This window comes from Malania oleifera, chromosome 3 (assembly GCF_029873635.1).
Source record: "Malania oleifera isolate guangnan ecotype guangnan chromosome 3, ASM2987363v1, whole genome shotgun sequence".
Lineage (NCBI taxonomy): Eukaryota > Viridiplantae > Streptophyta > Magnoliopsida > Santalales > Ximeniaceae > Malania > Malania oleifera.
In genome coordinates, this window is record NC_080419.1 from 30,141,864 (window position 1) to 30,213,952 (window position 72,089).

The 72,089-nt window shown below is 35.3% G+C and overlaps 1 protein-coding gene across 1 annotated transcript; it reads left to right on the forward strand.

Moving 5' to 3' along the window:
• The first annotated feature begins 1,293 nt into the window (after positions 1-1,293).
• On the forward strand, positions 1,294-45,334 carry LOC131151977 (1-aminocyclopropane-1-carboxylate oxidase homolog 1-like). Its single transcript, XM_058103516.1, has 3 exons — positions 1,294-1,993; positions 28,233-28,554; positions 44,815-45,334. Exons 1-3 carry the CDS (start codon positions 1,452-1,454, stop codon positions 45,064-45,066), a joined length of 1,116 nt encoding a protein of 371 aa, XP_057959499.1. The 5' UTR covers positions 1,294-1,451; the 3' UTR covers positions 45,067-45,334.
• The last annotated feature ends 26,755 nt before the right edge of the window (positions 45,335-72,089 follow it).

The window sequence follows — 72,089 nt, forward strand, 5'->3', positions numbered from 1 at the left end:
ATCCTCGAGATCGGGCTTAGGGAGCTTGAGGGTTTATAGCCTTTTTGAGGATTTTAAAGTGAAAGGGTATATTTTGATATACTACGGGGATGTAAATATTTTATCTTTTATGTCGTCATGTTTTAAGGATGTTGAGAAAGAAATGGTTGTGAAAATACTGATATGTTATGGAGATATGTGTATGTATGAAAATGCAGGTGATGGATGAATCATATGGAATTTAGACAGGAATAGAAAACTTTAGTATTACGATATTATGGTATTATGTTATATGGAAATTATATTTATGTTTTCCGCTGCATATATGTTGATGTATGGATTAATAGGATTTTATCAGGTATAACGTACCGGACCCGGGATTAAGGGTTCGGGGCGTTACAAGTTGAATGAAAAGTAAGTGGAAGTAGTAAGCAATTCATGTAAGCAAATTACAAAAAACATGGTAAATATTCAAGTAACATAATTCATTAAGAACATTTTCATAAGTAACGTGTTTTTAGTTAGGAAAATAAGTAGGTTAAACACATTTACAAATGTAGTGAGTTTTACATGATTGATGAACACTCACCCTGTCCGAAAGAATTTTATCTGCTATTTTATCTCTGACATAACATCAAACTAAGATAAAAAACATATTCAAAGCATACAACCTATATTATTATTAGCACGATGATAACTCATATCATGCACACAAGGCAAGCAATCATAGATAAACGTATTGCTAAATAAATTTGACTCGTAATACTACTGCAATATGATGTAATTAGTTTTTCCAACGCAATATATATTCATTCAACATATAACTCTTCTATTTCATTATGCTATCGAATTATAAAATCTATTAATACTTGTTTGATAGAGATTTTAAATTTAAATTTGTATGAATTTAGGTAAAATATAATATTAAATTAAATTATATTAAAATCTATCATATTCAAACTCAAAATTTGAAATCCACATTTTAAAATACAATATCAAACTCTTTTCTTTCAAATTAAATTTATCTTTCTTCCTTCTTGTTCAAACTTCAACCAATTTTTTTCCTGCTGCTGCGTAGGCCGGTAGGCCACTGGTGATAATAATGAAAAAAGGGTGGAAGTTTTGTTGAATTTTAAATTAAGACAAAACTCTTCAAAGTTAAGCTTTCCAAATACGTCCAATGGCGGCGCTTCCTGGAAGTGATGGAAGTTTTTATTTATAAGCAAGCTGCTGGCAGTTTTGTCGTACATGCGCTCCGGTCGTCAGTTGACTACATGCACTATTAATTGATTCAATATGGACCGTACAATATTTGTCTCTCGGAATCTTGTGAATTTCCAGAATAATCAATCAACGATTAAACGTAGCCTTTCGTCACCTGCTGCATAACTTTCTTCCATTTTAGTCCGTTTATATTTTTCACGCCGGCCTTGATTTCTCTCGCTACAGCTAGCCCGGGAGGCAAGTAGGAAATGGTGGTCTCCGGTTCAAGCGAGGTTCCGGCGCCGGCAGGCTCCAACTACGACCGACTAAGCGAGATAAAAGCGTTTGATGAAACAAAAAGAGGGGTCAAAGGTCTCGTCGACGCCGGCGTCGTCGAGATTCCTCGGATGTTCTTTAACCCGCCGGACGGTCTCGAGAAGGCGCCGGGAGACGGGCTCACGCAGTTCGTTTTTCCGGTGATAGATCTCGGAGGCATGGACAGAGACCCGATTCGGCGGAAGGAGGTTGTGGATGAAGTCCGGAAAGCGGCGGAGAGTTGGGGTTTCTTCGAGGTGGTGAACCATGGGATACCGGTCAGCGTTTTGGAGGAGATGTTGGCGGGCGTGCGCAGATTTTATGAGCAAGACGATGAGGTGAAGATGGAGCTGTACACACGGGACACCTCCAGAAGGCTGTATTACAACAGCAATTTCGATCTCTACTCTGCATCGGCGGCTAATTGGAGGGACACTTATAATTGCATCATGGCTCCTAATCCCCCTCAACCTGAAGAATTGCCGGCTGTGTGCAGGTATTACTTTCACCTTAGATCACTAATTCAGAGTTTATGGCATAGTTAAAATTGATGACTGAGTCAGTAGGTTAGATGTATACTATACCAACAAATAGTTTCAAGTAATTACTTAGATAATATATACTTTTTATTTGTAAAATATATTTTTTAAAAAATTATTAGGAGTCGAACAAAATATTAAAAGAGAGAGAATGTGATTTAATTATTTTTCTAAAATTATGCATGAGCTTTAAATGCATCCATGATCGCTTAATTACTAACTAAAATCATCCAGGTTGCTATACTTCTTATTTGTTTATTTTATGGTGCAACAACACCACACATCTATTAAAATGTTGCAATTTCTCCGTTTTCATCCGATAGAAGTGCCTCTCGGTCACATATGCTTATGTAAAAGATATTTTTTTGAGTGCTTGCAATTTGAATCTCACCATAAAAATTTTAATTTGCTAGGACCACTTGGTGTTTACATTGACTTTCTTTCTAATTGTTGTTTAGTTATTAGGTTAGAAAAATTACAGGTAAGGAGATAAAAGTATGATATCAATTAAAAAATTCATTTAGTGTCTAGGTGTAGTAGCCAATGCATGTGTATATATATATATATATATATTGTCTGCATTAAAAATAAGCAAATAAAAGTAGTTGGATAAGTGGGAAATAGCTGCCATCAATCATCGTTAAGTCCATTTTCATTGGCTTTTCTAAAAGGCATCTTCCCCACAACGTATATATATAGTTACACAAATATTATTTCGCAATGCCATCCATTGGAACTGTATGTGAATTTCATATGTGAATTTCATATGAGAATTTCATAGAGTTTTTAGCTCTTTTTGTCAGGCTTGATTGTCAACCTATAAGAGTTTCCTCCTTATCGGAGATGATTCATATGACATAATAACTCTTAACTGTGAGCGTGTTATCTTTGTAACTTATTGTAATCCCTTCACTGAGGAGATTTATATCTTGCTTTTCTAATGAAACTTGAACACTTCATCTTTTGCAAAGGAAATATCAATGATTTCTCTCTACTTTTAGCCACTTTAATTTTCTAATTCCCAATTCAAAATAGTAAACCCATTCTACTCATCTGTAGAAAATAATTAGGCATAGGATCTTCAGCCAACTTACTCCTAGTAGGGCATATGTCTAGTGGCAATCACCCACTGTGATGCTTGTTTCACCTTATTATGAACCATGTATTTCTTGGGTGAACTTGCCTATTTGATTTTCATTGCATCTTTCTTTAAATAAACTAAATTCTTTTTTTATATATATGGCCAAAATAGGGGAAAAAAAAAACAAGGTTAGTATGTAGGCTCTAATGTTCAACTTGATGTCATTGCTCATCTAACCAAATTTTACAAATTAGGGCTTTGCAAAATCAAATTTTGCACATTTGAGAAAAACAAGCACTAGTAGCTTGAAGGTAGCCTGGAAGGCCAAAATAAGAGGCAATGGCTGTCAGAACCATTTTTTTTTTCTCAAAAATGCACCAAAAGTTTTGGGAAGTTAGGAAAAATCAAAATAGAATCAAAAGATATTTTCGATTAATAGAATCAAAAGATATTTTCGATAGTCTAAAATCCATAGAATAATTGTCTACCCGTTAACTAATGGCCCTATATATTACAAGGTGTTTTCTATAGGAATACATCCAAGTCCTCCAACACAAACATAAAAAGGAAAGACTCACAACCCAAATTAAACTTGTCCCATTCTCCTTTGGTGTTCACATTTATTCCACATTGGAGGAACTAGAATGCAAATGATTGCCCAAAATTGTACTAATACTATAAGCATTTCCAAGCTATTACAAGTCTCTAGAAAAGGGATGGATCCATTGATATTCCTGGACAATGGGAATTTTCTAGAAGACATGACACAAAACCAAGTTACTTTCTATTAGATTAAGGTCTTTAGTTACTTTGTCTAATTAAAAAAAAAACAATTGTGTTTTTGTGGTTCATATGCTTGATGTATTTCATAGACAAGGAAGAAGACATAGTGGAAAATCACATGTGCTGAGGTGCAGCAGGGAAATTGTCAACTATTTGACTAAAATAGTCAATGATTTGGCTATAGAATTCAGACAATTTACATTTTGTCCGAAACAATCGACTATTTGGCCCCAACAGTCGACGATTTTGAAATTAAGAATAACTTCCCAAGAGGGGGGGGGGGGGTTTGAATTGGCTTTTAAAACTTTCGTTTTAGTTCCTTTTAGAATTCTTAAACTTATTTTATTTCTTTTAACCAATTCGTGACTTATTTGTTTAATTTGTTAAGCACTCAAGAACTTAGTTTCTTTATTTAATCTTTAACCATACAAACATCCAACCATTCAACCAAACCAATCAACTATAATTAGAAAGTAAACAAACAAACCAATACACAACACTTATGTAATATAAAAACTCAAGATAATTGTTTGTTTATATTACCCAAATTTGAACCAAGCCCTGTATTGAATGAGAATTTATGCTTGCTGATGTAAAGCCCTGTATAGATGAATCCAATCACTCTTTCCAAATATTTAGAACTCAAATAAACTTTTGGTAAATTTATCTTTGGGATGTTAACCAAATAACGTACTCCCATATGGTTTCCGCAAGATATGGTGTAACCAATGTACTCCCTTTCGGTTTCCGCAACCCAAATCAAAATTAAACTTTAAGTTTGTTTGATTTCCAAATATACGTAGTTTATATGATTTTCAAATTTAAACTATCCACGCAATTTAAATATGCATTAAAATTAAAGAATAGGGAAGAGAGAGTGAGACAGGGATTTTTACGAGGTTCAGCTTATACCCAGCGTACGTCATCGCCTTTGGCAAACCATCAAAGGTTTCACTAAACCTGTTCCGTTAATGGGTGGAACAAACCTTTACAACACTCCTTTGTTAAGGCTAGAGCCCGTCTTCTCCAAACGATATCCCTTTGTTCGGTCACTCTTTAACTAGGTTAGAGCCCGCCTCTCTAAGCAATATCCCCTTGCTTAGCCAACGATTCAAACAATCTTTGGAATCGTCAATCTTCAAGAAAAATAAAAAGAATAGCTGTGTACAAGAAACACTCTCTAGAAAGAGCAAGTTAGTATAAGTTCAACACTATATACTTTAATGTAAAATATCAATATGAAATAGAATGAAGCTCAAGTGTAGAATTCACCAATATCCTTCTTAGATGAGGATTAGCAGTAGGAATTCAGTGGAGGAAGGATTAGCACTTCAGAATATCTTAGCAAAAGAGTTTTGTAATGAGTGAGCAAGAGAACTTGTAAGAACAAGAGTGCTTTCAACTTCTCAAAACAGATTTTTCAATTCTTGGATATATTTTGATTTGCAAAATCATGTATTTATAGGCTTTCAAACTTGTTTCCATGTTGCAAAAGTTTTCTTAGAGAGTTTCCCAAGTTGTTAGAAAAATTGGAGCTCAAAACGGTTATATTTTAAAATATTAGAATTTAAAAATTTACTCGTTGAACAGTGTTCAGATGTTTGAAGAGTCGTATTCAGTCATCTGAAGTTCCTGAAACCCCTTAAAAAATGAACTGGACGCAGGGTCAGATGTCTGAAGAGAGGGTTCAAACGTCTGAGGTGCCAGGTTCAGATGTCTGAAGTGCCGTTTTCAGGCATTTGAACAGCTACTGCCTGTTTTGAATTTGTCCAAAAAATCTTCAGACGTTTGAGGTGTCGAGTTCAGACGTCTGAAGTGGTTCTGTGTGCTGTTCAGACAGCTGAAGTGCCTCTCATGAACAGTGTTTAGTTGTTTGACAAGAGTGACCCCGCTTTAGTGTTTTGGCCATAAATTTTTATGTATAACTCTAAATTAGGTGTTCGTGTTGTCAAAAGAAAGTTAAGAGAAAATCCTACAACTTTCATGTTGAACACACGTTAAAATAATGAGATTTTGATAGAGAAAAATTCACCTCAATGCGGATGTATAAAAAACTGATAGCATTTGGGAAAACTCTTTTTAGTGCTTTTCATTCCAAAAATGATTCTAACCTCTTTAAAATAAATTTTAACCTTATAAAAACATTTTTCAGGTATTTTAAAAGGTATCTAGGTCTAAGAAGTTAACCTAAGAGTTTTAAAATATTTCAAATGATATTTTAAACATTAAAGCACTTACATAAATACTTCTAAGACTTTTCTCATTCTATGTTCTTGAGTCTTCATGCTTTGTCCTTTGATTGAGTCCATCTTTTCTTCAAGCTTTCATATTCTTTGAGATTTCTCATTTTTCCTTTCTTTGACTCTTTTGACTTTAAACATTCCTTGGCATGCAAGATCTCATATTCTTCAAGGTTTAATATATCATCTTTAAATTCATGCTTTGACTCATTTAAGCTTCATTTGATCATTGTGAACACTTTCACCTTAATTTTTCATATGTGAGCCTTGAAATAACATTACTCACACAAATATGTTAAATTTCACTTGTTTGTTAGCATCAAAATAAGATAACAAGATTTTAAGCATTGTAAGGCCAACATGTTTGCCTTGGGAATCCAATGCAGATTTTCAAAATTTGAATGTGAATGTTAAGTTGGTTGGGTGTTTGGAGGGAAACCTTTGAAGTGTTTATAAAATACCATGTTGGGTATATTTTGAGAGTGGAAGATCATTGTAAGAGTGATTGTATTACATGTTTTTTGAAACTTACATAGTGAAACTTTGCTGATTACTCTCGTGGATGTAAGAATTGCCGAACCACGTAAATCTTTGCATTGTTGTTCTTGCTTTCAGATATACTACGTGTGCATGTGTGTTCCATATTTGTTCTTCATTAGTTGATGTGTTTAATTTCCGTTGTGTAATTCTAAGTTCCTTCACAACAATTGGTATCAGAGCGTTGTTGTTATGACACCAGACACTTCATTTGCGAAATTTGATGTTGTCAAATTTGATGAAACTTGAAACTTTGGATTTTGGAAGAGTAGATTGAAAGATTTGCTTGTGCACCAAGGGGGTGTGAAGATCTTGTATGGTGTTCAACCAGAAGGTATGGATGAGACTAATTGGAAAGAATTAGAAGAAAAGGTTGTTGCTACAATACAATTGTGTTTGGTCGATGGAGTGCTCTATCATGTCATAGAGGAAGATTCTCTTGCAGTTGTTCAGCAAAAGCTTGAAAGCTGGTACATGTCCAAATCCTTTACTAAAAAATTATTTTTTAAGCAGCATCTTTATTGGCTTAAGATGGTTGATGGTTTAAATTCAAACCAACATATCAACGCATTTAATCAAATCATGAGTGATTTAATGTGGGTTGATGTGAAATTTGAAGAGGATGATAAGACATTGATGTTACTGAATTCCTTGCCAAGGACTCACACATATGAGAACCTGGTTACCACTTTTACATGGGGGAAAGAGACCCTTGGGGTTTCATCAAAGGATGAAAGTATGTGATGAAAATTCATACGGAGAAGGACTTTTGGTGAAAGGGAACCATGATCATGGGAGAGGAAAATTCAAAAATGGATCGAGTAAAAAATCTCAAACTCAATCTAAAAAGAAAAAGGATATCTGATGTTGTAAGTGTGGTAAAAAGGGGCACATTAAACCGGAGTGTTTGGATTGGAAGAAAGGAAATGTTGAAAACCATGAAGGGACTTTAAAATCACAAAATTTAGTTCAAGAAAAAAGTTCAGTTTGCAGTGATGGTGATGTACTTTCAGTTTTGTCGGGGTTGGATCACCTCACGGACTCATGGATCCTATACTTGACATGTTCTTACCATATGACTTCAAATAAGGAGTGGTTTAGCACTTATGGATTGGTAAATTCAGGTTCAGTTCTTATGAGCAATGATGTCTCTTGTAAAATCATTGGCATATGACGTGTTATGATTAAAATGTTCGATAGTGGTGTAAGAACCTTGAGTAATGTAAGACACATATCAGACCTATGGAAGAGTTTCATTTCACTTGACACTTTGGATTGTAATGGATTCGATTACAAGTACGAAAGTGGGTTTATGAAGGTGTGCAAAGGTAATTTGATAGTGATGAAAGGGCAAAAGTTAGATGAAAATATTTATACACTACAGGGAACTACTGTTGTAGGTGGACCTGTAGCCATAGATTCTGAATTTGATGAAACCATTTCGTTGCATATGCGACTTTGTTGACTTTGGTGTAATTCCAAGAGGGGGTGAATTGAATTTTAAAAATTTTTGGCTAATTTAAATATTTACGTCGATTCACCACATATCATATCCCATTTTCACGTGTGTATATAAATTAATAAAACGATAAATGCATATATACATGTGGAACATATATCATTTAAATAGAGGTGTGCATGCAACTAATTATAATGATAAATGAAAGCATACACATGCGGAAGTTAAAGTGCAATAATTAAATGAGATAAGGAGAGAGACACACACGATATTTGTTATCAAGGTTTAGCCAAACCAGGCTATGTCCCCGCCTTGGGCATACCCCTCAAAGATTCCACTATCCGTGCTCACTTAAATAAGTGGAGCAGAAGCCATTTACATCATCTCTTTATGGGGCGAGGAAAATCCCAGCTCAATTACAAGGCTAAGCCCAACTTGTCTCCCTTACGGGACGGAAACTCCCCAGTTTAATTTTTGGGCTGAATCAAATCGGTCTCACTTATGGGGCTGAGAATCCCCAGTTCAATTAACAGGCTGAACCCAACTGATCTCACTTACGAGACTGAGACTCCCTAGTTCAATTTGCAGGATGAACCCAACTGATACAATAAAAACATTTTTGTACAAGATAATGTTTCTGAAAATACAAGCAAAGATGTGCATGTTAAAGTTGTACAGTGCACTATCTAATATGATATGATTTATGCTCAGTGGAGAAAATTTGTTTTATTAAAACAATATTTTGAATCTTTGAGAAATGATGTGTATGATAAAATACTTAAAGATGTGACCCTAATAAAACTTTCTCCCAAGAATATATTTCAATAAACATATAGGAGAACCTTGGGTTTGTTCTTCAAATAGTTTTTGCACAAATAAAATATATGAATATGTATATAAGATAAATATGTTCTCCAATAAAGATTTTTTCAATAAAATATTATTTGGAGAATATGAGATTTAAGCTCACAAATATTTGTGCAATAGAAAATTTCTCCCAATAATAGTTATGAAGAAAATAATCGGAAGAAACTTTAACCCAACTCTTAAAAATAATTTTGTGAAACAAATAAAGCTTATGTAAGAATGGATGATCTAAAGTAAATCCCCACACAAAAAAATCTTTTTCAAAAATGATTTTGCAAAAGTAATAAGTGAAAGAGATTAGGAGAGAGTAAAATAAATTTGCCCCAAAGAAAAGATTTATCAATAAAATGTTGTTGGGGGAACTTTGATTAACAAAATATTTTGAGAGGATCTGGAAGTTAATCAAAGTTGCTAATCTAGAGTAATGAAGGGGTATTTATAGAGTCTGGGATATTTTTGACCATTGGGGACATGCTGGGTATTATCAGAAAAGTTTAATTAATTTTTAAACCTGTTTTAGCATTTAAAAAACCGCAACCTTAAAGGTTCGATTGGTAAACCATATTAATAAGTTTGGTTGACCATTTCAATTTTGAACTATGGATTTGGTTGACCGTTTCAGGGTGAATATGAACCTTTCATAGGTTCAGTTGACCATGGCTTAGGTTCAGTTGACCGCTCTTTGAGTTTCGGATGACTGAGCTCATTTTGAACTACAGGTCCGGTTGGACGGGGAATTGAAGGTAGAAAAAGGTACTTTTGAAGTTCAGTCGACCGAGGAAGCTCAGTTCAAAAAAGGGTCGGTCGACCAAGCCAAGTCAAATATTTGACTTCTACCTATTCGTTTGACCGAAACGTTTATAACACATATTGGTCGATTGATCGAGACTTTGTCAAACATTGACTTTCTTGCCTATGGTCTATTCGATTGACTAAGTTTTTAAATTAAGCTTAAAAATTTGGTGTCGATCGACCAAAGGTCTACCGAAAGCTTTGTTATTGCCCTAATTTTGTCCCTAACCAATTTAAACCTTTTTTGTATGATTCAGTTGTTGAGAAAAAGGTTTTTTGTGAAGTGTGTTGATCCCTAGGGTCTATCTACGGTCGTTCTGAGCATTCATCCATATCGTGCATATGCATGCATTATTACAGACCAAATAATAAAAAATTAAATGCAATACATATTAAAATAAATGTCTTCTAATTTTGCTCTTTCTTCATGGGATACGCCAAGCTGTGTGTACACTTTAAGTCTCATCTTGGCTTCCATTTTTCGGTATCTTAAGTTCATGCTGAAGTGAAAATCTATTCACATACTAAATGCACACATAAGATACTGGTGCTTTGTGAGCATCAAAACAGGGATAGGATTCAAAAAGTCAACAAGCTTGGGTATATGGGTGAACGTAGTATGAAAGAACTTCACAAGAGGAAACTCTTGAAATGTATGAAAATTAATGTAAACTAAAATTTTGCAAGTTTTGTATTCTTGGGAAACAAAATAGGGCACAATTCAAATAAGTTATTCATAAGACGAAAGGTATTCTTGATTATATACATACTAATGTTTGGGGCCGGTTAGTGTAGCATCAAAAGGAGGACATGTTTACTTTGTGAATTTTGTTGACGAATACTCACATAAAGTTTGGGTATACTTCATGCGGCACAAGTTTAATACGTCTGTCAGGTTTAAGTTGTAGAAAGCTGAAGTGGAAAACCAGACGAGGAAGAGAATCAAATGGCTCAGGTCAAACAATGGGACCGAGTACATTGATTCTAGGTTCATGGAGTTTTGTGAGCAATGTGGCATTAAGAGATATTTCATTGTTCTCCTGATATCTCAACAAAATGGTGTGGTTGAAAGGATGAATCAAACTCTAGCTGAAAGAGTTCGGTGTCTCAGGCTTAATGCAGGACTACCAAAGAACTTCTGAGCCGAGACAGTTAGTATGGCTTGTTTCGTGGTAAACTGATCACCAAGGGCATCATTAGAAAGGAAAGTGGCAGAAAAGGTATGGATGGGAAATGCAGTAGATTATTATAGATTGAAGGTATTCGGTTGTCTAGCATGTATTCACGTGTCTAATAAGGAGAGATCGAAGCTTGACGCAAAGTCTAGACGTTGAATCTTTTTGCGATATTGAAAGGGTGTAGAAGAGTTCAAACTATGGGATCCAATGACAAACAAGGTGATGCTTAGTAGGGATGTAGTTTTTTGTGAGAAAGTTATGGTGAAGCGTACTCTAGAAAATTGGAGTAGAGACGATCATGTTGTGCAAGTGGAGTTAGAAACTCAAGGAAATGATAATGATCTTGGTCCCCCGGTTGCAAATGATTCTAATTTGGGAAACTAGTAAGTTGATAATATTCCTATATGGAGATCTAGACGCACTATCAGATCACTGCTAAGATATGCGTTTTGAAGAGTTAGTATCTTATGCTTTCATTACTAGTTGCAATGATCCAACTACTTTTCAAGAGACAATGCACATCAAGGAGAAAAGTAGGTGGATGGGTGTTATGATTGAGGAAGTGGAATTATTGCATAAGAATCAAACTTTGGAGTTGGTGGAGCTTCCAAATAGGAAGAGGGTGATAGGTTACAAATGAGTATATAGGGAAAAAAAAAAAAAAACAATTTCAGAAAAGGAAAGAGAGAAGTTCAAGGCACAGTTAGTGACAAAGGTGTACTCATACAAAAAAAGGAATAGATTATGATGAAATCTTTTCACCTGTGGTCCAACACACTTCCATCAGGATAGTGTTGGGGTTAGTAGCACATTATGACATGCATTTGGAACAAATGGATATGAAGAGGACATTTTTCCATGGTGACTTCGAGGAACATATTTATATGGTACAGCCGAAGGGATTTAATGAATTGGGGCAAGACACTTAGTTTGCAAGTTGAAGAAGTCTCTTTACGGGCTGAAACAGTATCCAAGGAAATGGTACAAAAGATTTGAATCCTATATGATGAGGATAAGCTATAGAAGCTGTGAGTATGATTGCTGCGTGTGTGTGAAGAAGTTTGATGATGGTTCTCTTATTTTATTATTGTTGTATGTCGACGAGATGTTAATACTTGCGAAGGATTTAACTGAGGTAAATCAATTAAAGGATTTTTTGCATAAAGAGTTTGACATGAAGGATCTTGGTCTAGCAGATAAGATACTTGGGATGGAGATTCGTCAGGACAAAACTGAAGGGAGGTTCTGGTTATATCAGGGCGTTTATGTGGAGAAGGTGTTAGAAAGGTTCATCATGGCTGATGCTAAATCGATATGTACACCCCTAGAAAGTCACTTTAAATTATCTATTTCTGAATGCCCAAGTACGGATGATGATATCATAGATATGTCAAAGGTCATTGTTAATTCAGGTGTAATCCCAAGAGAGGGGTGAATTGAGTATTTTAAAATTCTTTCAGATTATTTACTACTTAATCCCTATTTCAATATTTAAAAAATTAATTATTAAGTGTGTGTGAGGTTATTCGACATACACACATGCAATATAAGTAATGAAATACGTTGCGAAAATTAAAAGGAGTAAAAGGAAAGAGAAGGCAAACACAATTTTTACGAGGTTCAACCAACCTGGCCTACGTCATCGCCTTGAGCAACCCACTCAAGGATTCCTCTAAATCCCTGCTTCTTTAACCGAGATGGAGCTTCCCTTACGTCCGCTGCTTACAAGAAGCACAACTTTCTCCTCACCCAATTCACAACCCGAACCGTGATTACAATTACAATTTCAAATCTGCAAAACAACTCAATATTGCTTCTAACAAAGCTAGTGAGTACAACTGAAAACCTAACACATATCCATATGATGAAACTTGAAGCTCAGTATGAATGTAACAATATAATCATTATATGAATGAATATGCTTCACCAAATTTCCCTCTTATCAAACCTCCCAAAATAATTATATAAGTAAATTCTTTGGAGAACTAAGGGTTCTAGTTCAACTTACTAGATGCACAAATACCAAATGTGATCTTGTTAAAGGATTTGTCTTGAATATTATAAAGATCTAAATCAATAAGTTTTCTTCCAAATATCCAAACACAATATGATCTTTGTAATATGTAAATATATATATATACATATATATATATATATATATATATATATATATGATATGATATGAGTTCCCAAGGTCAAAAACCTAATATAATATTTTTCAGAAAATATCCCACAATAATATATATAGTTATGAACTTTATGGATATTTAATCAAGTGGTTTTGTAATGTCGAAAGTATCAAATCTTTAAATGAATACACACTTGAATCAAAGATATTTAACCAATGGCAAAACTTTTCTCAAGTAGTGATCTTATCAAATACAATCTATATGTATATGAGTACACTCAAGATCAATCTCTTAAATAATATGCAATAATATATTTTGAGATGAAAAACTCTTTGAGAAAAAATATTGACAAACAAACTGATTTACCAAACCTCAATACCAAGTTGAATGCACAACAATCACAATAATGCCTTTTGTAGATCAATGCAACCTTAGCTCAGATTTGAAGTATAAGCTTTGAAATACCAATCAAAAGTTTCAGCAGTGTGTTATCTCAAGTTGTGCTAATCGTACAATGTGCTCAATCGTTTGCCAAATGTTGTTTTTCTCTTTTCTCTTCTTCTCTCTTCTCTTTGCTCAGGGGCACTAGGGTTTAGATGTTAATTATATAGGTAACCTTACCCTTAGGATGAGTTCTAACCATTGGATCAACTTGATGTAAAAAAATAACTCGCGTGTTCTCTCATTAAAAATTAAATTTTTAAAGGCTCAAACGATTGAAGTTCCTTAGAGTTTCAAAAAATTAACTTAGACACAAGGTCAGATGACTAAGGTTAAGGATCAGTCTTCTGAAGTGTCCGGTTTAGATGACTGAAGTCTAAGTTCAGTATTCTTATGTGCTTCTCTCAGTTTCTGTGTTTCACTAATAATTCTTCAGATGACCGAACTTAATCTTCGGTCTTCTAAAGAAATTCTTCAGACGACTGAATTTAAACTTCGGTCTTCTAAAGTTGAATCTTTAGACGACTGAATGTGGAGTTTGGTCTTCTGAATTGACCATTTTCTGGATTTTCATTTTTAGTTTCAAAAATATGCTTTTGCACTCTTTCTTTGCTCTTTTATAAAACATTTTTCGGGGTTTTAAAGATATCTATAAGTCCATAAATATCCCCAAAAGATGTTCATAAGATGCATGAGTCCTAAGGTCAATCTAGGGTATATTTTGAGCTTCGAATTAAATCATATGAAATATGTAAATACATTTAGTTTTAAATACTCATTCCCATGACGATCTTGAACTTGCCGCTTGCATCTTCATTCTTCAATTCTTTTAGTTCCATGGATTGTACCAAAATGTATATACTTTAATCTTCATGGCTTCCATGACTTTCTAACCTTCCGTGTATGCTAAATATTGTTCATGTTTACAATCTCAATGCACAGATCAAATACTAAGTGATTTGTCATTATCAAAATAGGATTAGACTTATAGAGTCAACAATTTCCCCCTTTTTAATGATGACAAATACACGAGCAAAAATATAGAATGGGTCACGCTTGACAAGGCTCCCCCTCAAATAATGCTTCAAATGTTCAGCAAATATGCTCATGCTCATACAATTAGTTTTGCCATACATTTTTGCTCTAACCAGATTCTTCTCCCCCTTTTGACATCGATCATCAAAAAGGTGTATAACAAGACATGAGTGAACATAACCTTATCTTCTTCTCCCCCTTTAAGTCTTGAAGTTTTAAACTTATTCAACCATCATATTTTAAAAATGGTATTGTGAATTGTGTCTCCCTATGTCAATTCAATTTACTTCTCCCCCTTGCTAATGCAGAAGACTATGTTGTTGAGTGTAAATTGCAATGTGAACATACACAGTATGTCAAATGTCATATACATGGATAAGCAAACACAGTCACTAAAGTTCAATGATTTTGTGAGGATTAACATGTGTAAGTTAATATGCTCTTATCATGATATGAGTTTAATACCCAATGTGAACAAATGTGATACCAAATGGGAACAAATGAGGCGAATTTGAAATTTTTAACCAATTGTGAATATTAAGTGACGTTGCTCCCCCTGAATTATGTCATCTAATATAATTTTAGGCAACCTCTCGACTATGCATTAGGGCTAATTCACACCTAATTTGGATAAACCTATCCTCTGCAAGTGGTTTTGTGAATATGTCTGCCCATTGTTCATCCGTGCATACAAACTCAAGTGTCACATCTCCTTTTTGCACATGATCACGAAGAAAATGATATCTTATTTCTATATGTTTAGTTCGTGAATGTAATATGGGATTCTTTGAGATGTTTATTGCACTCGTATTATCGCATCTTATAGGAATAGTTTCATAGCTTAATCCAAAATCCATCAGCTGTTGCTTCACTCACATTCCTAGGTTCTATTTGAGATAGAAAGGAAAAATGACTAATCATATTCCTAAGTGAGGATCGAGTGGCTACTCCACATAATGGTTCACCTTTTATTTGATCAATGTGATGATTCTTTATGTACTTCCATTCTCTAGGTAGTTCATTAACCTCATTTTCAATTTAATTAGATTCAGTGGATGGTTTCTTAATTTCATTTCTCTTTTCTGAATCATCTTTAATGGACAGTTTTTCAAATTCCTTATTTATCTCAATTTCATCTTCATCTTTCATTTTAGAGAAGGGATTTGACTCATCGAACACTACATGAAAGGATTCTATAATGGTTAATGTTCGTTTGTTATATACTATGTAGGCTTTACTGTCTATGACATTTCCTAGAAAGATACCTTCATCTGATTTCACATCAAACTTTCCTAAATGTTCATTGTCTCTAAGCACAAAACATTTACAGTCAAAGACATGAAAATATGATATGTTTGGTCTATGATCATTCCATAATTTGTAGGGAGTCTTATTTAGAGATGGTTTAATCAAAACTCTATTTAGAACAAAGCAAGGGATATTTACTGCCTCAGTTCAGAAGTACTTAGGTAGTTTATGCTCGTTAAGCATAGTTCTGGCCATTTCTTGTATAGATCTATTCTTCCTTTCAACTACACCATTCTGCTGTGGTGTTCTAGGAGCTGAAAAATTATGAGTTATTCCTAATGAATTGCAGTAGTCTTCCATGTTTTGATTTTTAAATTCTCTACCCCTATCACTTCGAATTTTAGTAACAGTATAACCCTTTTCATTTTGAATTTTTTAACACAAATTTATGAATTGTTCACATGCTTCATCGTTGTGACCTAAAAAGAGTACCCATGTATATCTTGAATAATCATCAACTATGACGAATGCATATGATTTTCCTCCTAAACTCTGAATTGTTTGGACCAAATAAATCTAAGTGTAGCATTTGAAGTGGCCTAGTAGTAGAGATTATTTTCTTCTTCTTAAAGCTTGTTCTTGCTTGTTTCCTAGTTGGCATGCGTCACAGATTTTATCTTTCACGAATTTAGTCTTAGGCAATCCCTTAACTAATTCTTCTTTAACAGTTTAGATATTAAGTCCATGTTTGTGTTTCCTAGTCTCCTATGCCAAATCCAACTAATCTTATTTATAGTTGAAAAAACAAGTAACATGTTGAGAAGCAAGGTTGTCAAGGCTAGTGTTGTATACATTTTCATGACGATCAGTAGTAAACAATATTTTGTTTTCAGATTTGTTCTCTACAGTGCATTTGTCATATTCAAATGAGACTTTATAACCTTTATCACATAGTTGTCTTATACTCAATAAGTTATGTTTCAATCCATCAACTAATAGCACATTATCAATGACAAGTGAAGGTTCCTTACCAACCTTACCAACTCCAATGATTTTACCTTTAGAATTATACCCAAATGTAATGAATCCTTTATCTTTGGATATGATAGATGCGAATTTAGCTTTATCTCCTGTCATATGTCACAAGCATCTGCTATCCATATACCACTTGTCCTTCGAGGAAGACAATCTTAAGCACATCAGATAACTACTTTTGGTAGCTAGATTTTCTTGGGTCCATGGGGGTTAGTACTATATTCTCCTTTGACTTTCCAGACTTTCTTAATTTTGACATTTTGTTTTTGAAAGGACAATCAAATTTTATATGACCCAACCTCTTACATTTAAAACATGTAATATTTTTAAGATAGTCTTTGGTTGGAACATACGATTTTGACTCTCTTACAAAATATCCCATGTAGAAATGTTTTTGTTTTAGATTCTCCTTCTCATTAAAATCAAGACCTTCCTTCTCTAGGGAATTTCTTTGAGCTTCTAGGAGTTTTTCAAAATTATTTTGACCTTCTGTAATTTTACAGATAATCTTAGATTTGTCTTTCAAATTCTTTTCTAACTCCTTAATTTTCAAATCCTTGTCTTTCATGAGAGATGCATGAGATTCATTTTGGCGTTCAACTAATTTTGAAAATTCTTTAAATTTTAATTTCAAACTAGAATTTTTCTTATTCATTTTTTCAAGCATTTTAAGGGTATACATATATTCTTGATGCAGTTCATCACAAGAAAACATGTTATTTTCATTTTCTGAATCACTTGAATAGTAAGATGAAAAAGAAAAAAAATATTATACCTCATGGTCATCGTGAGCCATCAGACATAGATTCACAATCTTGTCATCACTATATTCAGATTTTGAACTACTGGTGTTGTGTGTGTCCTAGCCCACCTTTAGAGCCTTCTTCTTCTTCTTCTTCTTCTTCTTCTTCTTCGTGGTCATCGTGCATGCTAAATATTCTTCCTATTCACAATCTCAATGCACAAATCAAATACCAAGTGATTTGTCATTATCAAAACAAGATTTGACTCATAGAATCAACAGTCCCCTATGCTAGTGCCGTGGGGAGTTTAATGTATGGCATAGTGTGTATAAGACCAGACTTGGCACATGCAGTGAGTGTGGTGTGTAAGCTTTTCTCTAATCCGGGTAGACAGCACTGGGAAGCCGTCAAATGGATTTTCAGATACTTACGTGGTACTTCTAGTTATGGCATCATGTTCGGCAAGAAATAGGATAGTCCATTAGTTGTGGGCTTTATTGATGCTAATTATGCAGGGGATATGGATGACAGAAGGTCTACAATGGGTTATGTCGTTACCCATATAGGAGGACCTATATGTTGGAGGTCTATGGTACAATCCTTGGTGGCATTGTCTACAACTAAATTTGAATACATGACAGTTGTCGAAGTTGCAAAGGAAGCCTTATGGCTTACCGATTTGATAAAAAAGATAGGTATATAGAAAAGTGGGGTTGTGCTACATTGTGACAGTCAAAGCGCTTTAACTTGGTGAAGAATCAAGTGTACCATGTCAGAACCAAGCATATTAATGTAAGGTTCCATAGGGTCTGAGAATTGATTACTTCGGGTGAACTTAACTAGATAAGGTTCACATATTTGAAAAAACAATGAACATTTTGACAAAACCGGTTACTACTAAAAAGTTCAAGCATTGCTTGAACTTGCTTCATGTCTCCAAGTGCTAGAAGGAAGATGGACCCAACCTAACATTTCAAGGTCAAAGTGGAGCAACGATCTATGTTTTCAGGTCTCTTAAGGGGCGTATACTCGCCAAGGTGGAGATTGTCATGTTTTTGTTTCGTAATACTTGATGGATTGCTTAAAAAAGGAAGAAGACATAGTGGAAAATCACATGTGCTGAGGTGCAGAAGAGAAACTATCAACTATTTGGCTAAAACAATCGATGATTTGGTTCCAAAATTTAGACAATTTACATTCTGTTTGAAACAAACAACTATTTGGCTCGAACTGTCGACGGTTTGGCTCTGGAACCCAGCGCAGATCTTCAAAATTTGAATGTGAACGTTAAGTTGGTTGGGTGTTTGGAGCGAAACCTCTGAAGTGTTTATAAATATACCATTCTTGGTGTATTCTGAGAGTGGAAGATCATTGTATGAGTGATTGTATTGTATGTTCTTTGATACTTACATAATGAAACTTTTTCGATTGCTCCCTTGGATGTAGGCATTATTGAACCACGTAAATCATTGCGTTGTTGTTCTTACTTTTAGATATACTGCGTGTGTGTGTGTGTGTTCCATATTTTTTCTTCAATAGTTGCTGTGTTTAATTTCTGTTGTGCAATTCCGAGTTCATTCACAACAAAAACCTATAATTAAGTTTCTAAAAGAACAAATAGGTACATCCTTTCATAGAAAAAGGTGTAGCTTCAACAAACTTCTTGTCACTAGATTCTCTAGATGCACAAGCGGTTGGAATCTTGGTTGGATTGGTTTAAATAACTTAGTTTCATGTTGATTCCACACACCCTCCAAGGGTTTCCTCTATTTGCATGAATGTGTGTGTGTGTGAGAGAGAGAGAGAGAGAGAGAGAGAGAGAGAGAGAAGAAGAAGAAGAAGAAGAAGAAGAGGGTACAATCTGTATTTAAAGTAATTATACAATGGTTGAAAGACCTTGTGTAGAAGAGGAAGGGGAGAGAATATCATAGACTATAATTAGTGACAGGTTTTGATTGCAGATGTAGAATTAGAAAATGACATTTTGACTAATTTGTCTTGATTTTAGGCAAGGATCTTCACGTAGTGATCGGGTCAGATTAAACCTTGGCTATGAATGAGCTATACTCAAGTCAACTGTGTGTGTCGTATGAAATTATTTCCACAAATTGCTGCTGATCGTGAGGATGTTGTTGTGCAGAAGTATCCTCAACATGTTCTGTTTGTGCTCTATTAATATCCTCCCACAAACTTGGTTGGGACTAGAGGCGAAATTTGATGCGAAATAGAGTAAGAGTGGCTTTGGACATAGGTTTGGTAAAGATGTCCGCAACTTGATGTGTACTGGAGATATGTCGAGTGACAAGAAGACAAAGTGCAACTCGTTCATGCACAAAGTAATAATCTAGCTCGATGTGTTTGCTGCAGGCATGAAAAATCGGTTTGATAGTCATATGTAGTACACTAAGGTTGTCACAAAACAACACTGGAGGATGAGGTTGAGGAATGCCAAGGTCTTTGAGAATGAATGTTAACCACGTAACTTTAGTAGTTGTATGGGCCATGGCACAATATTCCACCTCTGTGCTGGAGCGAGAAATAGTAGGTTGCTTCTTTTCACACTAGGAAATGGGATTGTGACCAAGGATGGTGAAATAGCCAGTCATGGGGCGTCGAGCAGTAGGACAACCCGGCCAATCGGAATCATACAACACACAAAGATCAAGTGCAGTGTGAGAAGTTAAAGCAAGACCAATATAAATAGTGCCTTTGATGTACCGCAAGATTCGATGAACCATTTTAAGATGTGAAAGAGTGGGTGCATATATGAATTAAGAGACAAAATTAACACTATATGAAAGATCAGGTCAAGTGAGTGTGAGATATTGTAAAGCTCCAACTATCCCACGATAAAAGCTAGGATCATCAAGCAAAACAGCACTGTTAATGCCCTTAGTCTTTGCTTCTGGAGGCGTACTCATGGGCTTGCAATCTACCATCTACATTTTCTAAGGAATGGTAAGCGCATAGTGAGTTTGAGAGAGATGAAATCCTTCAGATGTGTGTGTGATCTAAATACCAAGAAAATGATGGACAGGACCGAGATCCTTCATGGCAAATTCTGTGTGTAAAAGCTAGATAAAATTATTTAGAAGCTGCTAGGTGGAACCTGTAAGAAGCATATCATCAACATATAATAGGATAATTAAAGTACCATGAGAAGAATGTAATATAAATAAAAATGGATTAGCTAGACTACAAAAGAAACCATGTTGGAGGAGAAAGGCATTGAAACGGTCAAACCAGGTGCGGGGAGCTTGTTTTAAGTCATAAAGTGCACGTTGGAGCTCTTACGAGTGGTTAGGGAACATTGGATTAGCCATGCCTAGGGGTTGTTCCATATGGATATCTTTATAGAGAATTCCACAGAGGAATTCATTTTTAACATCTTATTGTCTAATGTCCCAATGTTGAACTAAGGCAAGGCTAAGGACAAGGCGAATTGTGCTAGGTTTGATAATAGGAGGGAATGTGTCAATGTAGTCGATTCCATCCAATTGATGACAGCCCTTGGCAACTACACGAGCTTTGAGCCGATTAAGAGGGCCATCTGGGTTGAGTTTTGGCTTGAGGACCCACTTGCAACCAATTAGATGCATGGTAGGATTGCGAGGAACAACCTACTAGGTTTTGTTATGATGAAGGGCATCCATTTCCTCTAGCATTACTTCTCTCCAACCAGCATTACTAATAGCAGCTTTAATTGAATAAGGCACTCTTGGAATGTCTTAACTGACAACAATGAGAGCATACTTGGGATTGAGTTTGTGAATGCCATGTTGAGAGCGGGTCACCATTCGTTGATTGGGAGTTGTAGGTAGCTCAAGTAATTCAGGTAGCTCAAATGGCTCGAGGGAATTGTGAGGTGCTTCATGTTGAGGCTCAATATGCTCTGAAGGAGGGAGAGGTGACATAGTTACTGTGTCCAAAACTTGATTCGGAGAAGAAAAAGGAGAAGGTGTCAATTGTGGGGCAGCCATCAAGTCTGAAGTGGCCGTAGAAGGATTGAGAACAGGTGTTGAAGTTGAATATAAAGAAGTGGATGGGATGGAGGTTCGTGGTTCAACGATGGCATCAAGTGAAGTGCTTCAATGTGGCAAATTAGGTGGTGCAAGAGGTGAATCACAATAACCTAAACACGGTATAGGAGAATGAGTTTGAGAAATAGGAAAACTAGTCCATGAGTCAAAAATACTCATCCATTGGTTAGAAGGAATGACAAGTTTACTGCCTCGAGGTTCCTTGAAGGGAAAATTGGTCTCATCAAAGACCACATGTCGATAAATAAACATTTTTTTGTGTAGATGGATATAAGCACTTAGAACCTTTGTGCCGATCACTATATCCAAGAAAGACACATGGGACTGTCCTGGGATCAAATTTGTGTGTTTGATTATCGCTAGTATATGGAAAACATTTAGATCCAAATACCCGTAAAAAGGAGCAATTCAGATGCACCCCATGCAATTTGAAGAAAGGTGTATCTAGACTAAGAGTAGTAGATGGTAGACGGTTATGCAGGAAAACAATAGTTGTAAGAGCTTCAACCCATAAGTATAAAGGATCACCACAATGAAACAACATTGCCATACTTAAATCACGAATTATCCTATGTGGGCGCTCAACTATACCTCCTTGTTCTGGAGTGTGAGGGCAAGAAATTTGGTGAATGATTCCTTGTGCTTAGAAGTGAGAGTTCAGTCTTGGATTGATGAATTCACCATCACCATCCGAGTGAAAGATTTTAATTTTTGTATCAAATTGCCTTGCTACATATTGCTCAACGGTCAAATAAGTATTAACAAATTCAGATTTTTTTTTTGAGAGGAATGAGCCAAGTATATCAGAAGAAATCATCAACTAAGCATGCATAATAACAATATTTTCCAAGAGACAAAATAGGCAATGGACCCCATAAATCACAGTGGATTTTATTAAAAATATCTGAACTAGAATTGTCAGAACAAGAAAATGGCAATTTACTAAGCTTGCCTAGTTGACAACTATTGCAAATGGATTGTAGCTTATTAGAACCTTGAACATGAATTAATCCTTTGCTCAGAAGCAACTTTAGAGTGGATGCTTGAGGGTGTCCTAACCGCTAATGCCACACTTCTGCAGTACCTGATTTGAACCTATGGGAGTAGTATAATTCATAGGGGCTGGAAATAACGTATAGATCACCTTTGCGCCACCATCCTGTCATCACCTTGTAACCTATCTCCCGTTCCTTAACATAGAAATCCACATTAGAAAATTAACAATTCAAGGGATAATGATAAGTAATCTGGCTTACAGATAGTAAATTTCGTTTTAAGTGAGGAACATGCAAGACATCATTGAGGGGTAAGACTTGAGTTCCATTTTTAACAGTAGCATCACCAACAAATATAATGTCTAGCGATGTACCATCTTCAATCAAAACATAGTCAATACCTAGATAAGGATGTGTATATTTCAACATACCAACATTACCTGTCACGTGATTTGAGGTCCCGGTGTCTAATGTCCATTCAGTGTCAAAGACTGTGTTGTCAAGGGTGAGAGTAACCAGAGCCTGTGGGACTTCATCTGGTCTGAGAGAGTGTTTTGGTAAATGGCAACAGATCTTTGCAATGTGGCCCATGACACCACAAATTTGACAAGAATCATTGCGATACATTTCTCGTTCGACTAGTGTCATTCGCCGTTGTCCTGGAGAAGGTGGACGCTGAGACATGGAACCTTGTTTGTTGTTGTTTTGGGTTGATTGTCGAGTGAAGTTGGTGTGACCTTGATTGTTGAATTTTTGATTGTGGGAGTTGGTATGTCTCTAGTTGTTGAAATTTTGATTGGTGAAGTTTTGATTATGGGCTTGAAAACCACGACCATTTGAATTGAAATGATTTTGTGGTCCTTGGTTGGTGGAATAATATTGTTGAGGACGTTGCTTTTGACCATAAAAAGCCAATTGGTGAGTTGAAGTATTGGTGGTGAACCAATTTTGACACTGTTCATACCCTTGCCGCAGGGACACCAATTCGGTATAGTTTAGATGTGGTGGCTTTAACATAGTTGTGGTGAAGGACTTATACTTTGGCCCTAAACTTGTGAGAAGAGAAAATACCTTAACATTTTTAGTTACAGGGCTTCCTATGACTGCTAGATTGTCACAGATGCCCTTGAAATTGCGAATATGCTCGCTAATGGTGGTGTTGTCATCTTTGCACAGGTAAGTCAATTGCTGACGAAGAGTGAACTCTCTTTCTTGTGAGTCTTGCACATATGCTTCCTTAAGAGCATCCTAGACAGACTTGGCAGTGTCTAGGCCAATAACAAGGCCAAGTGCTTCTTCAGCAAGTGTGCCAATGAGCCATCCACGAAGAAGTCGATATGATTTCTGCCACGTGATGATCTCATTTGTTGTCTTGTCTGCAGGCTTGTCTATGGTTGATGTGGAAGACATGGTCGGTTTTATTGTTTCTCGAGTGAGATGACAAACCATGTCTTGGCTTTCAGTAAGAGCCAGAGCTTGCTCACGCCATAGGGGGTAGTTGTCTTGTTTTAGTTTGAGAGCAATGAAATCGCTGACATTGTGAGAAAGAGAGGCCATTGAAAAAAAAAACTTGTTGCTCACACCAAATCTGATGCCAAGAAGAAATTTAGAATTGAAGCTGTAAATATTATATTATATTTCTTTCACAACATGAGCAACAAGAAGAGGGTACAATATGCCTTTAAAGTAATTATACAATGGCTGAAAGACCTTGAGCAGAAGAGGAAGGGGAGAGAATATCGTGGACTATAATTAGTGACACGATTTGACTGAAGTTGCAGAAGTATAAAAGGACACTTTGACTATTTTTCCTTGATTTTAGGCAATGATCTTCACGTAGTGATTGGGTCAAATTAAACCTTCGCTATGAATGAGTTGTACTCAAGTCAACTGTGTGTCTCATCCAAAATTATTTCCACAAATTGCTGCTGATCGTGAGGATGCTACTGTGCAGAAGTATCCTCAACATGCTTTATTTGTGCTCTGTTAATATGTGTATGTGTGTGTGTGTGAGAGAGAGAGAGAGAGAGAGAGAGAGAGAGAGAGAGAGAGAGAGAGAGAGAGAAGTAAAATTGCATTTTATAGCAACTAAGCTTCAAATTCAACTTCTAACTTATCTGTTAATTTAAGCAACTCAAATTTCATATTGCTGATGATTGGTTCACTAGGTAAGTGAAAATAAAATTCATTTGGTTAATTTCTCTAAGTGCATTACATTTTGGAACAAATCAAATACATGACCAGGATTGATTGGAGTTACTCTAAAACAACATGAAAATAAAAGCTAAAGCAAGAACAAAAATTGGAAAATAGAAATTTTAAAAGAATAAATCATTTGGTTATTTTCTTTGAGTATATTACATTTTGGAGCAAATCAAATATTTGATTAGGGTTGATTGGTGTTACTCTAAGACAACATGAAAAATTAATAAAAGCTAAAGGAAGAACTAAAAATGAAAAATAGAAATTTTAAAAGAATAAATATTATAAGTGGTCATAAGAAAAATAGAATTATTTTACTTGAGCACTATATTTTTAAGATGACTTTTCATTGCTCTAAGAATAACCCCACTTTATATGAAAATTAAAAATGCAAAAAAATCCTTTTTAAAAAATTTTATGGATACTTTTATTTTATCTATACTTTTATTCACATGTTTACCTACTTCACATTTTTTTTTTTTTGAAATTTTGTGTATAAAATAATTTAATTCATAAAAGTGAGTTTTGTATATTGATTAGGTTATCTTAGGATGAGCTCTAAGTTAGTCGAGTTTATAAATGGAGCTCCTAATGGCCAATATATTAGTCAAATTACTAGTTTATATGCAAACAAGCATATGGGATTATTCAATGAATTAACTTTGATATACTATTGACCACATAATTGAGCATGTTTGATGAGCCATATGTATGTTATTCCTCAAGATCAACTCCTTTGGTTTGCAGGCTTCAAATTTAAGTTAGAGCATGACTTATTTATTTAAGTGGATGAGTTTGAATAACTTTTTATCCAACCACTAAACAAGTAGCTCACAAATGACTTAACTTATTTAATTACACTAGCTTAACTATAAAATATATCAAAGAAGAAGGACTTTTTGAGAAAAATGGAAGAAAAGAAAAAACAAAAATAAAATTTAGTACTTCTCTTTATTAGCAGAAGGAGCCTAGTTTACCCAAACATAAATAAATAAATCAATAATAGAAGAATAGTACCTAAACATAAATAAATAATTCAATGAGGTAACTGACATGGATTATTTTCATAATTGATTATAGAAAAAAATAAAATAAGAGAACCCTACAATTTGCATGATTCAGTAGAAAGAAATATTAAGGGTTTGTTTATTTGCACAAAGTAATTTTTAATTTTTAATTTTCAAATAATTATAAACATATAATATTGTTATCTCTATTTTTTCAACATATTTATCTGAAACATTAGAGAAAATTTTTTTTTTTTTCTAACTTTCCTATATATATAAATGTTGGAAAGCTAAAAAAACAATAATATATTTTTTGTAATTAGTTGGAAAACTTAAAATAGAGAATAAATTAGCTTTCAAACTTGAACAAACTCTACTATTGTATTTGGTATAAAGAAATAGGAGATGAGGAAAGAAAAAGTAAGAGTGGAAATGTTGTGCAAATTAATGCGCAGTAAAAATAAACGATCTTACAATACAACAAGCAATAGTGAAATATACAAAAAATACAATCACACAAATTATATGAAAGCAATAAAACAATGACTCGAAGAATTACATGGTTCGACAATGCCTATATCTACGGGAGCAAAAGGTGGTGAATTTTCACTATCTTCTGTCAAAAGACATATAGGTTACAACATACAACACTTATATATAACCCTCCCGAAGGTTTTCCCCCCGAAACCCAACCTATACAATTTCCCAATTCAAAATTAGAAAACCAGTGGTGAGTAACCTAGCAAAACCGCTGACGGTTTCAGTCGTACCATTGACTGTTTGAAGTCGAGAACAAACAGTAGATGTAACACTTCATAACAATCAACTGTTTCTTCAAAACTTGACAAAACCGTCGATGGTTTCAAGCAAACCGTCGCCGGTTTGATCCTGCATTAACAACGCTAAACCTCTCCAACACCTTCTCCACATAACTGCCTTGAGATAACCATAGTCTCCCTACAGCTCTTTACCTACGATTATCCATCCCAAGAATCTTTTTGGATGCACCCAAATCTTTCATGTCAAAGTCTTTACTCAACTAATTCTTCAACCTATTTACCTTAGTCATATCCTTCGCAACAATCAACATGTCATCAGCATAAAACAACAATGAAATGAGAGAACCATCATAAAAACTCTTCACATACACGCAGCAATCATATTCACAGCTCATGTAGTCTATCCAGATCATGTACGAGTTAAAACTTTTGTACCAGTGCCTCGGAGACTATTTCAACTTGTAAAGTGACTTCTTTAGTTTACAAACCAAATGCTCCTATCCACGTTGACTAAACCCTTCTAGTTGTGACATGTAAATCTACTCCTCCAAATAAACATGGAAAAACACTGTCTTTACATCCATTTGCTCTAATTGCATATTATAATGTTCCACCAATCCCAACACTACCCTGATGGAAGTGTGTCTGACCACATGGAGAAGATTTCATCATAATCAACTCTTTTCTTTTGTGAGTATCCCTTTACTACTAACCAAGCCTTGAACTTCTTACCTTCCTTTTGTGATATCGCTTCCTTCTTCCTATACACCCACTTGCATCCTATCACCCTCTTCTCTTCTGGAAGCTCCACCAAATTTTACCTCTTCACTCAACAGTTTGATCCTGCATACCAACATCTCTATTTTTCACCATTTTTTTTTCTTTTTGTACATGCGTTTCACTCAACATATGAGCCACATATTACAACAGGAAAGAGAAGCGAAGTGCACATAAATTTTCTTCTTTTTATTTTATAATAATGTGAAAAATTGGAGGAACTTGATTTGAAACTAGCCTATCCATTTTCCTACCAATAAATCCACCTAAAAAAATGGAAGGAATAGTTGAAAAGAAACCTAGTTATTAATTTGACTAACTATTGTTTTATTCTCTTTTCATTTTTCTATGTCCAATCTAGGGGTGGAGAGAAAAAAAATTCTATCAATTTTTCCTTCGTAAAAATTTTCATTTCCACCAATACTAAATAGTAAGTAATGTGTCACAACTAAATGTAGGCTTTGTAAGTAAGCTCCAAATGTAATTTGTTGCAAAATGTAAAATGATTGCTTTTCAAAATTGAAATAATGAGATCTTTGACTTAATATATTTTAGGGAGGAAAACAATGCAACTTCGGGAAGTATTACAAAATAATGAATAAAATGAAAGAATATTTTCTCATCTTGCTCATTCTCATAACAATTGGTATCAAGGTCCCTTTTGGGGTTTTTTACCAATCCACAAGACAAAGTGGCCTTCTATTTCACACTCTCTAGGTAAATAGGCATGAGGTTTGACCCTTTAGCCACGTTCAAACATTGTCTAAACCTTTTCATTTATGTGACTCGTTGGGAGTTCTTATGTGTTTTTTTACTGACATATTGTAGAGACATACTAATGGAGTACTCCAAGCAGATGATGAAGTTGGGGTTTACATTGTTTGAGTTGCTATCAGAGGCTTTAGGGCTAAATCCAACCCATCTAAAGGACATGGATTGTGCCAAGGGACTAGTCATCGTCAACCATTATTATCCAGCATGCCCACAGCCACAATTAGCCTTAGGCACAAGCAAACATACAGATAATGATTTTATTACAGTGCTTTTGCAAGATCAGATGGGAGGCCTTCAGGTCCTACATCAAGATCAGTGGGTTGATGTTCCCCCCAGATTAGGAGCCTTGGTTGTAAATGTTGGAGATCTTCTACAGGCAAGTTTTTGTTTATTTTATTTTTTATGCTTTAATGAACTCATGATGCACTTATTATCTGCTAAGTAACATTCACTTTATATCGTATGAAGTGATTTGCTTGTCAGGTTCACAAAGTATTTTTATTTCATTATTTGATAGAAATATTATTCCTAAGCATGTATTTATAAGGCAGTATATATATATATATATTGAAATGATGTTGTCTGAGGCGCTTTTGACACTTGGAAAAATCCACCAAGATAATATGGGCCTGCCTTTCTACCCTTCTCCACATAAATACCAAGGTATTATCTCAAATGTAAAGTCGTAGCCCTCAAGACTCGAACCTTAGTCAAATAACCATGAGAGCCTTGTGTTTTCCACCTAAGACACCCTTGGGGGAGAGGGGGGGGGGGTGGAGACGAAGGAAAATGCTCTTTATGAGACACTATATTGATGTTTTGAAAAGAAAACATGTTTAGCATACTTAACTAGGTATGTTCCCTTGCTAATTTCTTTAAATTAATAACTTTGTATGAATATGCCCTTTGTTTAAAGACCCTATAAGACCTTGGAACTTAACAAATTAAAAATATCATTTATTTACAAGGCATAAGAAATTAAAAAGGAATATTGAGATTACACTTGGTTTGTAAAATGAAATGGTATGGGGATGGAATAGCTATTTCTGTAGATTGTCCATAATAGTTTCCAAAATGAAGTGATACAAGTTTAAGGTAAATGTTTGACAATGTACAATGTTTGTACTAGTTCAACTAGCATCGGGTAACATAAGTGTGGTCTCAGCAGTCACCCAAGAAGGGGAGGGGGTCAATTGGGTGTTTATGATTATTGTTTTAACAAGATTTTGATGTACACTATATGAAACAATTGATTACGTTATTAATAAAATAACGTAATCAATAAAATAAATAAATATCAATCATTAAAAAATTATATAGATTTTCAAAATAAGCACACACACACACACACGCACGCACGCACAACGCTTTTTAATAATCTCAAAATCAAGTACTCTAAGTAATGTTAAAGAAGGAGAGAATAGTGAGACCCTATTTATAATGGTTCAACCTCTTGACCTATGTCCATTCCCCAAGTCAATCAACTTGAGTTATCACTATGTCTTTGATGTTTTTACATGAGAATCACTCTCGCCAAAAAACCATGCCTAAGTAAGCTGGTTCACCCTTTTGACAACCCATTAAAAAATTGTGCAATTGCACCTCAGACCTCAATTCAACTTGAAGATACACTTTTAGTTTAAAAAAGAAGAATAGAAGCAATAACGTGTAGCTTTTATAACGTTTTAGTTTGGATCAATCAATCAGGCTAGGAGGAATTTGCACCTGATCAACCAAATATAAAGGATTGAGTTAGAAATACAATCTTGCACAATGAAGATCAATTAGACTTTAGAGCTTTTTCTTCTTCAAAATGTATGTATTTCAATTGTTTTCATTGTAGACACCCTATTTTTGCCCTAGCCAAATAGAACAATGGGTCCCCTCTTATTTTCATTATTATTATTATTACTATTATTATTATTTTTCATTAGTATTATTATTATTACTTATTTTTACTTCTATTTTATTATCATTATTATTAGTATTTTTTATTACTATTATTACTATTATTTTATTTATTTATTATTATTATTATTATTATTATTTTTCATTAGTATTATTATTATTACTTTTATTTTTATTTATATTGTTTATTATTTTCATTATTATTGACATTATTTTTAATATTAGTATTTTTACTATTATTATTATTATTTATTTATTACTATTATTTTATTATTATTATTATTATTTTTACCTTATTATTATTATTATTATTATTATCGTTATTTATTTATTTATTTTTTTTTATTTTTTTTTGTTATTATTATTTTTGTTAACATTTTTAGTATTTATTATTATTATTTTACTATCATTATTATTATTTTTATATTATTATTTCTTTATTTATTTATTTGTTATTACTATTATTATTATTTTGCTATCATTATTATTTTTTATACTATTATTATTTATTTATGTATTTTTGTTATTACTATTTTGCTATTATTATTATTTTGCTATACTTATTATTATTATTATTATTATTATTATTATTATTATTATTATTATTTCCTTATAAACATAATAGTAGTATATATTATTTCCAAAAAAAGAAAAATACCAAAAACTGAAAAAGGAATTTTTTTTTAGGGTTTGTTTTTCAAATTCTTCTTTTTATAAGAAGGAGGCAGCGCACAAGACAGAGGGGGCACTGCACAGAGGCCAAAAAGGAAAAAAAAAAAAAAAAACCTAAACTTCTCTATCTCTCTCGCTGCAACAGCAGCACGGCTCCCTGCCCTCGCTCCCTTTTCCTCTCACCTTCATCTTCCCAACCTCCATCACCATCTCCAACCTCCTCCACACCAGCAGGTCACACCCGGCCACCCTCCGGTCTGCACCTGCAGAAGACCATCCTAAGACTTCCTGCAGCACCGCAGCCCCTACCAGTTGGCCGAGCATCACTGCAACTCTTGGCCAGATTCAGGACTGCCACAGAGACCCTCCTATCACTCCAGCCTCCATTCGACGCCCCAACCACCAGCTGCAACTTGAGTGCATCACACTAGCAGCAGAGGGCCAGCCGCTTTCCCACGCCACCACAGCAGACCACCCGGGAGCATCACCACGCACAGCCGTGAACAGGACCACCCAGCGCCTCCAACAATCCTCACTGCTCTTCTGCAGCCGCAAGGACCACCAGACCAGCAGATAGCCACCAGTTAGCCGAGAAGAACAGCTCCAGGAAATCACCAGTCAACTCCAAACCCTCGGCCAGCCCTTGGCTTCCTCCGCTCTGCAACACAGCCGAGTCTTCCGGCCATCCCTGCAACACAAGAACCCCCCGGTGAGTCCCCCTTTGCCTCCTGTTTCTGCTGCACACACTACAACACTGTTCGGCCATACACACACTGCACACACACACACACTGCACACACAGTAAAACACACACGTTCACCTGTATTTTTATTTATTTATTTATCTTTCTTTTTCTTTCATATTTGGTTTATTTTTCTGTTTTGATTCATTTGGATGTCCGGGTTCTCATTGTACATGCAGGAAGTGTGCTTAGGTTTTGTTATATATATAGCATGATTACCATTCATTCTATAGGATTTTTATATTTATTTTAATATTTAATATTCACGGGTAAATTTATTTTCTTTTTTAGGGTTAATTGTTTTATTATTATTGTTGTAAATATTTTATTGCAGGAATTTGTTTTAATATTGAAAGTTTAAATTTTGATTATATTTGTTATATGTATTAAGTGATTAATAATGTTATGGAAGGACTTTTAATGTTGTAACTTTAGTATATAATATCCAAGTTTATATATTTGTAGCATTCATTCTAAATACTAATTGGTTTATTTTGTTTTTGTAGGATTCCTTTTTGTTTGATTGGGTCTCAAGCGTCAAAATTTTGAATTTTCTAGTCATCTTTTTTTTTTATATTATTATTATTTTCATTATTAAAGTTTCTTATTATTGTTATGTATTCGTTATATTTATTATGTAGATTGTTTCATTATTATATGCTATTATTGCGTTTATTATGTAGATCGTTTCATTATTATGTTTAAGTTTATATAGTTGATTTGCATATATTATATATTGGTTACGGTTAGTATGTTGATACATCTAGTAATCTTGTGTTTAGTATTTTAGTGTATTTGGCATGTTAGTTTTAAGGTAGGTTCAATATTAGAATGGATATTACATATTATATATTTATTACTATCATATTTGTAGTATTTTAATGTACACAATATCATTTATCTTGGTAACCTTAGTATTTTGGGATCATGTTATTATATTGTATATTAGGGTATATTTAAAATTGCTGCATTACTACTATATATTCTTAACATTGTATATCATTTATTATATTCTCATATTTTGATTTATTGTATCTTGATGTATTTTAGGATTGAAATTGCTTCTATATAAATCGTATACTTAGGGTTTTTTTTTTTTTTTTTTTTTTTTTTGTCATTATTGTACTCTCTTTGTATTTAATATTTGTATAGTTAAGGTTGCGTGTTAATTTTGGTTGCCATATTAAATAGGTAATTATTAATTTTAGAATTAACTTGTTTCCATAAATTCAATTATTTTCTTGCCTGTTTTAGTAGTTTACATATTTTAAATTCGATTTGTTTTCCTTAATTAATTGTTAGCATATGTATGTCTTGTGCATATCTTTGACCGCGTGTTAATATTAGGATAAATATCATATTATTTAAATATGTATATTGTTAGTTAATGATATTTAGTATTGTTACTGTTAATATTATTATTGTTACCATTATTGTCATTTATTATTATTATTATTATTATTATTATTATCATATCTATTACTACTATTAATATTAGTATCGTTATTAGTATTAGTATTATTTATTAACGTTATCATTCTTATCATTATTAATAATATTATCACTATTTTTAGTATTTTCTTTATTCAATCTTATACGTACTATGGTATATATTTTGATAAAATATTTTCTTGATTTTTAAATCCCTATGATTTTATTGCGGGGGGTATGAGCCTTCGGGCATTACGTACCCTAAGCTCTGAGGGAATATATGTATATATATATATATATATATATGTATATATTTATTTATTTTCCTATGTATTTATAAATTCATAAAAATGAGTAATGTAAAGATTTATTAGATTAACTTAGGGATAATTTTAAATTAATTAGGTACCGTTCTTAAGAACGGGCGCGTAGGGGGTGCTCATACCTTCCCCTCGCGTAACCGAACTCCCGACCCCAACTCTGGTATTGTAGACCGATTCTACCCCTAACGGGGTAGTAATCATGTGTTCTAACCGCACTAAAGGTTAGTGGCGACTCCGATAACCATGTTTTTCCATGAAAATAAAATTGATTTTAATTTCGCCGCCCGGGGCACACGCGCTCCCGGGACGTCGCGACATTCATTATTCACATGGATCTCTATACATAAAAGCCTTTGTCTGAGCATCCAATGATTTTTGTGTACGCAATAAATGATCAATAGTCAATTTTACTAATAAGAGAGTATGGAGAAAATGAACTAATATGAAAAGAACATTCTTCCCAAAAGTAGAAGTAGTGAGTTTAAGAAAACCCAAAATGTTGATTTGACCATGATCTAGACATTTCGATCAATTTGAATTTTTAACTATCATAGCTATAGACACCCTAATTTTTACTAGGTCTCCCTAATAGGTGAGGTGCATGAGATCAATGAAATTTTGAGGCCCCCCATTTGGGACATTCATGTGAATCCTAATTTGAAAGCAAGATCCCGTCTATGGACTCGTGAGAACAAACCTTGTTATGAAATTCCCTGTCGGTAATCATCTTGTAGTTTTTTTTGTTAAGTTGGTAGATTATTTAATCATCTTGTTGTTTTTAGATTAAGTCCATTTGATGATAATCGAATAATTAATTTTCTTTTCAAAGTTGAGTCCATATGTCCTCTTTGTATAGTTGAGCTCGTATTGTTAACTCCTCAACAAAATGATTGAGACCATATTGTTAGAACTTAGTTTTTGTTAAGGTGATTGTGTCGATTTTTTAAAATTAAGTCACGGTTAATAAAAAAAATTTGTTCTTATGTGAGCTCTTTTGTTTGAAAACTAGTACTTGTTCTTATTTTAATTACCATTGAGTCCTATTTTTTTTTAGTCGAGTTGTTAAATTCCTGTTATTAGGGGGCCCATGTGGCGGTAAAACGAAGGAGTCAGCATTTTTTCATTAGAGTACACGGGCGCGTGCCCAACAGGATACAAAATAGGTTTGTAAAATACAAGGGGAAATACATGGCCAAATACAAAGAAAACACAAAAAAAAAAATAAAAAAAATTTTCGTCAGAGAAGCCGGGCTACATCCATGTGCAGTTTAATTAGGATATTCCATAGCATCTTTCAAAATAGTTGTTCACCAATTTAGAAACAAATCAATGCAAATGGGAGGGAAATTAAAATGAATCAAAGAGTTAAAAGAAGAGAATCTGTAGAAATTGAGAGCATGCGCGGATCACAAGAGGTACCTTGATTGTGAATTAAATTGGGAATAATACTTGAAAAATATCACACAAATCAATAAAATGATTTTTGAAAATGGGATTGCATCCCCCCACATTCTTTGTCGAACTCTCCATTAATTGGAGAATCAGCCATATCACAAGAAGGGGGGATTACCTTGCAGTAGGAAGGAAAGTAGACACTAGGGTTGTTGCTTAGAAGGAAAGAATGAGGAAAGGAAAGACCAGACACTGCCTAAACTGAACTAGGATTGACCCTGTAAATAGAGGAGTCTTGCACAGACCAACAAAGAGAAAAATAGAGGAATACCTAGAGAATTCAGAGTGAAAGTTCAGAGAAGCGGTACGAGGCAATTTTTTAAAAAGGACTTGTCAAAGTAGTAGCACCCTAAAAACCCTAGAAGGTTGGAGTCCTCTCCTCAAAAGGCACACCAACTAGTGCATGATCATCAACACTCATAAAGCACACACATCACTTCCTCCCTTCGACACATTGAGGCAGACCTCCAAGCCCCGAGATAGACCTCCCAACCTAGAAGGCATTTCCAAACAGACCCAGAAGACTACTCTCGACAGACCTGAAAGGCTATGCCCATATAGACTCAAAAGAGAGGATAAGAAGACTGGAGGAGTGGAAGACTATAGGTAAGATTGGCTTTTCCTTCCCTATTCTAAATCTACAATACTAAACTATTGGGGCACATGTTGTTAAGTTACTCCCTCTAGAGCAAGAAGGAACCTAGACCTAACCTTGAACTCTGAACCCTGACAGAATTGAACACATTGAGCCCTGAAACAAGAACCTATATCTGAACCTGCACCCTGAACTTGGACCTGCACCTGTGAACCTGAACTTGGACCTGCGACCTAGACCAAAAGGAACCAAACCCCCCCTTACATAGAACGTGTAGCCTAGATCACCTATACAAGCCTAAAAGCCCGCAAACATTTTAAAAACCCAAGCCCATAACTTTTTTTTTTTTAAAACCCCAGGCTTGGAACCCATTTTAAAACCCCAAGCCCAAGAAATTTTAAAACCCCAGACTCACAGCCACATTTTAAAACCCCAGGCCCAAACTCGTTTCAAAACCCTAGGCTTAGACCTTTTTAAAACAAACCCAGGTCCAAACTTTATTTAAAACCCTAATCGAGACCTCTAAAAAAAAAAAAAAAAAACCCAAGCCCAAAAATATTTGAAAACCCTAGGCCTGGAACCCATTTAAAAACCCCTAGCCCAAACCACATTTTAAAACAAAGCCCAGTTGGCCCAATGGGTTGACCCGGTTGGGTAACCCAAAACCGAACTCAATTGGTTTCAAGCGGGTTGACTCGCTTGGAACTCCTTCACACACACACACACACACACACACACACACACACACACATGTGGATCTGAGCACACATTGAATACACACATAAGCCACAAACATGAACACACACACATGCTACAAACTAGAACACACATTGATCACTAGATCCAAACCAAATCACACACTCCCAAATCATCAAGCCAGCACTCGAAACACAAACACAATATCGCCCAAAGCACATACATTCTTAGAACCCAGAAATCAAAACACAATCATAAAGGAACACTTATCTTTGAGTTTGTGTCCACTCTGTAGGACACATCACCATCGTAGGACCCAGATCAAATCCCTCCTATATCCCCAAATTGAACCACCACAAGAAAATCGAGAAGACCCTATGGGTCTTCGCTAGGAAACTGAGAGAGGTAGGGATCTGCAGTGAGGGTTTTGAACTAAAAAAGGGAGTGAAAAGAGTTAGGGTTTTTAGAGGGTGTTTGTAGCTATTGATAGAGAAAGGGAGAGAAGAGAGTTAGGGTTTTAGAGAGTTTCTTGCAGGAATAGAAAGAGAAAGGAAGTGAAGAGAGTTATGGTTTTCAGAGGGTGTTCGCAGCTGTAAAGGGAGAGAAGAGAGTTAGGGTTTTAGAAGTTGCTCAAGGGAATAGAGAGAGAAAAAGGGTGAGAGAGAAGAGAGGGTTCTGGAGAGGAGAGAGAATGAAACTGAAAAAAAATGAATCAAAAAAGAAATTTTGGCTTTTATATGACGTGCTTCTAAGGCCACGTGTCATCGCCAATAGGTGACACTTGGCAAGCCCTCCTCTATGCATTTTGACGCGGTGTGGTCACTTCCAGGCCGTCTGATTTAGGATGGCCCAGATTTTGCCACGTCATTGATCCACGTCCATCAGCCCAATTCACCTGGTTGTCAACACATGTTTGAATTGACACGTGGCCTGACTACTGACTCGGACCCCCTTCCCTTGAACCAGTTGACCTAGTTAAAGATTGGTTTGAACCGGTCCATTTATTTTTATATTTATTTTCATTATTATATTGTTTATTTTTTTTTTAAATTAGGAAAACTAGTAGAAAATTCAAAAAAAAAAAAAAGAACAAGAAAAATAAAAAAAAATTCTTGAAAAATATTTTTAAGGTTAGGAAGAAAATATTTTGATTTATTTTTTACCTAGAAAAGCGGGAAACCTCCTAGAAATTTTAGGAATAATGTAAAAAATGCTCAAAAAATTATAAAAATAAATAAATGAGGGACTACTTTTCTTAAAAAGATTTTCTCAATTGTTAAATGGGGGTGTGTCCCTATCAAAAAGGGCAATGAGCTTTTCAACTTTCACCTGTATTAGCTCTGAGCGGGGTTTTTCTAATGACATCCTCACTTTTGGGGGTCTTATTAGAAAATTCTCAAATCACACCCCGTTTTAAATATACTTTATAAAAATGTGCATATGTGTTTGCTTACTTAATTGTATGTATTTGTCAATTTGTTTATTTAAAAGGAGTAAAATAATAGTTATTAAAAATTTAATTAGGGATAATTCTTAGTTAATAAGGTACCGTTCGTAGAATGGGTGCGTAGGGGGTGCTAGTACCTTCCCCTCGCATAACCGAACTTCCGATCCCAATTCTAGTTTATGCAGACCAATACTATTCTTAATTGAATAGTAATCAAGTGTTCTAACCACACCAAGAAAAAAGGTTTGTGGCGACTCCAAACTCCAATTTTTTTTTCCAAAAATTAACTCATTATTTTTATTCGTATCCCCAGGGCATCCTCATGTTCAGGACGTCACGACAATGGCAATCATAATTTTATTTTGATTACCAACTTGGTAAAGAGATTGAATTAAAAAATAACTCATTCATAATGTCCAAGCATTCATTTTCTATGACTGCCTCTATATATACATCTATGCATACATCCACTTATACATCTTGAATTCAGATATAACTCATAAGCTTAGAATGTCCTAGCATTTATTTCTTTGACTACTTCCATATCTATATTTGTATGTACATCTATTGATGCATTTGTTTGTGAATCTATAATATAATAGTTATTATTGTGGTTGCCTTTTACTTGCATCTCTATGTTAATCTATTCTTGTATCTGTTTGTACATTTGTAATCACATTTTTATATGCTCTTCTACATTGAATTCTTATATATTTATATTTAGTTCATAATTATAACATATTTCCAATATAGTCTTAGTTTATTGTAGTTTTGTCTCACTTAAAAACCTAGTCCAAATATTCCCTCCCCCACTTTTGATGATGTAAAAACACGACATTATGCTCCCCCTTAACCTATGATAGATATCATGTGATAGCCCCATTTTAATTTATGCATTCCAAATAAGAATGTAAATCAATAAATATACATATCAACAAATAGTATGTACCAAACTAGAGCATATGTTATTTAGTACATATCATCTATAAATATTATTTCTCCCCTTTTTTGACATCATAAAAAATTTAACTAACCTTGTTAGCATATCTCCCTAATTAAGTAGATTGACCAATCTCAATGATTTGGTCATTCCCCATGATTTGTGTAATTAGCATTAATGACATTAATGATTTACCTTTGTGAGCTTGTCTCCTTCACCTATAAAAGGATGACCCTTGTATAGTTTTATATATACAAAGAATACAAAAGTTATGCCCCCACGGGCATGGCACTGTGGAAAGGCATCAGCACATAAGAAGGAGCATCAGGGGTTCAATTACAGGTAGATACACTCACGAGCCAACGGTATTTGTGGATGGTGAGAATTTACTCTGTGAGCCAGGTGAGACTGTGGATGGTGAGAGTTTGCTTTGTGAGCTAGCGAGAACCGTGGATGGCGAGAGTTCTCTATGAGCCTGAGGGGACCGTGGATGGTAATGGAGATGTGTCCCGGAGGTCGGGTTGGCTGAATGTCTAACTGATGCACAAAAGTCGTGTCCATATTCCAAACTTTACCTGATCAGCGAGACCTAGGGGGAGGACGCTGATCCATAGGTTTGGTGCCGCACCAGGGGGTCTGAAGGGCTTGTTGGTGGCTGAAGTTCCTATGTAATCAAAAGAAAAAGAAAAAGCATACAAAAGTTATTTACACCTCTTTCTTTCTTCTCTTAGTTTTGACATCGTATTAGAGCCAAGTTTGGTTCTTGACCGCTAGTTGGTGTCTTTCTTTTGGTTTTTCCACTCTCTTGCCACTAGTATTCCAATACCATAAATCAATTCCATTGCTCCAAAGTTTTTCGCTTGGTGCAAAAATCATTTTGAAATGCCGCACGCCTCATGAGCCCAGTCACTAGCGGTCAGACACCGTCGCATCCGCCATTGCTCGTCGTCACCTCTGGCGACCTTCCAGCAATTTTCCAGCCACCATTCATCGCCACTTCTGGCAGAGCTCCAGCGAAGTTGGTTTTCCTTGACTAGTTTTTCGTGCTCATTCCATCAACGCCCCCCTTTTGCTCAAAATCGGTTAGCATTATCATTTTTTTACCTATTATGGCTTCTTTAAATGATGTTTCTCACCCTATATAGATTGTTTTGAATGGCTCCAACTACAATGCTTGGGCCCAACAAATGTCAGTTTTTCTGATTCTTTAGAGATTATGGCGTTTTGTCATTAGAAAAACAAAAAAAACAAAAACAAAAACCCACAAAAATTAACAAGCAATCCACAGAGGAGTTTGATGAGGCTCTTGATGAATAGAAAAGTACTCACTATAAGATCCTTTCCTAGTTTATTGATACATCAGTTCATTCCATTCAGAGTCTACTTCCTAAGTTTCGGAATGCCAAACTTGCTTGAGATTTTTTGGCAAAACAATACAATTGTGGTAGTGATGCTTCTCTCAAGTTTCAGTTGGAAACTAGGTTGTCCCAAATGCGTCAAGAACTTGGACAGTCTATCGCCAAGTTTCATGCTCAGGTTAGCAGCATTTGGGATTTTTCTGATGAGTAGTCGATTAAGCTTTTTGCTGCATATCGAGATCATTGTCAGTTCATATATTTTATGATGCATATCTAGGATGAATTTGAGAATACTCGAGCATCTTTGTTACATCGATCTCCTCTTCCTACACTTGATGTTGCTCTTGCAAAGCTAATTTCTGAGGAGACATGACAATAGAATTGTCGGGTTCATTCTACCAATATGGTCATGGCTATTGCTCCTTCTAGCTCATCTACTCCGACTACTCCTGCTACAACTATTGCTTCTTCTAAACCGCGTTGCTTCAATGGCCAATGCCACTATTATAAGGAAGGTGGCCACTGTATTTCCGATTGTCCTAAGAAGAAGGCTAAGGATGCTAGGGATTCTTTTAAGGCTAAGGCATCTTACTCTTCCAAGCCTATTGCTACTGTCTTCACCAGCTCCTTGGCTTCTAATTCATCTTCTTCCCCTTCTTTGTCATCTCTTTCTACAGCTGACCTTGAGGCAATTATCACCTAGTTTCTATCTCGTACTTTTACTACCTTATCAGTCTCCATAGGTAACTTTACATCTTGGTTTATTGACTCTGCCTGTTGCAATCATATGACCTCTGATTCCACTTTAGTGACCCATAGGAAGTCTTTAAATCCTGTTCCCTTAATTTATATTGCTGATGGTTCACATATGACTGTTAATCATCTTGGTCATGTTTCTACTCCTACTCTTTCCGCACCTGATACATATGTTGTTTCTAACTTTTCTTTAAATCTCATTTTTGTTGGTCAACTTGTTGAAAGTGGTTTTATCTTAATCTTTTTCTTACGAAGGTTGTGATGTGCAGGATCCAAAGACGGGCCAGCTAGTTGGGACCAAGCGTAAAGTTGGTCACCTTTTCAAGCTCACATCTCTGCATTTGCCTAGTTCTTGTTCTCCTCTATATCTTACTGCTGCTATGTCTTCCAATGTTTGGCACTTTTGTCTCGGCCATACCTCTTTATCTCGTGTTCAATATTTAGCTTCTAGTGGTTGCTTAGGAAATGTTAAATTTGAATCTTTTGATTATATGTCTTGTCAACTTGGGAAACAAAAAGCTTTGCCTTTTAATCAAAGTAATTCTTTGTCTTATGAACCTTTTGATTTGGTTCATTCTGATATTTGGGGACCTGCTACTATCTCTACCAAGGGCTGGTCTCATTGCTTTGTTATTTTTATCAATGATTACTCTCGGTATACATGGATTTATCTTTTGCATGATCACATTGGGTTACTTAATGCTTTTCATGATTTTAAGTAGATGATAAAAGCTCAATTTGATCGCACCATTAAAGTTTTTCGGTCCGATAATGCCCTGGAGTATACTTCTACCTGTTTTATTGAAGAAATTAAAGAGGCAGGCACCTTGTCCCATCGATCCTGTCCATCCACCTCCCAATAGAATTGCCGTGCAAAATGTAAGCATCATCACATTCTTGACACTGTTCACATTCTTGACACTGAGTATCAGGCCCTTGCTAATACTACTTATGAGTTTCTTTGGCTTCGTTGGCTTCTCTAAGATATGAGTGTTCCTCAGCCCTCTAGCACTCCGCTTTATTATGACAATCGTAGTGTTGTCCAGATCGCTCATAATGATGTCTTTCATGAATGCAAAAAACACTTCGAGATCAACTGTCATTTTGTGCATCACTATCTTCAGGAGGGGACACTTTACCTCTTGTTAGTTCCTTTGGCTGATCAGTTGCCTGATATCTTCACAAAGGCTCATCCACTTGGTTACCATCGTGCTTTAGTTTGCAAACTCCAATTGGCATCTTCGATACCACCTTGAGTTTGAGGGGGGTGTTAGCATATCTCCCTAATTAAGTAGATTAACCAATCTCTATGATTTGGTCAATCTCCATGATTTGTGTAATTAGAGCATGATTTGTGTAATTAGCATTAATGACAATAATGATTTACTTTTGTGAGCTTGCCTCCTTCACCTATAAAAGGATGGCTCTTGTGCAGTTTTATATATTTAAAGAATACAAAAGTTACTTACAACTTTTTCTTTCTACTCTTAGTTTTAACAAACCTAGGAATGATAGTTGCTCCCCTTAATTGGTCAAGCCTTTTTGCATATGAAGGGTAGCTTCTTTCTTCATATTCTTTTCTAGACAATTCAATTTTACTAGCATATGTAACTTTTGAAGACTTATTGTTGGTAGTCAAACTTAATCTAGCCAATTGAGAATATATTTCTAATATTTCTACAAATAAATGGGTTTAATCATAAGGATGAGCATATTATCCACCTTTTTTACAAAAATCCTTTGCCATTTTCAACCGACTACTGCTATTCTAACATGTTTACACCAAGGAGACTCTTTCTTATTCTTAAGGTCATTTGGTTATATAGGTTTAAAAGGCTTAACCTCAGAATTTTGTTATTGTTTGGATATCATTCATTTAGGCATTAAAAGTTAATGCTTTTATATGCAACTTGTCTTTCTTAAGGATTGTTTTCCTACATAGAAAGAAACAAAAAGGAAATAACCTGACTTAACTCAAAACATTTCTTAAAGATAAAAATCTTTAGCATTTGCGAGTGGGAGTGCATATTTTGCACTAAACTTTTTTCTCTTCAATGGAATTTGTATTAGTGTATCCCATTGAGGAGCACATACTTCTTTTTTACACATCTACTCCTATGTTTGTTAATGTATCTTTTGTAGCATTTGTTAACTTAGGTAACTTAACAATTGTTTGCTTATTTTTTGCGAAAACATTTGCTTGATTTCTAATTTTTCTATTATGCTTTTTGGTCTAAAATATATTTTCTATACATATAAGATCAACAATATCTACATCCAAAACACACACACACACACACACACATATATATATATATATATATATATATGTGTGTGTGTGTGTGTGTAATACAAAATTTTTGAGCCTTAGCATGACGTGATCTAATTATGAGATTTGTATTTTAGGATCTTATTCATACTTTCCTTTTGATCCAAAACTCTTTTGGTTTTCACTAAAATCCCTTTTAGTATGACCAAGTCTCCCACAAAAATGACATTGAACACGTAGAGAACTGGTATTTATCTCGATCCTAGTTGAACTTGTAGGTTCATTTATGGGAGCTTTTCTTGATGATGACCCAATGTTGATTCCTTTTTTGACTAATCACTCTCACATATACATATTGACATACATATTGTTGAGAGTTAACACATTGGTTAACAGAATCTCACTTGAGCTTAACATCCTATCATATGTGAGTGCATTAATTGATTGTGCGTAGTGATACATATTTGCTTAGTGTAAGAAGCATATTTTTTTGTACAAAAAATTTCATATCTGTTGCATTTCCGGCGAGTTGTCGGAAGAGGGAGACTAACCCTGTGAATAGTCTTGGACTGGTTCAGACTCGGTTAAGAGAACTACGTGCACCATCCTGGTAAAGTGTTGTAAATGGTGCCGCTCCACCCGTTAAGTGAGCAATAGTGGTAATCCTCGGACTTGCGAGCTGAGTCAAAGGGGACGTAGACAATATTGGCCGAACCACGATGACATTTCTTGTGCATACTTTTAATTTCTACACTTTAAATTTCAGCACTTGAATGTTTTTGTTTAATTGTTTAAATATTTGATTGTATTTATGATTGTATAGAAAGACCCTAGGTTTGGTTTAAATTTCCAATTCACTCCCCCTCTTGGGATTACACCAATTCCAACAGAACAACCTTTCAAATAGCCTTGTACACAACAATTGGCTTACCCTCCTGACACCCGATTAAGAAATTATGGAAATGCACCTAGGGTCTGAGTCCACTTTAGAGATATACTCTAGTTTATAGAAGAAGAAGACAAAAAAATAACTTTAAGCTTTTACAACATTTCAGTGTGAATCAATCAATCAAGCTAGGTGAAATTTGCACGAGATAAACCAATGTAAGCTTATGAATTGGAAATACAATTTTTCAGAATGAATATAAAAAGATTGCAAATTTTGTTCTTCTTGAAAGTACATATATTTCAATTGTCTTTATTCGTCACATGGATCTCTACATATAAAAATCTCTCTTCAAGTTCCCAACGACTTTTGGTAAGAATTAGATGATCAATAATCAATTTTTCTAGTGAGATAGTATTATGAAGACAACTTCACATAAAAAGCTCGTTCTTCCCAAAAGTAAGGAGCAGTGAGTTTAATCTAAATAGCTTCATTAATTTGAATCTTCAAGCATCTTAGCAATCACAATTTTATTTTGACTAACAACCTCTTAAGGAGATTGAAATCAAAAATAGCTTACCAACTCACATTCATTTCTATGACTGCTTCTATATCTATATCTACTTACGCATCTTGAACTTAGATTTAACTCATCAGCACCGAATGTCCTAACATTCATTTTTGTGACTGCTTTCGTATCTGCATCTATTTGTGCATTTATAGTACACCAACCACTAGCTAGGGATGTCTTCAATACTTGTTCTAGTGGCTACCTCCATACTTGCATCTCTATGTGCATATGTTCATGCATCTGTCTATGCATTTGTCCATTGCATTCTTATATATTCTTATTTACACTATGATCAAAGCTCAATTCCAATATACTCTTTATTTATTACAACTTTGTTAAAAATCGAAATCCATTCCTAACTTGAAGAATAATTATTCTTATTCTAAAAGTAACAAAAGATTAAAAACTATTATTGCAATGTGATGGTTGGAAGAGCATCAATTTGTTGTTTCTTACGCATGCTTGTGAACCTAAGTACTTATATATTCCAATATCTAATCAAAATATGAAGCAAAATGAACTAGATAAGCTTTATTAATCATTGACTAGTAGTAATTTTTGTTTTCATTTTGATTTTTTTTTTTGGGCAGCTTATAACAAATGATAGATTCAAAAGTGTGGAACACAGAGTACTGGCAAACCAAGCTGGCCCAAGACTGTCAGCAGCTTCCTTTTTCAGCACCAATCTTTTGCCGTCCACAAAACTTTATGGACCAATAAAGGAATTGTTGTCGGAAGATAATCCTCCCAAGTATAGAGAAATTACAGTAACAGACTATTGTACCTATTTCCTCGCAAAAGGGCTTGATGGGACATCTGCTTTGCTGCATTTTAGAGTCTGAACTTGCTAATGGAGATGAAGAAAAAGGTCACATAACTCATGGTTGGGGATTAGATGGTTCCTGTTCTGATCACTCGTCTCAAATAATGAAAATTTCGGGATCGATCCCTAAGTGGTAATATAGAAATGGAACTGTGTCTTTCTACATATTTCTTGCACAGAAGGTTTATTATATATATTTCCCTTCACATTGTATGGGATCCCTTTAAGCACATTGTATGCAATAATACCATGTATTATTGTTCTAGTAACTTTCTTTGTGACTTTCACATCATGAGCAGCGTTAGTGTGAAATTGCTACTTTAACGTTGAAATTTCAACTCAGGTAGTAGTGTGTATATATATACAAGCGCTAAAATATATTTTTTGGCATGAATCAAAAATAAAATAATAAGTTTAAAAATATTAATTTCCTATGTTTAAATATGTTGTATCTAATTTGGACCTTGGTGCATCATCATATATATATTTCCAATATAATGGCATCTGAAATTGTCCATTTTCCTTCTTCTACCATTTGGCGTAAACTGTTGATCAGCTCTTATAGATGGTTGACCGGCCGAGATAAAATTTGAATGTTTAAGTTATTCGCTCATGATTGGCTAAGGGATCAAGGCATGCCACATATCCTAGAGCTGCCACATGTCCGACAACAATAATGCAATTGGTGGTTGGTGGTTAGTTGTTTGAATTTGAATTTTCAAAATTCAAATTCAAAAGGTATTTTACATTTGTTCAATTGGAGGTCTTTAAATAGACTCCTTGAGAGCAAGATGAGGGTATGTCCAAGTGGTTTGGGTAGAATATAAGGGGTTTGTTTTAAGATTGAAGAGAAAAATCCTACTTCTCTCATGCATCCATCCTTATTGGGCATTAGGGTCTCTAAAAGAGAAAGAGAGTACGCACTGTCGTGACATCCCGGAGGCAGAGTGCCCTGGGGAGGCGAGGGAATAAAATATATATGATTTTTGAAAATTTTGAATTTGGAATCGCGACTAACCTATTTTTCCTTGGTATAGTTAGAATACCTAATTACTACACATTTAATTGGTCACTAGACTAAATCTAAACTAAGGAACCAGTAGTCTTGGTCTACATACACCAAGATTGGGATTGGGAGTTCAGTTGTACAATGAGAAGGTATTCACATCCCCTACATAACTGTTTTATGAACGGTACCTAATCAATTAAGAATTACCCCCATATTGCAATTTAATAACCTTTTAATTAACTCCTTTTAAAATAAACAAACAAATAAATGAATAAATGTACAAAATTAATAGGAGATTAGAAAATCTGGGTGTGACTTAGGAATGTCTAATAAGACCTTCAAAAGAGGAGATTTTGTTAGAAAACCTCCCTCAGAACCGATACATATGAGGTCTAAAAATACCCCATTGCCCCCCCCTTTTTTTTTTTTTTTTCAAATCACATGGACACACCCACCCAAAAATTAAGAAAATCATAAAAGTAAACATATTTTAAAAATATGTCCAGATATTTCAAAAGTTTGTACAAATTTTTAAGAGCATTTTAACATTTTTTAAAAAAATTTCCAGGATTTTTCAAAGCTTTTTCCTCTTTTTTTTTTTTGAGTCAAAATAACTCCAAATATTTTTCTTGGCTTCAAAAATATTTTTCCATTTTTCTTTTATTTTTTGGTCATTTTTCTCCTATTTTCTATATTTTTAAGATAAAAACAACTTATTTAAAATTATAAAAAAATTAAATAAATAAATCAAAAAACATTGAATTGGGTCAACCAGTTCATTCTGAATAGACTAGGTTAGCCGGTTCATTTAAAATGAACCGGGTCAACCAACGAATGTCACGTGTCCACCCATAGTGGTGATACAGGCCCCAATTTTTTTTTTAAATGGGGTGACGTGAATATGATGTTACCCTGGACATGTGTGAGCGGGTAATTGAACCAGATCTTGAAACCTAGACCACTAATGTGGCAAAGATATGGCCATCTAGTGAAAATACAAACCAGATGGTCGAGATTAAGCCACGTTGCCAATGGGATACTTGGCAACGCACCACGTGCCACCATGCGGTGGTGACATGTGGCCCCCTACCCCAAAATATAAAAACCCAAATTTTTACTTTTCCTTTTTCTTCTTCTTCCTCTTCTTCTTTTTCTTATTTCCTCTTTTTCTCTCCTCTCGGTTTTTCTTTTCTTATTCTATTTTTCCTTTTTCTTCTTCTCGATCCCCCTCCTTTCTGCATATTCTCTCTCACACTCTCTTAGTAATCTCTTCGATCTCTCTCTTAAATTTTCTCTCGGTTGTTTTTCCCTCATTTTTATTTTCTCACAAAATGTTTGTTCTTTTTGTAGATATACTCTATACGAAGGAATGGGGACTCTCAAATACTCTCAGGTCCACAAAAATTTCAAGTTAAATACCCATCTTCTCTTTGCTTCTCATTTTCTTTCATATGAAACAATTTTGATTTGTATTGTGAGTTTGAATTGAATCGAGTTCATGGTGAATTGACTCGCCCTGAACTCGATGAGTGGACTCAATTAGGTGGGTGGCTCAGTGGGTTAACTCACTTAGTCTTGGTGAGTCGAGTGGGTTTAGGGCCTTATTTATGTGGGCTTTGCTTGGGATTTGGACGTGTGGGCTCTGTATAGTTCTTGGGTTAGGATGGGCTCTGTTTGGTTCCTAGGTTAGGTTGGACTCTGTTTTTTTTTTTTCTTAAACAAATTAGGCTGATGTTTTTTAACAAAATTGGGCTCGGGCCCCAAAATTAGGTTGATGGATTTTTTTTTAATAGGCGAGGGTTTTGGGTGTCGAAACTTTAGGCCCAAGCCCCTAGTATAAATAGCCTAAAACTCAGTTTTTATGCAGAAAAAATTGGTAGAAATGCTCTCTCTCTCTCTCTCTCTCTCTCTCTCTCTCTCTCTCTCTCCTTTCTACGATTTCTCTGTCCTCTCTCTTCGATTTCGGTTCCTTCGTTCGTCGGATCGATGATCTGAGGCCACCACAACGCTTCTGGGGAAGTTCTCTCCATGTCTACCAGAGCGGATCGTCAGTGGAACAGGGTTGAAATTCATCTATGATTTAAGGTAAGACTTTTTATGCCAAATTTGATCTTACCGTAGTTATATGAAATGTCATTCATGGAAAAATACTGAAGTTTAGTTCTAGGAGTTGTGTTTTCAGGGTGTTGAATAGGAAACCCTGCGGGTGCAGGACAAACGCATTTTAGAGGGCTTCTTCTCAATGTCAGGTAAGGGAATAAACTAAGGCAGTTAGTTTCCATGCAAATTATTATTATTTATCAGCAAATTAATTTTTAGAAAAGCATGTATTATATTTGAATATTGTTGAGAAAATGCATATTTGGGAAAATACTGCTGTTATACAGGAAATATGATTTTAGAATAAAATATATAATTTTACTCACCATTGTGTGGCATGAATATAGTTTTACATGATAAGTATTATGTTATGACAATTTTCCTAATGAAGTATGATTTTCAGAAGTTATCAAATATTGCAGTGTATTATAGTTTCAAAATACATGATAAATGAATTATTTATTCTAAATGATATGTATGAAATATTCGGCGCAAGTTTTTGATTGATAGCCGTAAGGCCGTGTTTTACGTATGATTTCAGCGCAAAGTCGTATTTTTGAATGTTCGGCGCAAGGCCACAGATATGAGAAAAACTGGCGCAAGGCCATATGTATATATGTTATTTCAGAAAATGCTATCAATCTATTTATGTTATACAAGTATATTACCATGTATTATATGTTATCAGAACTCGGAAGTTAGTTTAGTTTAGTTATAGGAGCACGGTACCATTGCTATACAGATCAGATATTTACGTTCAGACTTGTGCTAACCACCCCCACAAGGGGTGGGAGATGGATAATTGATGTAGCTTTTAGTGTTGAGTTGTAGACGTCTTCCTCATAACTCGGACCAGGGTGTGGTGGGCCTATCATACTTACAGACATTTTTGACTTGGTAGTGGTCAGCCAGCCATTGTCGGGTCCCGTCTTCGAGTTGCACAACCTATCATGGGGGGTAATACATGACATCAGGTAGCTATACATCGCGGGTGAATTTTTAGTATTATTAGCCATATCAGGCGTTTTATGAACTGTATGATTTATTAGAAAATAAAAAAAGTATATGATTATTCAGTTTGTTATGATCTATGTTTTCAAGTATATGAAATGTACTGTATATGTATAATTGCATCAAATATTCATGTTGTCACACAGCTGTATTTAGTTTATTTTCCCTTACTGAGAAGTGTCTCACCCCCGAACTTAAATAATTTTCAGAAAACCCAAAAAGACTGGCGGATTGAGCCCGTCGTTGAGTCAGTTGTGTTACCCCATTAGAAGGGTAAGTTGGAACTAGGATTAGAAGATTTTGATGTCGAATCTTAGTGATATTTTTGTATTTTTGAGAGATTGTATATAAATACTGCCTTTTGGATTATAGTTAACTCTCGTATTATATATTTTGTGATAATGAGTTTGATGATTTATATTTACTGTTACCTAGGTTCCGCTGTGTATGGAAGGTGTCCCCGCTACCCACGGGTTTGGGTTGACTATTTTACTTATTATGTTTTATTTTGGTAAGCGGACTGCTAAAATTCGATATATTAGTATATAGTAGGCTAAACTGCGCTGATAACTCCTGATGGAATAAAACATCAACCTAAGTAGTGAAAAATTGAAGTCAGGTATCCACAACCATATATATATACAATACAATATTAGAGTGCTAAATACTCCCAAAATATACATACATAACTGAACTAGAGCTACCCCAAAAATACTCCTTTCCTCAAAACACTCACCCTACTAATAGGGCAGCACCGTAGCTCCCTCTATCTGCGAGCCTGTTCTGCTCGCCTAGCTGAATCATCTAAAAAATATTAATGTAATGGGATGAGACGATGCTCAATAAGACGAAATATGCTATTGCTAGTGTGTGGCAAGTGAGCTACATGCTTGTAAAATTGGATTTTGAAAATATCATAAATAACACAACTGAATAAAACATGTATACCTACTGCAAAATAAATCATACCTAGGTTGCTTAACATAAACTGATTTTTCTGAATATTATTTTCATAATAATGCTAATATCTATAGGTAAGACTATTTTCTGTAAAGTTGATCATACGTATATATAATAACTGAGAAAATTCCCTGAATGGATAACTGAAGTCATGAATTAACCCCTCATGATAAGGTTGTGTGGCCCAAAGGTGGGACCTAACCTGACTGGCCGACCAGGGTAAGTCAACTGAACTCCAACAGTCAAATCGGCCCCCTCAACCTATATCTAATGGGGAGCCTGTCCACGACATAGGCACGATCGACTTCTGAATACCACCTATTATCTGAATAAAGGTTGCACTCTGAACTGAATATAGTTACAATACCATGCTCTATTGCTGAATATGGTCCATCAGAGTCTAATACTATATACGTAACTAATATTTCTAAAAGAAAACATTCTGTTTTTACCATGATTCTGTGACATCTGAAATAACCATAACATCATATAAATTGTTGAGTAAACTGTAATAACTAAGTTTATGAGATATCTGCTTCACTGAATAACTAAAATATGTGATTTATTGTATGAACTGAATGTTATGGTTTTGAAATAGGTATATCATAATATTCAGAAAATATTGCAAAATACAAGTTTCTGCACATATGTTGAAAATCATGGTATTCTAAAAATTATGAAAACCTTGTACTAAGCTAATATTAACTCATGCCACACAATTAAATATCAACATTATCAGGCTTTGAAACTGCATAAATAATCTGAATAATAATTTGGTAAAAATATAAAATTTATATTGAATCATAATAGGTTTGCCTAACATAGCATATTTCCCTTACCTGATTCCTGCTAAAGTCCCCAACTATGGTGGGTTCTACACCCGCAGGGTTCTCCACTCAACACCCTGAAAATAGCATTGCCCAGAACAAAATATAACTATTTCTTTGGTTACTACATTTCCTACAACTGCTGAAAATCCAAACTTTGACAAAAAGAACTTACACTAAATCTAGGATGAAATCCAACTTCGTCCCACCGACGATCCGCTCTAGTAGACTTGGAGAGAACTTCTCCAGTAATGTCATAGTGGCCTCAGATCGTCGATCGGGTGAACAACGGGGCCGAAATCGAAAAGAGGGGAAGAGGAACCATAAGGAGAGAAGAGAGAGAGAGTTCCACTGAATTTCTGCGTAAAATTTGAGTTTAACACTATTTATACCATGGGTTTCGTCAACGAGCCACGTCATCTCGTTGACGAGGCCAAGAAGGAGGTTCGTCAATGAACGCCATCTTCTCGTCAACGAAATTCAGAGCTTAGGAACAACATGTTCGCATCTTCTCGTCGACGAGACCATCTTGTACCCTCGTTGATGAATCCCCTGTGTTTGTCGACGAGGCCATGAGTAAATTCCTTGGGTTATTACATTCTCCCCTCCTTATGAACTTTTGTCCTCAAAATTTACTTTTCTATAAGTTTCCTCATACTGTCAGCTAAACGGTCTACTTATTTTATTACTTACTCTCACTTATGGCGGAGGAATACTGTGGTTACATGGGTAGTTTTAGGAGATTACAACTATAAAAGAAAATTCTCCCAAAACCAAAATACTACCTATCTTATACTCTACATTACAATTACATTGTACAAAACAAAATTACCACTACTTTAATTTACACATCACTGCTATAACCCACTGAACGGGTAGGAATATTTCTGTCTAATCTCATCTTCAAGCTCTCAAGAAGCTTCTTCTATCATGTGGTTCCTCCACAGGATTTTTACTAGTAGTATCTTCTTACTGCACAATTCATGTTCTTTTCTATCTAAAATCTGTACCGGAGCTTCCTCATATGCTAGAACATCACTGAGCTCCAATTCTGTGTAGTGGATAATATGGGAATGATCTAGAACATATTTTCTTAACATAGAAACATGAAATACGTCGTGAATCCTGAATAAAGATGGTGGTAAAGCTAACCGATAAGCAACTGACCTAATCTTCTCGAGTATCTCAAATAGGACAATAAACTTAGGGCTCAACTTATCCTTCTTCCCAAACCTTATAACCCTTTTAAACAAAGCTATTTCCAAAAATACATGGTCTCCCACTTCAAATTCCAGTTCCCAGCGGTGAGTATCCACGTAACTTTTTTGATGACTCTATGCTGCACTGATTCTATCTCGAATGAGTCAAACTTTATCGTACGCCTGCTGTACTATTTTTGGCCCCAAAACTCACCTCTCACCCAGCTCACTCCAGTATAAAGGGGAATGACACCTCCTACCATAGAGTGCTTTGTAAGAGGCCATGCCAATGCTAGCCTGGTAGTTGTTGTTGTAGGCAAATTCCACCAACGGCATATACTAAGTCTAGCTACCCCCAAAATCTAATACACATGCTCGCAACATATCCTCAAGTACCTAAATTGTTCCTCTTTGTCTGACCCTCTGTTTGAGGATGGAAAGCGGTGCTGAATGCTAGCTGAGGCCCTAATGCCTTCTGCAAGCTCCAAAACCGCGATGTAAAACGTGGATCACGGTCCGAGACTATGGGTACCGACACTCCATGGGGTCAAACAATCTCCTCCATGTAAATCTCTGCTACCCTATTCATAAGGTAGCTAGCTCGAATGGGCAGGAAATGAGCTGTCTTTGTCAGCATGTCAACAATTACCCAGACGACATTCTGACCATGCGGCGCTGACGGTAACCTAGTAACAAAATCCATGGATACGTGGTCCCACTTTCACTCAGGAATGAAAAGTGGCTGCAACTGACTAGCCGGCCTTTGGTGCTCAGCCTTAACCTATTGGCACGTCAAGCATTGCTGCATAAATTCTGTTATTTCCCTTTTCATGCCACTCTACCAGAAATACTCTCGCAGATCCATATACATTTTTGTATTTCCAGGATGAAAAGTGTACAAGGATTTGTGTGCTTCTTCTAGAATCATCCTCTTGATATTGTCATCCGTAGGCACACACAATTTGGTGCGAAATCTCAAAGTCCCATCATCAGAAATGCTGAATTCCTCTCTATGACCATCCTGTATTCTAGCTATCACCTCTACTAATTCTAGATCATCCCCCTGAGCAGTGTTAATCCTTTCATAAAGTGTAGGTTGTACAATCAGACTGGCAATAAGCGCTTGAGGATCATCCTCAACTAATTCCATATTGAGCCTTTCCAATTCCATCTGAATTAGGTGCTGAACTACTGCTGCTACCTATGCTGCATCTTCTGATTTATGGCTCAAAGCATCAGCCGCCACATTTGCTTTACCTAGGTGATAATTGATGGTACAGTTGTAATCCTTAATGAGTTCTAACCACCTCCTTTGCTGCATATTCAATTCTTTTTGCGTAAAGAAATACTTTAGGAACTTATGATCGAAAAATATTTCACATCTCTCACCATATAAGTAATGTCTCCAGATCTTCAGTACATATACAACCACATCCAATTTCAGATCGTGAGTAGGGTAGTTCTTTTCATACTCTTTCAACTACCTGGAAGCATATGCTACCACCCTACCATATTCCATCAGTATATAACCGAGCCCTCTCAAAGATGCGTCACCGTAAATCACATACCCATCACCTCCTGATGGAATCATCAGTACTGGTGCAATGACAAGCCACTACTTTAATTCCTGAAAACTCTGCTTTCATTCTTCATCTCATATAAACTTGACATTTTTCTTGGTCAAATGTGTGAGAGGCCTTGACAAAGTTAAAAACCCCTCAACAAACCAATGATAATAACCTACCAGTTCCAAGAAACTTCTGACTTCTCGCACATTTTTGACTTGGCCAAATTCACCACCGTATTAATCTTACTGGGATCCACTGAAATACCATCTCTTAAAATCACATGACCCAAAAACGAAACTTGCTCAAGCCAAAACTCACACTTGCTAAACTTGGCATAAAGCTTTTCCTCCCTGAGTGTTTGCAGTACTAGGCCCAAATGCACCCCATGATCCTCAAAATTCTTTGAGTACACCAGTATATCATCAATAAAAACCACTACAAACTGATATAAATACTGATGAAAAACTATATTCATCAAGTCCATGAACACAGTTGGGGCATTCGTCAGACCAAAAGGCATAACAAGAAATTCATAGTGTCTGTACCTGGTCCTGAAGGTTGTGTTCGTGATGTCCTTTGCTTTTACTCTCACTTAATGATACCCTGATCTAAGGTTGCTTTTGGAATATACCCGTGTACCCTGGAACTGATCAAACAAATCGTCCATACAGGGTAGAGGATATTTATTCTTAATAGTAACCTTGTTAATTTCTTTGTAATCAATACACATCCTTAAAGATTCGTCTTTCTTCTTTACAAACAACACTGGAGCTCCCTATGGCAATACACTGGCCGTATAAATCCCCTATTCGAGAGTCTTGCAACTGATTCTTCAAGTCTCCTAATTCAGTTGGAGCCATACGATAAGGAACCTTAGAAATTGGTGCCATCCCTGGAGGTAAATCTATGGAAAAATCCACCTTGCGTTCGGGAGGCAACCCTAGTAGCTCCTCTGGAAAAACATCTGGAAATTCTCATACGACCGAGGTACTGTCGAGCTTCGATTAATTCTCTGATGCTTCCTTTACAAAAGCCACAAACCCTTGACTTCCATCTTGAAGTAGTCTGCTTGCCTGTATAGCTAATACTATCGGCAACGGAGGATGTACACATAAACTAACAAACCTGAATTCTTGCTCACCAGGGGATCTGAAAATTACTTCCTTCTGATGGTAATCAATACTGGCGTGATTAATTGCCAACCAATCCATTCACAATATTAAATCAAACCCACATATATCAAACACAATTAGATCTGCTGGTAGCACTCTCTCCTGAATTTTTATTGGATAACCCTTGAGTACCTTTTGACACCGCAGCACTGACCCTAACGGTGTAGCTACCAACAACTCTATATCTAATGACTGGGTCTCACTTCCAGATAATTTAACATAGGATGCAGAGACAAATGAATATGTAGCACCTGAATCAAATAAGACAATAACTAGATATTGACTCACTCGAAAAATGACCAGCTCGGAAGCTATCCCAAGTATAGGAGTTACGCTGTGTAATATTCAGCCAAATGGCTAGATCGTCTCCTTTGGAATGTGTTTTATCTTAGATTTTATGTTTCTCCAATCGAAAACAAAAAAGGTTACTGAACTCGATTTAGATTCGAGATTTTCAAGATTGTTCAATTTCACTTCTAACGAATTAAATAACACTCAAATTAAAACTCTAAACCTAGCATGCACTAAAATTGAGAGAAAAAACGGAAACTCTAATCTACTCAAGGAAACATTGGGAGACACGTTAATTAAAAATGGCAACTTAGAACATGCAATTAAAAACACACAATGGAAACTCGAATAAACACACACGCGCGCAATAAAAATCAAATCTTTAACCAAATTAAGGACTCAACCCACAATCACAAAATGAACAAAATTTTAACACATAAACGATACCGACAGATAAAAAGAAACGATCTTTAAGCAAAGCAATCCTAACTTAATTTGTTTAAACAAATAACTAAAAAAAATTAAATACTAAAGGAAAAGAACTAAAATCATATTTATATCCTGTTCAAGAACAAATAAATAAAAGATAAGAGAGAAAACAACATCAATACTATATAAACTCTTAAACAAAATAACTCCATAAAGAAAAAGAAGAAATAAGAAGGCAGAGAGAGAGAGAGAGAGAGAGAGAGAGAGAGAGAGAGAGAGAGAGAGAAAGAGAGAGCATGAGAGCTCGGCCATGGTAGCAGATGCAGCTACTGCTGATGCTACTTGGATATCTGGCTGTGTAGGAAGACTCTCGGGCCTGCTGGCATGGTGGCCGAAAACTGGTGTGGTCTGGCTGTTGGAGGGAGTTTCTGCAAGCTGAAAATTCTATTGTGGAATGCCTCAAGTCTCCTCTTCCAGCAGCAATGAGCAGACTAGTAGTGGTTGTAGCCGACAAGAATTTTGAAGAACAGAGAAGGAGAACTCGGAGAACAGGGGGGAAACAGAGGGCGAGAGAGAGCTAAGGGAAGAGAGAAACAAAGCAAGAAAAAGAAGAAGAAGAGAGGAGAAGAAAGAGAGGAAGGAGAAGAGAAGAAAAAGGAACAAGAGAGGAGAGAAGAGAATAAGAGAGAAGAGAAGAAGGCTTCGGCTGGGAGCAGCGCCCAATAGAGCAAAAAAAGAAGAAGCAAGAAGGATTTAAAGGTGGGAAAAAAAAAACCATATGACCCTCGCTGGAGAGATCTGACCCGGATAACCCAATTGGATCTGACCCATTTGGAAAGGGTTGACCCGGCCTGCATGGCCAAGTCACATCAATAACCCAATTATAATTTTTTTTCTCATTTTCTTTATTCTCTGTTCATTGCCAAATTTGACCCTTCTGGAGCCTGTTTCTCGCAAAATGTGAAACATAAAAGTTGTAGATAATCTTTTTATCTTTCTCTAAAAATTTGAATCGCCTTGATCGGAGCTTGGACAGAAAATTTATACATGAAATACGAACAGGTGTCGGTTTTGATTTCCGGAAATTTTCCTACGATAAAATATTACCAAAAATTCATAAATTGCACAATAAAACTCGAGAATAATAATTTTGGCACTTTATTAAAATGTTGGAAAAATTTAGACATTTAATTAAGAATATAAGCCGTAAAGCTCGGGTTAAGATGCCCAATAACACAGTTTTGACACATAATCACACCCCCCAACTAACGTTTTGCTAGTCTCTAGCAAATGATGTGAATGTATCAGGGCGGTGCCTACAACTACAAACTTCAATGCTCATGAATTCAATGCACATGCAACACAAACATACCGTTTCACATACGAGAATACCACTGAATTTCACACAGGATTGTTCATATTTAGTACACACAATTCCAAAGCACGTCACTCATGCAAGTTTCATCGTTTATATGTCATTTAAGAGCAGTATACTCACATGAAGTTAATCAGTGGCATATTCAGAGTTAATGCAGTCATATAAGTCTGAGTATAAGCAAGTAAACTCTCGAAGTGTGTGTGATGTGTGTGACTCAGTACACCTAGGATACCAGTGGTTACCTATAGAACGGTCGCTTAGACTCGGCCTAACTGGTATACCCTCAAAAACACTCAAAGAAAATGGGTTCACTCATCATATGTGAGGAGGAGTATCGCGATCAAACATCTCACATATTAAAAGGAACAAATGCTAAATATGCGGAGTGGACTAGTTTGGGAAAGATCTAACCTATCTATATGAGGTGTCGAGTCCTTCACCCTAGCATCTTCTCACCTACTCGCCATATCTAACCAAGACCACCCTAGATCAACTTATTCACAAACTTGTCATGAATACATCTGAGGCATTAACCGGTTGAAGAATCTTCGTACGTGGAAAATATGTGTTGTGTCCTTGACTTTTTGTGATATGTACGTGGACCGGCACTGACATTTCATTTCATGCGCATGTGTATTGCTTATTATTCCTTCTGCTCATTTTTCATTTTCTGTCTTTTTTTTTATCAATTAAGACAATCATAACACTTCTTTTGTAATCTTCAAACAATCAATGGGAATTGAGCTCAAATAGTGGTCTATGAACTAAGTCTATCTCTAGGGGTGGCTCAGCCTTCACATCTTGAGTAGGCTACAAGACCTAGGTTTCTATCTCCCCACTAGGTGTCACCTCTAGGCTAGCAAATCAAAACATTGACTAGTGTACAAAGGAATCATCCAAAAAAGAGAATTGAGTTCCATGAACTCTGATTTGATATTAACGATCAAAAGGACAATAAATAGCTCAAGGATATCTCACAAGGTATCATAGTCGCCACGGGTGCTCTCTCAGTGCTCATAGGAAACCCTAAGTGCAATGAATCACGTGACTGTGTTTATTCGGCCTCGTGAGATTCCATGTAAATACAGGAAATTATATAGCCAAATTAACACGAATGTACTACCAATTGATTCTTCATAGAGTCATAAGATTATATAGAAAGAAACTAAGCATGATTGACTCAAGTGTGTAATTTGTAAGTTATGCGCAAGTATGTGAAGGGTATACACAGTGTTAAGCATGGTATAGTGCAGTGTAATTCCTCAATGCTCCTCCTTTCTTTGTCTCTTTTTTTTTTTTTTTTTTTTTGATCTTTTTGATTTTTTTGATTTTTTTATTTTTTTAAATTAAAAACCCGGTACGTGTACGTGCACAGTGTTACATGCGAATGCTCATCCCCCCCCCCCAACTAAAGTGGAACATTGTCTTCAATGTGAAAGCATAAGGGAAATAGAAAAGTTTGTGCACGCGAAAAGTAAGGCGTACCTGAGTGGCGAAGTAATGGAAAAGAAAACCGAACTACGAGATAGACCTAAAAACTAACTAAAAATAAAATAAGATAAAATAAAAGGAAAAGAAGGAAAAGAAAAACAGAACAATTGTCTGGTGGAGGCTCAGGAGGAATTTCGCCTAGTGGTCGCAGGTCTATAAATTGCATCGGCAGTTCTCCAAATTTGAGCCGCTACAGTGGATCAGTTTCTTTCTATGTCATCCGCTACAATATTTCATATTGTAATAGAGCATGATTTGTGTAATTAGCATTAATGACAATAATGATTTACCTTTGTGAGCTTGCCTCCTTCACCTATAAAAGGATGGCTCTTGTGCAGTTTTATATATTCAAAGAATACAAAAGTTACAACTCTTTCTTTCTACTCTTAGTTTTAACAAACCTAAGAATGATAGTTGCTCACCTTAATTGGTCAAGCCTTTTTGCATATGAAGGGTATCTTCTTTCTTCATATTCTTTTCTAGACAATTCAATTTTAGTGGCATATGTAACTATTGAAGACTTATTGTTGGTAGTCAAACTTAATCTAGCCAATTGAGAATCTATTTCTAATATTTCTACAAATAAATAGGTTTAATTATAAGGATGAGCATATTATCCACCTTTTCTACAAAAATCCTCTTCCATTTTCAACTGACTACTGCTACTTTGACATGTTTACACCAAGGAGACTCTTTCTTATTCTTAAGGTCATTTGGTTATATAGGTTTAAAAGGTTTAACCTCATAATTTTGTTATTGTTTGGATATCATTCATTTAGGCATTAAAAGTTAATGCTTCTATATGCAACTTGTCTTTCTCAAGGAATGTTTTCCTACATAGAAAGAAACAAAAAAGAAATAGCCTCACTTAACTCGAAACATTCCTTAAAGATAAAAATCTTTAGCATTTTCGAGTGGGAGTGTATATTTTGCACTAAACCTTTTTCTCTTCAATGGAATTTGTATTATTGTATCCCATTGAGGAGCACATACTTCTTCTTTACACATCTACTCCTATGTTTGTTAATGTATCTTTTGTAGCATTTGTTAACTTAGGTGCCTTAACAATTGTTTGCTTATTTTTTGCGAAAACATTTGCTTACTTGATTTCTAATTTTTCTATTATACTTTTTGTTCTAAAATATATTTTCTATACATATAAGATCAACAATATGTACATCCAAAACACACACACACACGCACACACACACACACACACACACACACACACACACACATATATATAATACAAAATTTTTGAGCCTTAGCATGACGTGATCTAATTATGAGATTTGTCTTTTAGGATCTTATTTACACTTTCATTTTGGTCTAAAACTCTTTTGGTTTTCACTAAAATCCCTTTTAATATGACCAAGTCTCCCACAAAAATGACATTGAACACATAGAGAACTGTTATTTATCTTGATCCTAGTTGAACTTGTAGGTTCATTTATGGGAGCTTTTCTTGATGATGACCCAATGTTGATTCCTTTTTTGACTAATCACTCTCACATATACATATTGACACACATATTTTTGAGAGTTAACACATTGGTTAACGAAATCTCACTTGAGCTTAACATCCTATCATATGTGAGTGCATTAATTGATTGTGCGTAGTGATACATATCTGCTTAGTGTAAGAAGCATATTTGTTTGTACAAAAAATTTCATATCTGTTGTATTCCTGACGGGCTGTCGGAAGAGGGAGACTAGCCCTATGAATAGTCCCGGACTAGTTCTGACTCGGTTAGGAGAACTACGTGCACCATCCTAGTAAAGTATTGTAAACGGTTCTGCTCTACCCGTTAAGTGAGCAATAGTGGTAATCCTCGGACTTGTGAGCTGAGTTGATGGGGACAGATAATATTGGCAAAACCACGATGACATTTCTTGTGCATACTTTTAATTTCTACACTTTAAATTTCAGCACTTGAATGTTTGCGTTTAATTGTTTAAATATTTGATTGGATTTATGATTGTATAGAAAGACTCTAGGTTTGTGTAATACTATTCAAGGAATCTAAATTGACCTACGAGAAAGTTTAAATTTTCAATTCACTCCCCCTCTTGGGATTACACCAATTCCAACAGAACAACCTTTCAGACAGCCTTGTGCACAACAATTGGCTTACCCTCCTGACACCCGGTTAAGAAATTATGCAAATGCACCTAGGTTCTGAGTCCACTTTAGAGATATACTCTATTTTATAGAAGAAGAAGACAAGAAAATAACTTTAAGCTTTTACAACATTTCAGTTTGAATCAATCAATCAAGCTGGGTGAAATTTGCACATGATAAACCAATGTAAGCTTATGAATTGGAAATACAATTTTTCAGAATGAATATAAAAAGATTGCAAATTTTGTTCTTCTTGAAAGTACATATATTTCAATTGTCTTTATTCGTCACATGGATCTCTACATATAAAAATCTCTCTTCAAGTTCCCAACGACTTTTGGTAAGAATTAGATGATCAATAATCAATTTTTCTAGTGAGATAGTATTATGAAGACAACTTCACATAAAAAGCTCGTTCTTCCCAAAAGTAAGGAGCAGTGAGTTTAATCTAAATAGCTTCATTAATTTGAATCTTCAAGCATCTTAGCAATCACAATTTTATTTTGACTAACAACCTCTTAAGGAGATTGAAATCAAAAATAGCTTACCAACTCACATTCATTTCTATGACTGCTTCTATATCTATATCTACTTACGCATCTTGAACTTAGATTTAACTCATCAGCACCGAATGTCCTAACATTCATTTTTGTGACTGCTTTCGTATCTGCATCTATTTGTGCATTTATAGTACACCAACCACTAGCTAGGGATGTCTTCAATACTTGTTCTAGTGGCTACCTCCATACTTGCATCTCTATGTGCATATGTTCATGCATCTGTCTATGCATTTGTCCATTGCATTCTTATATATTCTTATTTACACTATGATCAAAGCTCAATTCCAATATACTCTTTATTTATTACAACTTTGTTAAAAATCGAAATCCATTCCTAACTTGAAGAATAATTATTCTTATTCTAAAAGTAACAAAAGATTAAAAACTATTATTGCAATGTGATGGTTGGAAGAGCATCAATTTGTTGTTTCTTACGCATGCTTGTGAACCTAAGTACTTATATATTCCAATATCTAATCAAAATATGAAGCAAAATGAACTAGATAAGCTTTATTAATCATTGACTAGTAGTAATTTTTGTTTTCATTTTGATTTTTTTTTTTGGGCAGCTTATAACAAATGATAGATTCAAAAGTGTGGAACACAGAGTACTGGCAAACCAAGCTGGCCCAAGACTGTCAGCAGCTTCCTTTTTCAGCACCAATCTTTTGCCGTCCACAAAACTTTATGGACCAATAAAGGAATTGTTGTCGGAAGATAATCCTCCCAAGTATAGAGAAATTACAGTAACAGACTATTGTACCTATTTCCTCGCAAAAGGGCTTGATGGGACATCTGCTTTGCTGCATTTTAGAGTCTGAACTTGCTAATGGAGATGAAGAAAAAGGTCACATAACTCATGGTTGGGGATTAGATGGTTCCTGTTCTGATCACTCGTCTCAAATAATGAAAATTTCGGGATCGATCCCTAAGTGGTAATATAGAAATGGAACTGTGTCTTTCTACATATTTCTTGCACAGAAGGTTTATTATATATATTTCCCTTCACATTGTATGGGATCCCTTTAAGCACATTGTATGCAATAATACCATGTATTATTGTTCTAGTAACTTTCTTTGTGACTTTCACATCATGAGCAGCGTTAGTGTGAAATTGCTACTTTAACGTTGAAATTTCAACTCAGGTAGTAGTGTGTATATATATACAAGCGCTAAAATATATTTTTTGGCATGAATCAAAAATAAAATAATAAGTTTAAAAATATTAATTTCCTATGTTTAAATATGTTGTATCTAATTTGGACCTTGGTGCATCATCATATATATATTTCCAATATAATGGCATCTGAAATTGTCCATTTTCCTTCTTCTACCATTTGGCGTAAACTGTTGATCAGCTCTTATAGATGGTTGACCGGCCGAGATAAAATTTGAATGTTTAAGTTATTCGCTCATGATTGGCTAAGGGATCAAGGCATGCCACATATCCTAGAGCTGCCACATGTCCGACAACAATAATGCAATTGGTGGTTGGTGGTTAGTTGTTTGAATTTGAATTTTCAAAATTCAAATTCAAAAGGTATTTTACATTTGTTCAATTGGAGGTCTTTAAATAGACTCCTTGAGAGCAAGATGAGGGTATGTCCAAGTGGTTTGGGTAGAATATAAGGGGTTTGTTTTAAGATTGAAGAGAAAAATCCTACTTCTCTCATGCATCCATCCTTATTGGGCATTAGGGTCTCTAAAAGAGAAAGAGAGTACGCACTGTCGTGACATCCTGGAGGCAGAGTGCCCCGAGGAGGCGAGAGAATAAAATATGTATGATTTTTGAAAATTTTGAATTTGAAATCGCGACTAACCTATTTTTCCTTGGTACAGTAAGAACACCTAATTACTACACATTTAATTGGTCACTAGACTAAATCTAGACCAAGGAACCTATAGTCTTGGTCTACATATACCAAGATTGGGATTGGGAGTTCGGTTATGCAATGGGAAGGTATTCGCATCCCCTACATGCCTGTTCTATGAACGATACCTAATCAATTAAGAATTACTCCCATATTGCAATTTAATAACCTTTTAATTAACTCCTTTTAAAATAAACAAACAAATAAATGAATAAATGTACAAAATTAATAGGAGATTAGAAAATCTGGGTGTGACTTAGGAATGTCTAATAAGACCTTCAAAAGAGGAGATTTTGTTAGAAAACCTCCCTCAGAACCGATACATATGAGGTCTAAAAATACCCCATTGCCCCCCCCTTTTTTTTTTTTTTTTTCAAATCACATGGACACACCCACCCAAAAATTAAGAAAATCCTAAAAGTAAACATATTTTAAAAATATGTCCAGATATTTCAAAAGTTTGTACAAATTTTTAAGAGCATTTTAACATTTTTTAAAAAAATTTCCAGGATTTTTCAAAGCTTTTTCCTCTTTTTTTTTTTTTTTTTTGAGTCAAAATAACTCCAAATATTTTTCTTGGCTTCAAAAATATTTTTCCATTTTTCTTTTATTTTTTGGTCATTTTTCTCCTATTTTCTATATTTTTAAGATAAAAACAACTTATTTAAAATTATAAAAAAATTAAATTAATAAATCAAAAAACATTGAATTGGGTCAACCTGGACATGTGTGAGCGGGTAATTGAACCAGATCTTGAAACCTAGACCACTAATGTGGCAAAGATATGGCCATCTAGTGAAAATACAAACCAGATGGTCGAGATTAAGCCACGTTGCCAATGGGATACTTGGCAACGCACCACGTGCCACCATGCGGTGGTGACATGTGGCCCCCTACCCCAAAATATAAAAACCCAAATTTTTACTTTTCCTTTTTCTTCTTCTTCCTCTTCTTCTTTTTCTTATTTCCTCTTTTTCTCTCCTCTCGGTTTTTCTTTTCTTATTCTATTTTTCCTTTTTCTTCTTCTCGATCCCCCTCCTTTCTGCATATTCTCTCTCACACTCTCTTAGTAATCTCTTCGATCTCTCTCTTAAATTTTCTCTCGGTTGTTTTTCCCTCATTTTTATTTTCTCACAAAATGTTTGTTCTTTTTGTAGATATACTCTATACGAAGGAATGGGGACTCTCAAATACTCTCAGGTCCACAAAAATTTCAAGTTAAATACCCATCTTCTCTTTGCTTCTCATTTTCTTTCATATGAAACAATTTTGATTTGTATTGTGAGTTTGAATTGAATCGAGTTCACAGTGAGTTGACTCACCTTGAACTCGATGAGTGGACTCGATTAGTTGGGTTGCTCAGTGAGTTAACTCACTAAGTCTTGGTGAGCCGAGTGGGTTTAGGGCCTTATTTATGTGGGCTTTGCTTGGGATTTGGATGTGTGGGCTCTGTTTGGTTCCTAGGTTAGGTTGAACTTTGTTTTTTTTTCTTAGACAAATTAGGTTGATGTTTTTTAACAAAATTGGGCTTGGGCCCCAAAATTTGGTTGATGGATTTTTTTTTTTAATAGGTGGGGGTTTTGGGTGTCGAAACTTTAGGCCCAAGCGCCTAGTATAAATAGCCTAAAACTCAGTTTTTATGCAGAAAAAATAGGCAGAAACGCTCTCTCTCTCTCTCTCTCTCTCTCTCTCTCTCTCTCTCTCTCTCTCTCTCTCTCCTCTCTATAGTTTCTCTCTCCTCTCTCTTCGATTCCGGCTTGGTCATTCGCCGGATCGACTATCTAAGGCCACCACAACGCTCCTAGGGAAGTTCTGGATCGACGATCTGAGGCCACCACAACGCTCCTGGGAAGTTCTCTCCAAGTATGTCAGAGCAAATCATTAGTGGAATAGAGTTGAAATTCATCCCTAATTTAAGGTAAAACTTTTTATGCCAAATTTGGTCTTACCGTAGTTATAGGAAATGTTATTCACGGAAAAATACTAAAGTTTAGTTCTGCGAGTTATCATGTTCAATGTGTTGAATGGGAAACCCTGTGGGTGTAGGATGAGCGCATTTTAGGGGATTTCTTTTTCAGTGTCAGGTAAGGGAATAAACTAAAACAGTTATTTTCCATACAAATTATTATTATTTATCAGGAAATTAATTTTTAGGAAAGCATGTATTATATTTGAATATTATTGAGAAAAGCATATTTGGGAAAATACTACTGTTATACAGGAAATATGATTTTAGAATAAAATATATGATTTTACTTAGCATTGTGTGGCATGAATATGGTTTTACATGATAAGTATTATGTTATGGCAATTTTATGAATGAAGTATGATTTTTAGAAGTTATGAAATATTGCAGTGCATTATAGTTTCAAAATACATGATAAATTAATTATTTATTCTAAATGATATGTATGAAATATTCAGCGCAAGGTCATGATTGATAGCCAGCGCAAGGCCATGCTTTATGTATGATTTTGGCGCAAGGTCGTATTTATGAATGTTCGGCGCAAGGCCGCATATGAGAAAAACTGGTGCAAGGCCATATGTTTATATTTTATTTCAGAAAATGCTATCAATCTATTTTTGTTAGACAACTATATTATCATGTATTTTATGTTATCAGAACTCGGATGTTAGTTTAGTTCAGTTACAGGAGCACTGTACCATTGCTATACAAATCAGATTTCTACGTTTAGACTTGTGCTAACCATGGATAGTCGATGTGACTTTTAGTATAGAGTTGTAGAAATTTATCTGGTAGTCTGGACTAGGGTGTGGCGAGCCCATCGTACTTACAAACATTTTTTACTTGGAAGTGGTCAACCAGCCATTGTCGGGTCTCACCTTTAGGCTGCACAACTTGTCATAGGGGGTAATACATGACATCAGCTAGTTATACATCTCGGGTGAATTTTTAGTATTATAAGCTATATCAGACATTTTATGAACTGTATGATTTATTAGAAAATAAAGAAGTATATGATTATTCAGTATGTTATGATGTATGTTTTCAGGTATATGAAATGTACTATATATGTATAATTGCATCAAATATTCATGTTGCCACACAGCTGTATTTGGTTTATTTTCCCTTACTGAGAAGTGTCTCACCCCCGAACTTTAATAATTTTCAAGAAACCCAGAAAGACCGGCGGATCGAGGCCGTCGTTGAGTCGGTTATGTTACCCCGTTAGGAAGGTAAGTTGGAACTAGGATGAGAAGATTTTGATGTGGAATCCTAGTGATATTTTTGTATTTTTGAGAGATTGTATGTAAATACAACATTTTGGATTATAGTTAACTCTGGTATTATGTATTTTGTGATAATGAGTTTGATGATTCATATTTACTACTGCCTAGGTTCCACTGTGTATGGCAGGTGTCCCCGCTACCCACGGGTTCAGGTTAACTATTTTACTTATTATGTTTTATTATATGATTAGATAAGCAGGTCGTTATAGTTTGGAAAGCGACCTGCTAAAATTCTATATATTAATATATATTAGGTTAAACTGCGTTGATAACTCTTGATGGAATAAAACATCAACCTAAGCAGCGAGAAGCTGAAGTCAGGTATTCACAATCATATACATATACAATACAATACCAGAGTGCTAAATACTCCCAAAATATACATACATAACTGAACTAGAGCTACCCCAAAAATACTCTTTTCCTCAAAACACTCACCCTAATGATAGGGCAGCATAGTAGCTCCCTCTATCTGCGATCCATTATGCTCGCCTAGCTAGATTCTAAAAAAATATTAATTTAATGGATGAGACGAGGGGGGGGGGGGGGGGGTCGACGCTCAGTAAGAAGGAAAATGCGAATTGTTAGTGTGTGGCAGTGAGTTACATGCTTGTAAAATTGATGTAGGGAAAAATACTAGAAATAACAACTAGAATAAAACCTCGACTATACCTGCTTGCAAATAAATCATACCTAGGTTGCTTAAATAAAAATGGATTTTTCTGAATATTATTTCATACTAATATAATATCTATAGGTAAGCTATTTTCTATAAAGCTGATCATACTTATATATAATAACTGAGAAAAATTCCCTGGATGGCTAACTGAGTTCTGAATTAACCCCTATGATAGGGTTCGCGGCTTGAAGCGGGGGACCTAACTGGGCTAGCCGACTTGGGTAGGTCAACTGCACTCGACAGTCAGATCAGACCCCTTAACCCATATCTGGATGGGGAGCTATCAACAAATTAGGCACGATCGACTTCTGAATACCACCTCTTATCTGAATAGGGGTTGCCACTCGGAACTGACTTAGCTATGGTATCATGCTCTGTCTGAATATGGTCCATCAGAGTCTGCTACTATATAAGTAACTGATATGCTAAAAAAAAAAAAATTTTGTACCATGATTCTATAACATCTGAAATAACCATAACATATAAAATTGCGAGTAAACTATTAATAACTGAGTTTTCTAACGATATCTGCTTAACGATACTGAAAGATCTGATGTCTATATGACTGGAAGTTATGGTTTTGATCATTAGGATATATTATTAAATTTTTGAAAAACTGCAAGAATACCAGTTTTCTGAGGGCCTAATGCTGGAAAATCATGTATTTGCAAAATTATGAAAACCTTGTAGCTGAACTAATAACTAACTCCATCCTTCACACTATAACGAAGTGGCTCTTGAATGCAGTTTTCTATATTCAAAAAAGATACAACAAGTTACAACTCTTAACAAAACTCTTAATTCTTTCTACGCAATTAGTTTTAACAAACCTAAGATGAGAGTTGCGCACCATTATGGGTCCAAAAGCCTATTATCATGGCATCAATGAAGGGTATCGGTTAAACTTTCTCTCTTCAATAAGTCTTTCTAGCATCATTTATATTTGGGCATATTTAAACTATTGAAAGACTTGGTGTATTGGTTATGTGAAGAGCCAACGTAATCTAAATCAAATGCCAATTGAGAATCTTCTTTCAAGAGTTTCTACAAATAATAGGGTTGAATTATAAGGATGGAGCAAAAATATTAATACCAAGCACTAAATTCAAATACAAAAAAGAATCCTCTTCCTGTCAAAGACTGACATACTGTCTACTGTGGACTGTTATACACCAAGGAGCTGTCTTGCTTAAGGTCATTTTGGATTTTAAAGGTTTAAAAGGTTTGAACCTACATATTTATGGTTATGTGTTGGATGAAATACTCATGCGTTCGTGAACATTAACGTTACATGGGCTCTATATGACAACTAGTCTTGCACGCAAGGGAATGAATATTGCCTACGAAAAGAAAAAGAAGACAAAAAATAGGACCGTCACTGGTAACTACACATCAGAAACATTCCAAAAAAATCTAGCCGATAAAAATACTGTAGCATTTTCGTGTGTCTGGAGTGTGTATACTTTTGCAAAACGAACACTTTTTCTCTTCTTGGAATGTAATATATTGGGAGGGGGTCCACGTTGAGGATAACACATACTTTCTTTTACACATCTACTCTCTATGTTTGTTAATATGTATCTATGTTGTAGGCATGGTGGTGTTACAACTTAGGTGCCTTAACAATTGTTCTGTATTTTTATGGCGAAAACATTTTGCGTTACTTGATTCTAATTTTTCTATTATACTTTTTGTTCTAATATATTTGCTAACATACACGATCAACAATCTGTACATCCAAAACACACACACACACGCACACACACAACACACACATGCACACCACCACACACATATATATAATACAAAATTTTTGAGCCTTAGCATGACGTGATCTAATTATGAGATTTGTTCTTTAGGATCTTATTTGAGACACTTTACCACTTTCCTTTTGGTCTAAAACCTTTGGTTTTCAACGTAATCCCTTTAATATGAACCAAGTCTCCACAAAAATGACTTGACACATAGAGAACTGTATTTTCTTGACCTATTTGAACTGTGAGGTTCTTTATGGGCGCTTTTCTTGATGTGACCCCACTGTTGATGTCGCAAGTATTTTTGACTAAGTCACTGCTCACATATCGCCTGCTTGACGGACACATAGTTTTGAGATTAACACATGGTTACGCAAATCTCACTTGAGCTTAACATCCTATCATGCATGTGAGTGCATTAATTGATTGTGCTTAGTGATCATTCGTGGCGTAGTGTAAGACGAGCATATTTGTGTGACCAAAAAAATTTCATATCTGGGTTGTCTTCGCTAGACGGCTGTCTGCAGAGGAGAACTAAGCCCTATGGAATAGGGTCCCGGACTAGTTCTGGGGGGAGTTCTGACTCGTTCTAGGAAGACCTACGTTGCACCATCACTTGTAAGTTATGTAACGGTTTCTGTCTCTACCCGTTAGTGAGCAATAGTTGGTAATCCGTACCTCGGCACTGTGTCGGGAGCGGCTGACGTTGATTGTGGACAGATAATAATTAGTGCAAACCACGATAGGTTGACCTTTCTTGTGCATTACTTTAATTTCGGGTCTACACTGTTATGTCTCTAATTTCAAGCACTTTAATGTTTGTCGTTTAATTGGTTAAATATTTAGTGGATTTAGGATTGTATCCGGAAAACTCTAGGTTTGGTTGTAATACTATTCAGGAATCTAATGACGGCCTACGAGAAATTAATGAGTTTCACTTCAGGCTTCCCCTCGTTGGGATTCAAGTATCGGCCAATGCCAACAGAAGCAACCCTTCGAAGACAAGTCCTGGTGCACAACAATTGGCTTACACCTCCATGAAACCAACCGTTAAGAAATTAGGTTCAAATGCCCTACAGGTTCTCGAGTCCACTTTAAGATATACTCTTTTTATAGAAGAAGAAGACAAGAAAATAACGTTTAATCTTTTTACCACAGTTCAGGTTGAAGCAATCAATCAAGCTGGGTGAAAATTTGCACAGATAACCAATTAAGCTTATGAATTGGAAAAGACAATTTTCCGAATGAATATAAAAAAATTTGCAAATGTTTGGTCTTCTTGAAGTAACATATATTTCAATTGTCTTTATTCGGTCACCTTGAATGCTCTACATATAAAAATCCTCTCCAGTTCCCAAAACAACTTTTGGTAAGAATAGAATGATCGATTAATCATTTTCTAGTGAGATCTATTCATGAAGACAACATATCACATAAACATCTGCTTTCTTTTCTTACCAAAGTAGTAGCCATGATTTAATCTAAATAGCTGCATAATTGAATCTTCAAGCATCTTGCAATCCCAATTTTATTTTGCCTAACAACCTCTTAAGGAGATTGACAATCAAAATAGCTTACCGAAACTCACATTCATTTCTATTACCTGGGGGGGTTTCGTGGAGTCTATTCTAGCTACCATCGTTGAATTAGTTTAACTCCTCATCCACCCGATGGTTCCTAACATTCATTATCTTTGTGACTATGCTTTCGTATCTGGTAGCAATCTAGGGTATGGCATTGAATAGATATCAGGAACCAACCACTCGCCTATGGATGTCTCAAACTTGTTTCCTAGTGTGGCTTACCTCCATACTTGCATCTCGATGTGCATATGTTCATGTGCAATCGTGGTCTATGCAGTTGTCCATGCATTCTTAGAATATTCTTATGTTCCAGACTATTATATCAACGCGTCAAATTCGCAATATAAACTCTTATAATTGATTAACCTTTGTTTAAAAATCGAAAAATCCATTGCCTAACTTGTCCGATAATATTATTGAAAAGAAAAACAACTTATTCTAAAAGTAAACAAAAGCATATAACCAACTAATATATTGCATAGTGATAGGTTGTGGAAGAAAGCATCAATTTGTTGGTTCTTCCGCATGCTTGTTACCCTAATACGTTATAGTATTCCGTATCTATGCAAAATTGAAGCAAAATGAACTAGATCAAGCTTTATTAATCAATTCGGTACTAGGTAGTAATTTTGGTTTCATTTCAATTTTGATTTGGTTTTTTTTGGGCATTATAAAAGAACAAATGATATATTCAAAAGTGTGGAACACAGAGGACGGCAAACCAAGCTTGCCACAAGACTGGTCACCAACTTCCTTTTTTCCAGAAGCCGAATCTTTTGCCGTCCACAAACTTTTGTACCACTAAAAACCGGACATTTAAAGTATGGCTGAACAGCTAATCCTCCCGCAATTAGAGAGATACAAAGTAAACTGGGACTATATGTAACTCTATTTCCTCACTCGCCAAAGGGCTTGATGGGACACTTGGCTGCTTTGGCGCAATTTATAGGAGTACTGAACTTGCTACTAATAGAGATGAAAGAATGAAGAACAAGAGGTCACATAACTCATGGTTACGGGGCATATAATTAAAAGTTCCGGTTCTCTGATCACGTCGTTCTCAATATGAAAATTTCTGGGTATGCGACAAATAAACCCAAAATAAATATGGGAATATAAGAAAGTAGGAAAACTGTTTGTCTTTCTACATTGATTTGCTTGATGCACAGAAGGTTATAATATTATAGTAGTTCGCCTTCACATTGGATAAATGGAAGATCCCTGTTTAACACACATGTGTAATGCCGATAATACCAAGTAGAAGTATTATTTTCTAAACGAAAAACTACCTATAGGCAAAGTCCCTTTCTTGTTGACTTTTCCAAAGGTGACATCCATGAGCAGACGTTTAGTGATAATAGTGAAATGGTCACTGCGTTGAACACGTGAAAGTCAACATCAGTAGAGTGTGTCTAAAAAAAAATAAAAAATAAAAAAAATATCCCGCGGCTAAATTATTTGTTTGGCCTGAATCAAAATACAATAATAAGTTTAGACAAAAAATATGTAATTTCCTTATGTTTGAAATATGTTGTAGGAAAAACATCTAGGTTGGACCTTGGTGCTGATTAAATCAGCTGATATATATTTCCATAGACATGGAGCATCTAAATTGTCTCCATTTATCCTTCTTCTCGAATTCTCTAACACTATCTTAATCTTTCTATATCTACCATTTGGCGTAAACTGGGGATAATGGTGGAGTCAGTCTTCTTAGGTATGTAGAGATGGGTTGAGCCGGTGGAAAACCTGAGGATAAACAATATTGAATAAGTATTACACGTTA

Bases quoted from the DNA above. Each gene is read 5' to 3' on its own strand.
- LOC131151977 (XM_058103516.1), top strand. From the start codon at position 1,452: ATGGTGGTCTCCGGTTCAAGCGAGGTTCCGGCGCCGGCAGGCTCCAAC. The intron at 1,994-28,232 runs GTATTACTTTCA...GACATATTGTAG, and splicing joins GAATTGCCGGCTGTGTGCAG to AGACATACTAATGGAGTACT. The intron at 28,555-44,814 runs GCAAGTTTTTGT...TTTTTTGGGCAG, and splicing joins ATGTTGGAGATCTTCTACAG to CTTATAACAAATGATAGATT.